The sequence below is a fragment of the Panthera onca genome, chromosome D3, assembly GCF_046562875.1.
Source record: "Panthera onca isolate mPanOnc1 chromosome D3, mPanOnc1 haplotype 2, whole genome shotgun sequence".
NCBI classification, from domain to species: domain Eukaryota; kingdom Metazoa; phylum Chordata; class Mammalia; order Carnivora; family Felidae; genus Panthera; species Panthera onca.
Window position 1 is genome coordinate 50,825,376 of NC_138350.1, and position 72,089 is coordinate 50,897,464.

At 33.8% G+C, this 72,089-nt stretch overlaps 1 long non-coding RNA gene across 1 annotated transcript; it reads left to right on the top strand.

The window, feature by feature from the left end:
• Window positions 1-4,204: 4,204 nt before the first annotated feature.
• Window positions 4,205-37,125, top strand: LOC132665111 (uncharacterized). Its single transcript, XR_009603976.1, has 3 exons — window positions 4,205-4,249; window positions 6,512-6,593; window positions 37,066-37,125. It is a non-coding gene; the product is annotated as an uncharacterized LOC132665111 (long non-coding RNA).
• The last annotated feature ends 34,964 nt before the right edge of the window (window positions 37,126-72,089 follow it).

Genomic DNA, 72,089 nt, shown 5'->3' on the forward strand with positions numbered 1-72,089 from the left:
TATGGGAGTCCTACCTCCTGGTTTTAAGGAACAAGGAAGAATCAAGCAAAAAGATTCTTTTGCAAGGATTTGTCAGTACATTGTGTCTGTTCCCCTTATCTCCCTGGAAGAGGCAGGAGGAGACTGTTTCTTCTAACCATAAGCCAGGGATAGATCCTTCAAGGGGGTCAAGTACTCAGAGAGTTTTACTTTGGGGGTCATAAAGATGCCATGAGAGGCTACGGCTAAATTGGACTAAGATGCAAAGGAGAGAATGAGGGGAGGTAATGCAATAGGAAAACATTAGGGACAAAGGCACCTGATTAAAGGGGTGACATCATCTGGAGCCATCTTGAGAGGGAATATTTCTAAGAGAACCATCTGAGAATTTAAAAAATGGGAAAAATCACTGATTTCCAAGGAATAGTAGATTCTCAGGGAATAACAGGGCCACCTGGAGAAGACATATTTTGATCTGGGGAATTGTATGTATATGCAAGATACTAACAAGAATATTTACAGGAAAAAAATCAAAGTTCCCTAAGAGAGAATTAGTTTTATATATTAACACCAGATCATAAACATCACTAGCAAAAAGACGGTTTCATTTTTGTTTTCTTTTTTTTTTTTTTTTTTTTTTTTCAACGTTTTTTATTTATTTTTTGGGGACAGAGAGAGACAGAGCATGAACGGGGGAGGGGCAGAGAGAGAGGGAGACACAGAATCGGAAACAGGCTCCAGGCTCCGAGCCATCAGCCCGGAGCCTGACGCGGGGCTCGAACTCACGGACCGCGAGATCGTGACCTGGCTGAAGTCGGACGCTTAACCGACTGCGCCACCCAGGCGCCCCCATTTTTGTTTTCTTTAATGTTACCTCCCCCATAAGTATGACAGTGAAGAGGTCAGAACAGGAGCTAGGTAATGGGCTAGGAGTTGAGTAAGGGAAATGGAAGAAGTCATTCCCATCCTTCACTGCAGCTTCTAAGACTTGAAGATACCCAACTGGAGAACGGATCTATCTTTTAGTAAAGTGAAGTTTGGAGTCCTAATGGTTATACTGGACACAAATTTAAGGCAAAAAAAAATACAAGAGAACATATGTTAAGTGTATAAGAGTTATGGAGAAAGTTATGGATCCTGCTCCAGCTTTGCCAAAGAAAGTTAAACCAGTAGCTCACAAAATACATTAGAGGATCTATAGAAAAAAGATCAATCTTGATTTATGGTTTTGCCTTATTGAATTCAAATCATGTAATAATCTAGATAAAAAAGTTTATATCAATTAAGAAGCAGAAGCAGTTTAAATCAAAGCAGCAAGCATCAATGTTGCAGTAGTAATACTACAGTTGGTTGTGATGAAATTCATACAAATTTCATGGAACCAAGTTTTGCAAAATCTTTTAAGTACTCAATGAAGACAAAAGAGTTTTGTTTGTGGAAACATAACCTGAGGAGCAATCTAATATCTACATAAATTTTTTAAATATGCACATCTCCAAAGGTAAGGGAAACAAAAGCGCAAATGAACTACTGGGACCTCACCAAGATAAAAAGTGAAGGAAACGATCAGCAAAACTAAATATCAACAGACGGAATGGGAGAAGATATTTGCAAATGACATATTGGATAAAGGGCTAGTATCCAAAATCTATTAAGAATTTACCAAAGTCAACACCTGAAAAACAAATAATCCAGTGAAGAAATGGGCAGAAGACATGAATAGACACTTTTCCAAAGAAGACATCAGATGGCTAACAGACACATGAAAAGATACCCAGCATCGCTCATCATCAGGGAAATACAAATCAAAACCACACTGAGATATAACCTCACATCTGTCAGAGTGGCTAAAATTAACAACTCAGGAAACAACAGATGTTGGTGAGGATGTGGAGAAAGGGGAACCCTCTTGCACTGTTGGTGGGAATGCAAACTGGTGCAGCCACTCTGGAAAACAGTGTGGAGATTCCTCAAAAAATTAAAGGTAGAATTATGATACAACCCAGCAATAGCACTACTATGAATATATCCAAAGGATATAGGAGTGGTAATTCATAGGGGCACATGTACCCCAATGTTTATAGCAGTGTTATCAACAATAGCTAAGTTATGGAAAGAGTCCAAATGTCCATCAACTGATGAATGGATAAAGAAGATGTGGTTATATATACAATGGAATACTACTTTACCATGAGAAATAATGAAATGTTGCCATTAGCCATAATGTGGATGGAACTGGAGGTTATTATGCTAAGTGAAATAAGTCAGTCAGAGAAAGACAGATATCATATGTTTTCATTCATATGTGGATCTTGACAAACTTAACAGAAAACCATAGGGGGAAGGCAAGGGGAAAAATGGTTTCAAACAGAGAGGGAAGTAAACCATAAGAGACTCTTAAATACAGACAACAAACTGATGGTTGACAGGGGTGGGGAAAAACGGGTGATGGGCATTGAGGAGGGCCCTTGTTGGGATGAGCACTGGGTGTTGTATGTAAGTGATGAATCACAGGAATCCACTCTTGAAGCCAAGATTACACTGCATGTTAGCTAACTTCACTATATATATATATAGACAATGATATAATTAATTCATTAAAGGACTGAAAAAAAAAGCATAATAGGACATCTTGAGAATTTTCAGGTAGACTACACAGCAATGAATCATAGAATCTACTCCCAAAGCCAAGAGCACACTGTATATACACTGTATGTTAGCTTACTTTACAATATATTTTAAAAATAAATAAATATAAAAATGTGCCAAATAATGATCATCATGACATCATCTTTCATAAAAAAAAAATGAGCAGCTGGTTTGCAATCTACGTCCCAGCAGATTACTGTCAGGAAATAAAGAAAGCAGGTGATCCAGGTGTGCTCTCTTGGCATTGTCTTAATGCAAAGGAAATCATAAGTTTATTAAGTAAATTCCAAAATCTCACTGAGATAGAATTGAATGCATGGAAAATGTACAGTGTTCTTTGATAGAAAAAATAATATGCAGATACAAATTTAAATTTTTGTTTTGGACATAGTTCTTCAATATTTTCTTTTTAATTTTTAAATTATCTTTTTATCACTGTATTTACTACTTATATAATTTCTTCACTATTGTAACATTCCATTAACTAGTTTCCTCTTTCATTCTTTGCATAGTTTCAGGAATGACGTTTCTAAAATTTAAATATTGTCATATTTATCCCTGTGTAAAACCCTTTAATGACTCTGATTTCTCATGGGTAAAAGTTCTGACTCCTGACAAAAGAATTCAGCCTCTCCAGGACCTAATGCTTGACTGCACTTCCCAGCCTATGTGTTGTTCTCATGCACCATGCTGCCCAATGCCTATCAACCAAATTCATTCTGCTCTCTGTCTATAACGAATACTCTGTTTTTTGTTTTTTTGTTTGTTTGTTTGTTTTACTCCATCATCTGCTCAGACAACCTCTCCAGCTCTTTTAGTAATCAGTTCAAAGGTTATTCCTGGTATGAAACTTTACCAGATTCCCTATTTACTTTTATCTCCTACATAAAATAGAACACTTAATGTCTTTGCCTCCCCTGAACTTAATACATGCTTCTTTCGAAGTACCTATGATGCTTTATTACAACTATGCATTTGCATGCCAGTGTTACTCTACCAGTTTTGATTTACTGATATTTGCATCCTCAGGCAAATGACTGACACAAATCAGATTTGTGATAATCTTTGAGTAAATGAATTTGTTGTTGAAGTTTCAACTGCATGGCTACATTGATTAGGCAAATACCAAATATATATCTGAAACTCTGTGCTTAGATCATTTGTTGCCATAATGTAATTACATTTCATAATCATTTTTAAAAGTACCATAAATGGAATGCTGTAATGAATACTATGATATGCTGTCCAGATCCCCTCTCAGACCCCAGCTGCTGGCAAAAAGCCTTAGACTGTGAGAGTTCTTTATGAATTGTCACTGCTGAAGATAATCTCACCAAAGGTCAAGTGATGTTCCTGGGGCATCCCAGGAAGGCCTAAGTCCTTTGCCATAATTCAGGACAATACTGAGAGGAAAAACATGTTTGAGAGTTCACTTTCAGGTCAGCAGAAACCTTGTATAAGGTAACATTACACCCATTCTCCCTATGACTGATCCTGACTCTATCCCTTTCTTTACATAGGTGTTCATCTCAAGAAAATAACTGTTATATTTCTCTCATGTTTTTCTCCTTCTCAGAATCTGTTTTCGGAAGATAGATGTGTCATCCTTTGAGCAGCAAAAGTAAGTTATTAGCACAGATATTTCAATTTCTTTTCACTGTAAATGTTGGAGGACATTACATCTTACTAGTGGCTAATATGCAGACTGTCACTGGTTCTCACACTCATACTTGTAACCATGCATCATACATAATATGAGACATAACCTGAGAAGAGTAAGGGTTCCAAACACAGTGGGATTTTATTGAGGTCCTCATTCACTGGTATACCGTTAGCATACTAGGACCTATTTTCCCTTCTATGCTCCCTGTTGGATGAATTTTTAGATTAAATGATATAATTTTAGTTAAACTAACACTTATCAATTGGAAAGATGACTAACAAAGATACTTGCAGAGAAAATGGGTCGATGATACTAATGACACAAGTAAAAGCAAATAACAGTGAAGTCACAGAGATGTCGTGTCTCTCAAGTCTTGCAAAAGTTTTTATTTATTATTATTTTTTTGCCACTAACCTGGTTAAAACAAGGTATAGTCTAAATAAATGTGTTGAGAATTTAGGCAACTAAATAATACACTACTAAATAATTAATAGGTCAAAGAGAATACCTTACTACCAGAAATCCTTAAGTCCTTATTCCTATAGTAGAAAGTCATACTGAGAAGGTGGCAGATTCACAGATTCACTCGACGTAGACACAAAAAGACCTTTCTCATGTGACTTGCTATTTTTAATTGCTACTATATTATGCCAACCTTAACAAAGTTTCATTTAAGCTCCACCTTTAACTTTCACTCAAGAGTCTGAATAGTTTACAGGCGATTATTAGCAGGTTGCCTCAGAACCTCCACCAAGATTCCATTCTCATAACTTCTCCCATTAATTTTTGTGAAGTTGTGATTAATACTCCCTTAAGCACGATTTTCATATTGCTAAGGACACTGAAGTGAGTGTGCATATTACCTAACATAAAACCTAAAATTCCCAAACCATACCACAAAGCTTCTCTGGTTCAACCACTTCCTATACAATGTAAACAAACATATTTCTGTCAACTAAGCTAACCATTTGCCCTCTGCTTTACCCCGTTACCATCCTATCCAATGTTTTCTTGTTGTTTTCACCATATCAATGTATTTATTTTTATGTTATATTCACTCTTTCCTATGCCTTTATACAAATGTAGAGTCATTGTATCTTTTCTTTCAAATAAAAATGTAAATACAGAACAACAACTCAAAGTATTGAAAATATAAGGCCTTAAATTATTTTTTATGATAAAATGTGGCCTATTTTGGCCATCATTCTGAAAGTGACAAATTCCTAAAGCTATAACTTCTAGTGGGAAAAAATAAATGCAGCATATTCAGCTACAAGTTTAGAAAGAAACTTTATCACCATTTATTAGGCTCATATTTTTTCAAAAGTACATAATCACTTGGAAGAGTGATGTTGAGGAATACTATACTTAATGCCATGTGCTATTTGAAGACATTATTTCACCCAATCAATAGTCATTGATATTAATTTCATTTTGATATGAAAATTAAATATAATTTACATGTATATTTAAAAAATATTTTGCATTAGAACAAAAAATGTCCTAAATATATTACAAAGCAAAGTAATCAGAAAGCTCATCTTAATAAAAACAAGAAATAAAAGTGTACATCTTTAGATTTTCTCATTTGTTAAAAAGTTAACTTTGATATAAATGTGTATGCTTTTTTTCTGTTTTGAATATTCACTTTAAAAATAAGGGCTGTATTCTACTTGTTTATGCAAGACATTATGTTTTAATGTAACAAAATATAAGCTAAAATGTGTCTGAAAAAAAGGTCTCTGAATATAGAAATTGAACATTGGATGGAGGCCTTCTAAGTCATAGTGTACCTATATTGCCTTTAAGGCAGCATAAAGAAAGTGCATTTTGATATATATCTTTAATATTCTTTTTATTGAAGTGAGAGACAGTATAAGAAAGTAACTTCTAGTTTCTTGGAACAATGTATTCCCAGATTATTCTATGTGTAGACATCCTTGTTACTTTTAACATTCCCTTTACACCAATAACCCTTTACTTGGAACCATAAAACAAATATTCAAAATCATAGAGGAGAGAAAATGCACATGTTACCATGTTTTAATTAAATATTTATTTCATTTTAACAAGTTAATATTTTTTAGAATTAGTGTAGTTACAGTGTATTTCTGAAAATAGAAGTTATACGATTTAATAACTATGTAGAAATAGATCTGAAATAAATCTTTATATATAAACTTTTTGTAGACTCTAACTCTAAAGTTCTCTTTTGTCCAGGAAAAGAGCAGGACACAGGATGAAAAGCAAGAGATGGCTAATGTCTGCAAAATACAAGAGCCCCGAATAACCATCCTTGCCGGTATTTATTAAGATCAGAAAGCTTACAAATGTGATAGGCGTGCACAAAGAGACAGAGAAACTGTAAACATTAACTCATGGGCATAAGGGAAAAGGGGGTTTTGAAGATATACAGTGTTTGGGGTTTGGGCCAATATAAAACAAAATCCTGGCGCCTGGCAGATGGGCAGGTGGTTGTTAATGGCAGACAGGAGGCGTCGTGTCTGTTTATTTTAGCTAGTCTAAGGGATAAGACAGATAGAACAAATAACCTCAGGGTTAACAAGGCACCTTTTCTTTTGTTAATCAGCTCCACTCTGGGCAGCATCACCCCCAGAGCAGCGGTCTATAGCTCTATTTATCTGTTTACCTAACTTGGTCCTTTCCTCCTTAAATTCAGCTTTCTGTTATAGTACTAAATTAGGGGGTGCTTCTGCCCTGAACGCCTAATCTTGCTTACTTCATATACCTTTGTATTGGGTGCCTTTTCACCCTTCTCTATTCTGAGGCCCTTTGTCCCTCCATCTCTAATCTGGGGGCTCTGCACCCCCTCTCTGTGCTGGGTTCCTTTGAACCCCCTCTCTATTCTGGGGTGCCTTTGCACCCCCTATTCTGGGGTCCTAATCTTGTTTACCCAAACTCAGATGTGAGCATCCTATGGCTTTGTGCTTCTTTATGCCTTGTTAATCCATTGGTATAAGCCCAGGGAATTCCTAAGCTTATTCCCCACATAAACTATCATAAAATCTACATAAAATTATACTAACTTAGGTAGAGTATATCAACTTTTAACATATTATGATAATTTAGAGCATTTTATTAGGTGAACATTGTCAAACTGAACTTAAGTTAAAAGTCTCTCCTAGGACATGTAACTAGCCATTATGTATGTCATTAGCCAATATTTCTTCTAAAGTTTCATCCGTATCATTTGCATCCTCATTATTTCATTTTCTTTTTATCCATTTCCTAAATTTGTCTCATTTTAAGACTTTATCTCTTTGAGCACATACTTAAATATATGTCTTAATGATATTTTATACATAATAAAATCTATTTTTAATGTTAGCAAATATAAACTGCAGCATTGACACATAACTTATAAAATGTTATCATTTTTATTAAGGCCACCAAAGATTTCTATTTTAATGTGTGTTTATAGATTTGTTAACAATATGAGTATCATTACCATCTTATTCCAAATGTTTTCAAAATCATTTAGTGATATACTTTCCAGATGGTCTTATAGAGAGCTGTTAAAGCAGTATTTCGTCTTAATGTTAAAATTCTTATATAATAATAAGTTGATTACATTGTTTAAGTGGTTTTGATATGTTCAGAGGAAGACTTCTATGTAATCACTTAGTAAGTTTAAAAAGAGAGAGAGAATAATCCATGGCAAAAATCATATAATGTTGTTAATTTCAATATCTCATCCAAACAGGTTTTAGGTTCTCTTCTGGCGCCTATGTTAGAGATTTGTAAATAACTCATCATAATGTAGTTAGAGGCATAAAACCTGAATAAATTGGATATAAGCATTTCAACAATTAACCCTATCTTCATCTTCTTAAAACAATTACAGCATTAAATATAAGAAAATAATGTGCTTTTCCTTCTCAGTGCCAAATTCATCAGACAGACATGTCTTCAGTTGCTTCTGTCTCTATATAATTAAGAATTTATGATTCAAATATATGTTTGAAGGCTTATGGCTGTCTATATACATATAAGCACATACACACTATAAGCTAGTGATTAGATAGATAGATAGATAGATATCAATGGCTATATTCTGCCACTCAGAATCAAAAAAGTCTAATATCTACAGTTGATTTACATATTACCATAAGTAAATTCAGAAATATGAATCTTTAATCAAAGTATATACACGATATATGCTAAAACCCACTGAAAATGACTTGATTTTTCATTAGTCAAGATAATCACAGATCAACTGTCATACACAATGCAAGATGGTAATATATTTGTTTAAACATTTACGTAACATAATTGCTTTCAAATACTTGGTAGTAGTTTAACTGAAGCAGTTAATTTTGGGAAAAAAATTTCTTCTCTATTGCATCCATGTGAAAACATTTATTTTAATAGTCTGCCTGTATTTTTCCAGTGTGTCCAGGGAATCAATTTTCCAAAAGAGCAAGGTTATTCTTTGTTTTGTTTGTTTGTTTGTTTGTTTGTTTTAATGGAATCTGAGACTAAAAACATTTCTCTATGACTCTTCCATTAAACCAACCCTGTTAGTCATATGCCCTTTCTTTGTATGTATACACAGATTGACAATTCTCTAGACAAATCCATTCTCTTATTTCCTTTCCTTTTGTTACTTTTAATTGTGGCATTTGATTTTTCTTGTAAAGATAACTGTCCCAATTCCAATAAGCATCTTTCTGCAGGCTTACCAGTGTTCACATTTGTCTCCAGATTATTAACTCAGAAAATCATTTGGACAAATTTAGACCTCTAGAGATTAGTTCAGGTCATCTCCTTCTGTATTAGTTTTCTTAAGCAACTTGTCCACTGAGAGTTATTTCTGAGACAGAGATTTGGCTATGGCTTTACTATCACGTGTGTGTGTGTGTGTGTGTGTGTGTGTGTGTGTGTGTGTGTTTGTGTGTCTCTATCTATCTCTATCTCTCTCTATCTCTATCTCTATCTATATTTGACTATACTCTGAAGGACCTCAATGATATTTTTCCCTTAGAATAAATTTTAGAGAAAATGCAATGTACTTCAGAACACTGTCAAGTCTTTAAAATGGAATGTTTCCATTTAAAGTTAAAATTTGCTAAACACTGAATGTGATTCATTAAAATGATATAATTTTAACTTTGTTCATTTTGATGGGAATGTAGAAAATATTGCCCTATGCCAGTGCAGGTTTAAAATCTAAATTCATGCATACACTTCACATAGTTTCCTTTGCATTCTTACCATACCACCAGCATCACAGAAAGACAATAAAAGCACAGTAAGCGTTTGAACTATTATCAGAAGGAGATAGGGACACTGTCCACAAAGGTACTATTCTGAGAATGAAGACAACCTAGCTCTAATTCTGACTGTACCAGTGATTAGCTCTGGGTCTTTAGAGAACTCAGTAAGCAGAGGATCCTGAAGAAAAATGATCTCTAAAGCTGTCCTAAGTACATCATTCAATATTTCTGAGTTTTAGAACACATGCATTTGCAAAAGGAGAAGACCCAACAGTAAAGTAACTAGCTAGATATGTAATATAAATATTTCAATCATATTCTAGTTTAGACTTCTAGTATCAGCCACTTCAAGTTCCACCAAAGGTAAAGTATCTATTCTATATTTTTCCAAAAATACTACAATGTTAAAAACCTAAGTATATTTCTTTCTCTTAATTTTAGATTCTGTCTTCTTAGCATATTCAAGCAAAAATAAAAGTATTCCAGAACTTCTAAAATATTTATTTTATTAAACACACTACATGTGTGTCAATTCTGACTTTTGCACTAGTGCTTGAATCAGTTATTTTTAAATTTTTTTTAACATTTATTTATTTTTGAGACAGAGAGAGACAGAGCACGAATGGGGGAGGCACAGAGAGAGAGGGAGACACAGAATTGGAAGCAGGCTCCAGGCTCTGAGCCATCAGCCCAGAGCCTGACGCGGGGCTCGAACTCATGGACCGCGAGATCGTGACCCGAGCTGAAGTCGGAGGCTCAACCGACTGAGCCACCCAGGCGCCCTGAATCAGTCATTTTTTAAACCAGAAATGACATCTGTTACACTGTTACATTGTGAGGTAAAGTTTTCCTCACAATAATAAAATGTAGGTCTTCTTACTAATTGGTGAAGTCGATACTCAATTGAAATTTACGGATTTACTAATGTTATAAGAAAAATGTATTTTTTACTGCCATGAATTGAAAGGATTTAAACATTCATAAACTAAAAATTCCTCTTAAAGCAACTAATACATTTTACTGACAAGTTTGACTTAATTCTTTCTTTGTCTCTGAAGAGGACTGACTGAATATTTGTATATAACAACTGAGCACACACCATATTGCTTTGCCGGTTAAAAAAAAAACTTCAAAGGAATAATTTTCCATCAATCCTGTTTATTAATGCAGCATAATACATTTTATAAAATTATATAATTCCTATACTGATATTTTTAAAGTGAATATTTTGAAATAGGAGATATACTATGGGGTATACATAGATAAAATATTCAAGAGAATTCACCTTCTTAGGTCTAAGAACAGTGCCATAGATAGGGATCCTCTCTAAATATCACATTACTTTCTTATTCCATTGGTAAGGAATATGAATTACATTTTGTGAAGTATATTCAATTTTCTGAGTTTCTATTTAGACAAGTGGTTATTGTTGGAAAAAAAAATAAAGATAGAACATCGATAACATTTCTCCCTGAAACTTATCCCCTTACTGGTCTGCTGTAAGGAACAAGAATAAACAATAGTCTTTTCTTCTTTTTGGTCCATAAGTAGGATACCCAGAAATCTAGGTAAAAGTTCATTAATCAAGTTTTTCTGAACCTTCCCACTTTTGAAGAAATTCTCTGTTTAAAGCCTGGAAAAGTGTTTAATGGTAGCTCTCATTATCTCTCACTATGGTATCCTGTATAACTTTAGTGTAGTCTAATAATCATTGTCTGGTAGTTGAAAAGGGAATTCTGACATATATATATATATATATATATTGAATTTGGTGGATTCAAGTAAGGCAGAAAATGTATTTTTACTATGCCATCTGTGATGCCATGGTTCTCATAATTTTTTTTAAATTTTTATTTATTTTTAAGTTTATTTATTTTGAGAGAGAGAGAGAGAGAGAGAGAGAGAGTGCGTGTGTGTGTGTGTGTGTGTGTGTGTGTGTGTGTGAGTGGGGGAAGGGCAGAGAGATAGAGGGAGAGAGAGAAAATCTAAACAGGCTCCATGCTGTCAGTGCAGAGCCACCCTATGTGGGGTTCAAACCCACAGACCATGAGATCATAACCTGAGCTGAAACCGAGAGTCCTATGTTTAACCGACTGAGCCACTCAGGCACCCCTCTCATCATTATACTTAATGTCAAATAATTGAACCACCATCACTGAAGCCAGGAATAAGACATAGAAGTCTATTAGCACTCCACTAATTCATCCAGTCAATCAGGTAACAAAAATGTATTCTGTGGAATGTAGTTTCCTTATTCTATAGTGCTGTTTGGGAAATTCTGGAACTACAAAAACAAGACAGGTAATTCATTTTAAAAGCTTAATTTTGGAAATCAGGTGCCAAAATACCATTTGTAGATGATTTAGTCATCTATCTACAAAACTCAAAGAATTAATAAAGCACTATTATAAATGTTCAGAAAGTTTAAAATGACAATTCAAAATCAGCAATATTAAAAATTTTTATTCATAAAATTATATCTTAATTATGTTTTCTCTTTATTTTTATATATTTTTTGGATCTTTTATATAATGAAGAATTTCAAAATACATAAAATTAGGCTATAGTAAATCTCTATCTACATCAAAGTAAAATCTGTTCTGTCCCACTTATGTCCCCACATATCCTCTCCCCATATTATGAGGGAGTTTATCTGTTTAATCATGAAAATTTCAGTATGTATTTCTAAAGAAGTACTCCTTTTAATTAACTGAACTGCAAATAGGGTTATCACACCTGAAGAAATAACAATACTTCCTCAGTAAACTAAATATTCAGTTAGTCAAATTCTCATTCCCATAAATATTCAAAATCAGAAAATATTTCAAAATATTTCAAATATCTCTTTTCTATAATGAACATAATTTTATATTAACTTTAACCTTCATTTTTTTCTATATATCCCCCTACAAGTCTACTTGTTACTCAGATATTTTCCTCTATAATGTAATTTAAAAACTGTAACTTAAGTAACTATTCAATATATAAAAAGCAATTGACTACAATTGACTACAATAATACTACAAAAACTGCAGGAAATATTTTGTAAGGAAAAGATGACCAAGTCATAGATTTTAGTGATTTTAGCCTCTAAAATATAGATACACACACACACACACACACACACACACACACATTATTTATGATTGCTACAGTAACAACTTGGGGCAAGGCCTTCCAACTGATTTTCAGAGTATACTGTCCTAATTTACAATTTCTTTGGCATCCATATAACTCTTTCTGGAACTTCTTCCAGAGGTTTTTGCTGCTTCTCATTCCCAAGTGATAGACACAAAAATTTGTTTTTTCTGGAGCTAGAAATGTATGACTGTAATAGTACAGTACTTCCAAAAGCCATATGCAGAGAAAGAAGATATTGATGCAAATAGAGGTGTACATCTTGTGCTGAGCTTTGGAGCATTTAGGATTTGAAAGTACTCTTCCTTATGATGTCTGTGATGTTAGGTTTCAGATGCAGAAAACTGATATACAACGTGTTTTACAACCTACTCGAGGCTGCAATTGACAGAGTAAATTTAGTCCATCCTCCTAAATAGTTTGAATTACATTTTCTATTTACATTTTTTTCATATTTCCTATCAAGGGCAAACTATCTATGAGTTGTTAGTTTGGGCCCCCACTCCTGGAAACAGAAGAACTAGGCTTTATTTCCATTAAATGTGCACTGAGTATGGATAATAAATAAGGCATTATTTTTTTTCTATACAGCTGTGTGTGACATAATATCGTTAGTGACATAGGAGATACTCATAAAAATGTATAATAATACAGGGTTCTGCATAATAAATATATCTAAACTGGTTTGACATTTCAAAAAAATTAAACAACATTGATAATATTTAAAAAATTAAAGACTTTATGTTTTAAAGTTAATATATAGAGTGTACTGATTTAATGATTTTTCAATAAATATTATTAAAACATTGCGTTTTTTTCATTGAGGTAGTAACAATTCCCTGAAAGTGGATTTTAGCTTACTTATTGCCCAATGAGTTGCAGTTTTGTTGCTCAAAATGATAATCATGTGCAGCATTTACTAGATGTTTAAATATCCACATATAGATTATTAAACATTTTTAGGGTCCACTTAGTGTTACGAAGCTTAGTCCTTGTTAGAATTTCACAATCACATTGAAAGGCAAATAAACAAATACAACTAATAGTATAAATCAGTAAATTATACATTCATGACATATATACCGGATTTGGGGAGTGAACATACTTGAGGGAATTTAAAGGACAGAGTTGATAGTGCTTGCTATTGTCATAAAGTTTTAAAGAGGAGATGATCCATAAATAAATTCTTAAAATATAAAAAAAACCCATAGGGAAATACACTAAGTTCTCAAGCATATTTATGAATTAGAGACTTTCAAAACAATGTATAACATCATCAGATAATACAGGAAACATACATCTTTTGAAGCATATTCTTCCATTCCTGCTTTTACTGAAAACCTGTTTTTCCCGTGGCAAAAGTGTAATTCATGCTCTAGTGAATCCCCTCTCTAGCAATGTTAAATAGTGAAGAGCTCAAAATGACTTTAGGAATTTTTTTCTTATTAATTCTCACATTCCCATAAGGCAGATGGAAAGAATTACTATCCTCATTAAATAAACTGATAAGCTAGGAAACTAAGTATTTGAATGGATACAAAGAGCACAAGGCTACAAAGATCTTTGTAGTATTGAAAATATCCAATCTGACCAATCCTCTAACCACAGTACTTCTAACTTTATGACTTTATGTTGACTTTTTTACTCTATCAAATGTTTGCCAGTAAATATTCACTGAGTGACCAGATTCAAAACCTGTTCCTAACCCCAGTTCTTTTCTCCTCTTTCCCCATCTCCACTGATTCCATGATTTCCTCAAATCAGTATCTTATACATTCCCACTGCCACCATCTTCACAATTCCATATCCAAACTGCCTTAACAGTCTCCCAACCAATCTGTTATGACAGACCTTATTCCAAATATTCCAATATGCACACATTAAATTTTCTCCAAAAGCACCACTTTAAGAATTGTAATAACATATGTACAAATAAATTCAATATATTTAAAATTTAAGGGATTTCCTGGCACCTGGGTGGCTCAGTTGGCTGAGCATCTGTCTCTTGATTTGGGCTCAGGTCATGATCTCAGGGCCATGGGATCGAGCCCTAAATCAGGCTGCATGCTCTCTCTCTCTCTGTCTCTCTCTCTCTCCTCCTCCTCCTCCTCTGCCCCTCTACCCCTCTCCCCTGCTCATGTTCTTTCTCTCTCTCTTTCTCAAATAAGAAAGTAAAATTTATAAAAAAGAATTTAAGGATTTTGCTCCTCTGATTCCAAGTACAGTGGTGTCACCTTGTGCATACCTTTAAATTATAGAACTGTACTATTTGTCATGAAGAAACCAAAAGGAAAAATTAATTTAATAGACATGGGAAAACCCCTGCTGTTCTACTCAGAGAGCTTATGCCTAAGAATGATTACAAGGAGGGCGACTTTTGTCTTTCCAATTCTCAGTGTTCTCAGTTCCATCGTGCCTTTTTTTTTTTTCGGGCAAAAGCATATCTCAATAGGAAACCAAATTCCAAAGTTTTAATAAATGTGTTTCTAAAGCATACCCTCTAAACCCATGCCAGCCATTTTATTAGAAGTCCCACTGTAGAAAGAGCTGTCAGGGTACCTGGGTGGCTCAGTCGGTTAAGTGTCCGACTTCAGCTCAGATCATGATCTCACAGTTTGCTTGGTGAGTCCCAGCCCCACGTTGGGCTCTGTGATGACAGCTCAGAGCCTAGAACCTGCTTCATTTCTGTGTCTCCCTCTCTCTGCCCTCCCCACTCACACTCTCTCAATCTCTCTCTCAAAAATAAACATTAAAAATTTAAAAAAAAAGAAAGAGTTGTCAAGGATCATTTCTTTTAATAAAGTTTTTATAATAGTTTCAGCATTACAGAAAACTTGTGGAGGTAGTGCAGAAGAGTTCTAATATATGCCTTACACCCCATACACAGTTTCTACTATTGTTAACATGCTACGTTAGTATGGTACTTTGGTCACAATTAAAGAATCAATACTGGTATATTAGTATTAACTAAAGTCAATATGGTATTCAGATTCTTTTAGTTCTTACTCAATGTCTTTGTATTGGTCCAAGATCCCATCCAGGATACCATGTTATATTTAGTTGTTATATCTCCTTAGGGTCCTCTTGGCTGTGATAATTCCTCAGACTTTCTTTGTTTTTAATGACTTTGACAGTTGAGGAGTACTAGTTAGGTGTTTTGTGAAATGTTTCTCAACTCAGATTTGTCTGATAATTTTCTATGATTGGACTAGGATTATTTTTTAAGGGACTGGAAAAAGTGTAAAGACCACAGAAGTAAAGGTAACGTGTTATTTCATTACGTTTTCCTTTTATTATTATTTTTTTCATAAGAACACTGAAATTCTCTTAGAAAATTTAAATTATTCAGTACATTCTTATATAGTTACCATGTTAAACATTAGGTCCTCAGACTTTATTCATTTTATAACTGGAAGTTTGTATAAAGGGTAATTTTTCATATGCTATTTTTTGTTTCATACAACTTTAGAAGCCTAATATCAGTACAAGAGGAAACCACACTATATTTCCAACTAATCATATTGGAAATCTCACTTTAAGCCACTCCGGTTAGCATATATATACATTTTCAGAATTACAGTGTTGAAGATATAGTGGTTCACAAGGAGAATATTATGGTTCAACATAACTTTTTCACTTTATTTATGTATAAGTGAAAATTATAAAACTTATGTAGAAGTAGCATTTTTTTTACAATTGAGGAAGTAAATTGTCTTTTGCTACATTGAAAGAAGTCATGATATGTAAATAATCATTAAAAGATTATAGCTCCAATCTTACCTATTTATAAGTATCCTGAGTTTGTAGTAAATGTCCATTCCTAGTTCCCACCCTCAAAGATCTCAATACAGAATAACAGTGTGCTGCTCAAGAACATACAATTTAACAAGAATTACGTGTAATTCTGATTGTTCAGCATATCATATTTGAGAAACAATCTTGTCAAAAAGACAGCTAAATCCCCCCAGTGTCTAACACCTATTCTTCTAGTGATTATCTGTGCTGTTCTCTGTCTCTGTATGGTTATTATTTTTCTTTTTGTCAGCTTTGTTATAGCAGCTTAGCTAATACTTTAATAACAATTTTCAGGAATTGGACCAATTCCTTCCAATAGTCATATAATGCATATTTATTAATATTTCAGTATTAGAGTGACCATATATCCTATCCTGACCAGAACTCTCTTTTCTTTAGATGTGGTCTGGTTGAAATGATAAATTAGATAGCCACTTTAGTTTTAAGGGACTTGGCCTGCTCAATGATATATCAGAATCTTAAAAGGCTTCTCCTGAAAGTTAAATTCCAATTCAGGTAGAGTTCAAAATCATGTTGACTTTATAAACTTTGATTAAACAGAAGGATTGAACACTCTACACTAATGTTATTATACTATTATGTACATGTAATATTATAGTCATTATTTGATTAGAGGGTAAAAAAGATAAATAGGCATATCTAGTCTAAGATGATTTATTTCTTTTTATTTCTATTTAAATCATTTCACAGCCTCTCCAATTTCCTCTGGCATCTAGAAATTAATGAGCCAGGAATTCTACAGCCCATTGGCAAGTGCCTATCACTCTTCCAAATTTCTGAATAAGTGGAATGATTCATTCATTTAAATTTATTGCCCTGGGAATATCAGAGGTGACATACTTTTCTCAATACTGATTTACATTGAGAAGAAAATAAAAATTCTGACTATTTTAATTAGGCGAATGCACCACTAAATCCAAGACCTTTTCCCTTGCAAATTCTTTAAGAAGTCAAATTGCTCAGCCTATTTGTTGTTGTTGTTGTTTGTTGGTTTGTTTCTGTTTGGTGGCATAAATTTTTGCCATACTTTTCCTTGCCTTAATGGGGTAGATGTCCCTAGAGATTGCTGCCTTGGAAACTGATTACTCTCTAGTCATTGAAGCTCTTTACTGACATTGCAGAAAAGTGGTCCAGATCTCTTCATTAGCCTTCAGATGGGAAGCTTTAGATAAGCACAACTAAACAACTCTAACACCATCCTCAGGGCGTATTAACAATACAAGCTTTCATAGCATTTCCGGACTAATATTTTCTTCACTCAGATATGTTTTTATTACAGAAATCTGCAGGACTATATACACCTGTCTTAATAATACTCAAAACTGCTAATGTAGGTCCTGAGAATATTACATAATTGGAACTTGTTATCAGTAACTTCTTCCTACATTTTTTGGTGATTGAAAGTGATGTGACTTTAAAGAGATGTACCAAGTTGATTCACTCTTCTTTTTCTGTAAATCACACTCAAACCAGAAGTATGATCTTTGATTTAAGAATTTTCATTTAATTACTACATTCCAGTCTGTTGTCTTAAGTTTAAAAAAAAAACACTTAGGATGTATGTATGTATGTATGTATGTATGTATGTATTTAATTTGTCTAAAGCCTGCTAATTATCAACAGGATATACCAGTACCAGTGTTCTCACATAACTGCACCTATCCTACCAAACTAAATTTAAGACATTGAAATATTAGTATAGTTACACTACTTAAAATTCCAGCTAAATATAAGCATGTAAATATTATGTCCCGTAGACTTTTCTATTCTCTCCAAATTAATAAAGATAGGTATCTAAAAAGGAGTAATGTTCTACAAAATTGTCATTGGTTCATTCCATATGTATTATCACTCTGAGTACCAATATCCACCCTTCCTTTACTTCTTATTCAAATTGGAGAAATGACAAGTTTTATGTGCAATTACTATTCTTTTTCCCAAGGTGAATTCAATCACAACAAGGAGGGGAAAAAGAAGTATTGACATAATTCAATTTCATTTCTATTCATCTTTATGTCTCATTAGGTTTATAGTCCTAATATATTTTAGATCAAAATAAGATGTCAGAAGTAATTTCAGTGACTCTTTATATTTACTTTAAACTTATTTTCTTCTATGTCTTTTTCTCAATGCAATTATATGATAAAGTGAGTAATAGAAAAATAAAAACTAAAATTTACTTAGAAGACATGAATAGCAAAACATATATATAACTTGCTTTTCAAAGTAATTAAACTTATTTTTATTGAGTACTTTCTAGTTCAAGGCACTAACTATAGTAAAACATATGTTATTACAAGAGAAACTGTGACTAGCATATAAATACTAGGAGAAAGAGGAGAGTTAAATCATATTGGAATCTGTGAGAATGTGTTCTGGAACATATTCCAGAATTTTCTAGGTTTGGAAGTATAAACATGCCAGATACAAATGTGGAAACTGCTTGAAGAAAACCACCTGATGCAGCAAGATGTCTCCAGAGAATGGTTCAGTGCTAAGCAGCGCTACCCCCAGGCAAGGCACTGATAGATAATGTAGGAGAGATGGGCAGGATTGGTTTACAGCTACAATGTTTTTCTATAATACAATGCCTGAAATGGATTTGAGTGAGTATTCTATTTTTTTTTACCAAAGTATAGACATAATCACAGATGTAATATGTATTTGAAGAAAAAGAAGTCTGGAATTCACCTAATCCAAACTATCACGCTCGAGAAGAAGACAAGGCAGATTAATTGATGTACCCTATAATTCACTTCTAGTGAGTGACAAATTTCTATTTTACCTAAAGCACCTTATATAGGGCAGATATAGTATACATATCTAAAGAATATTTTTATTTAAGTGGATTTTGTCCCAAATTTACTTTCTCAAACTGTCCTTCCCATTTCATATTTTTTGGGATGATACATTTTTTGTTATGGTAAAACATATATAACAGAAAATTTTCTATTTGGGCAGATTTAGTGGTGTTAAGGTCATTCACATTGCTGTGAACCATCATCATAATCTGTCTGTAGATTTTTTCATCTACTCAAACTGAAAATCCATTCTATACCCATTAAATAATAACTCTCCATTTGTTCCAGAGCCTGGAAACCACCATTCTGTATTCTCTCTCTAGGAATTTGACTAATCTGAGTACCTCACATAAATGGAATTAAGTATTACTTGTCCTTTTGTAACTTCCTTATTTAATTTAGTATAAAGTCTTAAAGGTCCATCCATGTTGCAGTATGTGTCAAAATTCCCTTTCTTTTTAAGGCTGAATACCATTGTATTGTAAGAACTTATTAAATTTTATTTATTTTTTCAGTCATCTATGGATCCTTGGGTTCCTTCCATCTTTTGGGTATTGTGAATAATACTGCTATGAACATGAGTGTAGAAATATTGTTCAATCTCTGCTCTCAATTCATGCCATCTTATTTTGTTCATTGTCATCTTTGATAATCTTAGTTCCTATTTCTCATTACTCTTCTGATCACCAAAGATCTTTACTATGACTCAGCTTCATCGTAACTATCAGCTCTGTGAAGACTACTTTAACTAACCACAATAGAATCTTAGACTGACACAAAGCACACATAGTAATTGATACCCATATCATTAACCAGACCCATTATATCAAATTCTGCAGGCAAACTCAATAGATAGCAATATACAGCTCTATCATCAATACAAATATACTAAACGCTCCTTAGAAATCACATTCAATAGAGTTACCCCAGTCATGCATTAATTAACCTGTGATTTGGTAGTTTTATGTTCCATGGGTTAAACTTTTACCAATGGAAGTTAGAGACCAGAAGGATCCAACAGGTAATGTGCCCACCCTGACTCTTTCTGATCAAATGTTCTCTTTCACAGTGATTCCATATAGTTTCTATATGTATGTTTCAAATGTCCAATTAATAACCAATTATTTCTTGAGAAGTTGCAGGCAACTCTAATATATTCAACCTTGTATTTGTTTTCCTCCTTCCCAGATTCACTTCCCATTTTCCATCACTCTCACCAGCATCGGGGCTCTTACTACCCTTAAACCAGTAGGCAATAATCTTCAAAATCCTATACAGAATATCTACTTCAAGTCTACACCAAGAACCAAATACAAGAGCCCTAAATTCCTGAAAAACAGAGCCATAAGTAATGTTTTATTTAATGGGTTTATTATGCATTTTATGTTGTTAACAAAACAAGAACATTTTTTAAATACATGTTTCCCCACATGTCTCCTGTGGTTTCCACCCATTTGTGATTCAGTCTATACTCTACAGAGTATATTCTGTGTTCCTCTGCTTCTTGTTTCTTTTTCTAAGGATTCAAAAACTTGAGAATGACTTACAGTTTTTAGTCTATATTGGCACTGAATCACTTTCCGGAATGGATTATGTAGCCTTGCAGTTTGCAACTCTCAAGATACCCATCCACCTATGTTAGTTTCTCCTTCAAACAGCTCACTTGTAGAATGCACTGGTGTGTACCAACCCTTTCAGAAGTTTTAGGATGATGTAGATTTTACACTGCTATCCAGGTTGGCACCATTACTTCATGTAAATAATCTCTGTTTCCTGATTTTTCAAGTCTCTACCTTTTTGGATTTTGTCAGAAACACACATTTCTTGATATTATTTTGCAGAAGATCAGCTCTCCAAAAACCTTCTTATTCTAAAGTATCTTCCTGAACTGGGCCTCCTGAACATGCCCTGCTAACCAACAGGTTACCTACCTACCTTCAGTGCAGTGACTGCACTGAACTTGCAGAGATTTCTAAATTCCTCTATTCCTTTCTTCCTCTCAAACTGTCTTTAGTAAGTCCAAATAGGAGAGTATTAGTTGATTTCCACAATGATTTTAAATATGTCTCTTCTGTTACAAAAACATACTTGGGCACAGTTTTGGTTCACATGTGTTTTCTCCCCTACACCCATGCATATGTGTATAGTTATAACTGATGTGGTCATCGTGAAAGATCTCTCAGTTTGGTTTGTTCTGTTAGCTAGTTTCCTTCTCTACACATCTAGTCCATTATTGTGGCTCCTGGACAGAAAGGGGATTGACAAGTATATTATCTCACAAAGGAGATGGATATGACATAGGGAATATTCAGACATGAAGAGCAAGGTGAAATCTCAGGCAGGCATGGAGTCAGAGAATGAGACTATTGCGATAAGAGTTTACCTCACTAAGGATTCCTAAGGCAGGAACATTGCCCCTTTTCCACTGCCTCTTTTTCCTTCAGTGTCAAGAGATCATGTAAGGCTCTCATGCAAGCCACCTTAGAGAAGAGGGAGAGGAAATGATCTTAATCTAAAATTATCTTTATAATTTATGAGATCAACAATTATTTGAAAATACTATTTTTGTTTCATTTTATTTATTGCCCAGAAGTTTGACAGGTAGAAGGAAGAGATAAAATGAGTTTAAGGAAATAAAACAATGTTATTTCCTACACATGCATCAGTGGTTGTATGTAAATTACAATGTAACTCAGCTACATGTGAGTTATACCAAAGCCAGTTACATATGTACGCTTAGACTCAGCTACATATGCATTTTGGACCTATGAGAAATAAACGGTAAATTCCAGTGTTGATGACACTTAACACATCCTACAGTTCCAAATGTCATAGCATTCACTAAACATTTTATTTATTTATTTTTAAATGTTTATTTATTTATTTTGAGAGAGAGCACAAGCAGGGGAGGGGCAAGGAAAGAGGAAGAGAATCTCAAGCCAGCATGACACTCAGCACAAAGCCTGACACGGGGCTTGATCTCACGAATCCCTAGATCATGACCTGAACCGAAATCAAGAGTGCAACACAACCAAGTGAGCCACCCAGGCGCCCCACCACTGAAACATTTTAAATGCATGCTTACTTATTTAAGTCACTTATGTTTACTTTTTAATGCAATTCTATTCTTCATGTAGAAAATCTAAAATACATTTGAAAGCAACAACAAGAACAAAGTAAAAAGTCATATTTAAGAAGCCAGTACTACTCAGTTGTGGGGAATAAGCTTAGGAATGCCCCAGGCTTACACCAATGGGTTAACAAGGCATGAAGAAGTACAAAGCCATAGGATGCTAACACCTGAGTTTGGGTAAACAATATTAGGCAAATAAGGATAGAGAAAGGGGGCTTAGGCCCCTAGAATAAAGGGGGGCTGGGGCCCCCAGTATAAAGCAGGGAGGTGTAAAGGCACCCAGCATAGGAAGGGGCAAATGCCCCAATATATAACACAGGTATATGAAATAAACAAGATTAGGTATTCAGGGCGAATGTGCCCCCCAATTTAGTACTATAGCCGAAAGCTTATTTCAAAGGAAGGAAGGACCAGATTAGGTAAACAGGTAAATTGGGCTATAGACTGCTGCTCTGCCCTGCAGGGCGAAGTTGCCCAGAGTGGAGAAAATTAACAAAAGAAAAGGTGCCTTGTTAACCTTGATGTTATTTGCCCTGTCTTATCCCCTAGGCTAGCTAAGATAAACAGACATGGCGCCTCCTGTCTGCCATTAACAAACATCCATGCATCTGCTCAGTGCCCAGATTTTGTTTTATATTGACCCAAACCCCAAACACCATATATATTCAACACCCCTTTTTCCATCATGCCCATGAGTTAAAGCTCACCGATTCATTATCTCTGCGCACGCCCATCACGTTTGTAAGCCTTCTGATCTTAATAAATATGGGCAAGGACCCTTATTCTCAGCTCTTGTCTTTTCCCAGACATTAGCCATCTCTCGCTTTTCATCCTGCGTTCCACGCATTTCGCTGGCCAAAAGAGAACTGTAGACTTAAAGTCTACGACACTGTTCTTTTCCCCTCTCTCTCTTCCTCTCCACACAGCCACAACTACTAGTGTTGCTCTTATAATAGAATAAAGCAATCAAAATTGTTTATGATAATTCTCTCAGGAAACTTCCTTTGGAAGCTCCATCACACCAAATCCTTCTAACTTAACCTTACAAATTTTTAAGAGAAAATATCAATAGTTAAGCCAAATATTTGATGAGAAGAAGTGAAGTCTTAGGCTTACAAAAGAAATGATTCAGTAGGGAGAAAATAGTTGGGAGTATGTAAACAAGGCATTATTACTGGAACAAAATGAACTTGTCATTATAAACATTAAAAATAAAAACTTTATTTCTTAAATTGTACAATCCAACATCTTTAAGTGAAAAAACCTGGTAATATTTTTAATAATTTCATTTCCACTAACTCCTGTTCTGACAAAGCACTGCAAAGCCCCAAACATGGACTATTCTGTGATGATAGACTACTAAACACATAAATAGCAGAGGGTTTTATTTCCTTTTTCTTTTTTCTTTTTATTGAGGCCATACAGAATTTTTTTTATGTAATAAGCCATCCAACCTCGAGGTTTAACAATTCTAAGTTAATCATGTGTTCTGAACAAAAAGTTAGATATTTTTAGTGTCCAACAAAATTAAATTAAGCTTCATTAAGCCAGATAAGTAGAAAATAAGCAGTAGTCAATCCCTAATATGTACTAGGCACTGTGCTTTTTAAATACAACATAATTAATTCTTTTAAGGAATCTCTAAGGTGAGGACCATTATCACTATTTTATAGTTAAGAAAACTAAAGTTCAAACATGTTAAGAATTACTCCACAGGTTCATGATGCTGGGAATAGTACAATAAAAAGGAAGATGTAATTTTCAAAGAGACAAGGCCAAAGATTTTCTATTTGATTAAAAACACCAATTCTTAGATCAAAAAAAACCCAGGAAACCCAAACCTGGGAAATAAAATAAAATAAACTTTAGAGGAGTAATGGTGAAACTGTATGCAAATTAATTGATTGATTGATTGATTGATTAATAAACATAAGGCAAGACAGATCTTGAAAGCAACCTAGAAGAAATATCAGATTATGGGACATGAAAACAGTAATAGACTGATACCTGACACTCAACCAAAACAATTAGAGTGGGAAAACGATACAATAGTATATTTACTATGTAGAGAGAAAAGAACATTTATTCTATACCCAAAATTGAATTTATTTTTCAAGTTATAGAATAAAAGAAAGACATGTTTAGATAAACTTTGAAAAGTTCAATCAACAAATCTTACCTAAAGGAAATGATAAAGGTTGCTTAGACAACGGTCCCTACTAGTGATGTGAAATATAAGAAATGGTGAGCAACACTATTGGTAAATATTTCTAGGAAATAGTGCATATATCAAAACAATGATTGGCTGTATACAACAATAATATAAAAATGCCTAAATATAGGAAGAAACAAGACAGACATTGGTTACTCAAAATAGCATATAATGTAGGCAGTATGTAATGAGCTTCAAAAGTACATAAAGTTATTGATTAGTAACACATAAATTAGCTTTTCTTAAAATTGTTTCATAAGCAGACAAAAGTAATTATACAGTATAAAACTTGCAGGAAAATCTATTTGAAAACATGGGGGAAAATAAAATAAAATAAATCCTTTCAAAAGAAGTTTAAAAAAAAAAAACAGTGGGAAACAGAAACCCAATTTAAATATAAATAAAAAAGAAGGACACCCGGGTGGCTCAGTCAGTTAAGTGTCCAACTCCTTTTTTTTTTTTTTTAATTTTTTAATGTTTATTCATTTTTGAGAGAAACAGAGCATGAGTGGAGGAGGGGCAGAGAGAGAGGGAGACAGAACCTGAAGCAGGCTCTAGGCTCTGAGCTGTCAACACAGAACCCGATGTGGGGATTGAACTCATGAACCTTGAGATCATGACCTGAGTCAAAGTTGGATGCTTAACTGACTGAGCCGCCCAGGCACCTCTTAAGTGTCCAACTCTTGATTTTGGCCCAGGTCATGATCTCATGGTTTGTGGGGTCAAGCTCTGCATCTGGCTCTGCGCTGACAGGATTCTCTGCCTCCTCTCTCTCTGACCTTTCCCTGCTTGCATGCTCTCTCAAAAACAGTAAATAAGTAAAACAAAAAAAAAAAACAAAAAAAAACCCAAAAAACATATATATATATATATATATATATATATATATATATATAGAGAGAGAGAGAGAGAGAGAGAGAGAGAGAGAGAGAGAGAAGGAAAAGAGAGAGAGAAAGCACATGGTAAAAGAATAGGAAGGCATATGTGAATATAATGAAAAATATAAATAGATTAAATTAATAAATCTACCTTAGAAAAAAACAAAGTTTAAATATGTTAGTTACAAGGAAAATTTCTAAAACATAAGAATGCAGGAAGCCAGAGAGTTAAAGAATGAAAAAAAAAATAACCTGGTGAAAGATATTAAATGGTCAAAAAAAGACTTTAGGATAAAATGCAAATCAAGAGAGTCTCCAGAAAATGATATAATGTTCAACTCAGTAACAAGATATAATAATTCCAAATTTGTTATGCCAAATAACTTAGCTTCATAATAGATAAAATAGGTAGGACTTCGCGAATCCAATTTTAGTAGGAATTAACTAATCTAAGAACATGCTAGAATGTTTAAGCACTATTCTCAGAAATTAATGGGTCAAATAAATAAAAATAACACCACATAGAAGATATAAATTCAACAGTTTGCATGCTTAATTTATCAGGAATATTTTGGACAGTATTGGAATATAACATTTAAGAAGTAAAGAACACATTTTTCAAGCACAAATTGAACATTTATGAAAAGTCTCTTCACAGTAGACAATATAATTTAATATAATTTCTCTAATTATATTCCCCTTAGGATCACATCTCTGATCATAATGCAATTAAGTTAGAAATCAATAGTAACACCACCAACAAAAACTAGAAAACTCTCTGTGACTGGTAATTAGAAAAAAAGATGTCTAAAATCACTGAACAAAGAAGTAATCACTATAAAAAGTACAAAGTTTAACTAGACTAGATTATTCTAATGGAAATACTATATGAAAAAACAAATATGTTACTGTTGGAGTAGAAAGTATATAAACTTAAATTCAATATTAGAAAGGCAAACAAATGAAGATTGTTAAACTAGATGATCTTTTTTTTGTATATTTGACACAAAATGTTATATTAATTTCAAGTGTATACCTTGTCTCAATTTCATTCCTCACTTAAAAAAAGTTCACAGCTGCTGAGTTTTATCTAACTTTTAAACAATTTTGCTATTTAGTTATTTAATTAAACAAGGATGTAGTGAAAAATATTAAATTCATAAATGTACTTTAGGAAAACAGTTAAGTTTTACTACTGAAGTCTGTTAGTATTAAAAAAAATAAAGTTTTGTCTATTATCCTACTTATAAATACAGGTATAAATACTCACTACTAATCACAAACAAAAAATAACAAAGTTAAAATCTAGTGGGATGCCTGGGTGGCTCAGTTGGTTAAGCAGCCAACTCTTGATTTCAGCTCACGTCATGATTCCAGGGTCATGGGATTGAGCACTGTATCAGGCTCTGCAATATTAATGGAACCTGCTTGGGTTCTCTCTCATTCTCTGTCTGCCCCTCCCCAGTTCCTAGCAAAATACCAAAAGGACAATACTCAATAACAAGTAGATTTTATTTGTAAAATTCATAGGGATTTTAATATAATAGAAAAGTAATTCAATTAGCTTAAAAACACATGAAAATAAATTGAAATTCAATTGCAAGATGTTAATGTAGGTTGTGAAATGAGTCAAGGAAGTTAATCGCAGGGAAATAAGAGGAATGGGGGAGCCAAACAAAAGAAGGAACAGAATATATATACATAAACATGAAGAAATGCTTATTTATATTCTAACAAGAAATTGTACATATTCATAAAACAATATATGTGTGTATATTTAAAGAATCTGAATAATTAAATAAAACACAAATAGTTGCAGGAAATAAAATTTTATTATTTGTAAATATCTTTTTTTTTAATGTTTTGACTTTTTAAAAGTTTATTATTTTGAGAGAGAGAGCATGAACGTGTGGGGGACGGGCCAAAAGAAAGGGAGAGAGAAAATCCCAAACATACTCTGTGCTGTCAGCACAGAGTCCAACACAGGGCTCAAACTAATAAACCTTGAGATCATGACCTTAGCCAAAATCAAGAACCAGATGCTTAACCGACTAAGCCACCCTGGCACCAATAAACATTAATTCTGTATTAAACTTATGATCAAATTATAGTCCAAAGTTAACACTGTATTTCTTGATCCAGAAATTCCCATGAAAATGATTTCACTCTATTAACTGCAACTATTCAAATTATGGTCAAGATTATGTATTGAGAAAGCAAAGGCCATTATCATATATATGAAAAATGAGGCTTTTAAAGTATATTCTAATTTTCAACATATATTGAACTCCTACTTAATGTCTAGAAAGAACAAATAAACACTAAATAAAGTAAAATATTCATAGAAAGTTTACTAAGTTTAAGGATAGGGACTATAGGATCAAATCTTTCTCTGTTATGCAAAATCTTTTTCACATTAAAATTCTCTTTGCCTTTCAGAATCTTCATATATGTACATGTACATGTATGAAGAAGGGATATTTATAAAGTCACATGTTTGTGCTGGGAACAAAACAAGACAATATATATGGAAATATGTGATATAGAGTAAAAAGCTAGAGTTGAAATCAGCAACTGACCCTTAAAAATACCAGAAATTTGAGATAGGAGGCTTCTAAGGTGAACTTTTTCTTTTTCTTTTAAAGAGAGAGCACATGCAAGCTGGGGTGGGTGGAGAGGGTCAGAGGAAGAGAGAGAGAGAATCTTAAGCAGACGCCACACACAGCACAGAGCCCAATGTGGTCGTGGGGCTCAATCCCACGACCCTGTGATTATGACCTGAGCCAAAATCAAGAGTCCAATGCTCAATAAACAGAGCCACCCAGGCACCCCTCAAGGTGAACTTTTATCTTTCTCAATTTTATACTGAGTTTTATATAGGAGTCACTGAATCTATAATATATTTACCATACTATCAATTAAAACAATATTTGATGCAATAAATAATAAAACAACTGACTTTTTATTAAGTAGTAAACTTTATCCCAAATAATCAAAGCAGAGACATAATTTGCCTACATATATAAAATTAGGAATGATGTCAAGCAACCCAAGGTCTTCAGAAACATGTATTTCATAATAATGGCAAATCTACATATTGTGGATATAAGATATATACATATATATATACACACACACACGTACATATATATACATATATAATAAATATATTATACATAATAAATCCATATAATCTATATAATCTATATATAATCTATCATATATAATCATTATATATACTATCAACCTATAGGAGGTTGACTGAAAGCACAATCACTCTGTTCAATGTAAAACGCATTATGCCAATAGCAGAGCAATTTTATAAGACCAAAGGAGTCAGGGACAAAAAAGCAAAAATCAGAAGGAAGTGAGCAGGCAATTTATAGATATTAGAATAGACAACTGATGCCTCTCTTGCCCTGTCATATTGAGATGTGTCAGTACTCTTTTCCAACCATCAATCATTGCTACTCAATTTAATTATCCCATAATATCTCCCAATACCATTTTATCTGAGTTAACATTCACCAATGACCTTCTAAATGGTAACATGTTTTTTAACTCTACAATCATATATGTATACTTCAGAGCACATTTATCCCCACTCAAAGTTAGTTTCTTTATTTATAAAATAGAGAAAATAATACACATATCTCCTGTGAGCATTAAATGAGACAGTGTTGTAAATAGGCCATTGTTACCCCACAAATGTTAGTAATATATTAATTCCATATACTTCTAACTTTATTTTTGGTAGTGGATACATAGATTTTATTCACACGAGTATATACTTCAAGACATGTGACAATTGCACATATTACTAAAAGTGGGTGAATTAATTTAATGTCTTGGTTAGTAGCAGTCAAATTCACCAGTGCTTTGATTACAATAATAAAAATTATAAATATTATTTTGGGGACTTGCCTAGTAGAATAACAATTATCTTACTACAGATGTTGTTGCCAAGATTTAATAACTTCTTGACTTTTAGGCAAGGCAACGTGCTCACTTAATTATATTTTCCTCTATTAATATACATTTGATTTAATACATAGGATTGTCTTAACCACACTGATGTTAAAAAATAAACATAACAGTTTCCCATATTATATTTCAAGATATGCACTATACTTTATACATGTGATAACATATCCTCTGCTGTTAGCAAATTTTGGCTCATGGTGAATGGAAAGATTTTACTTTAGACACCTTGGAGAAGGAAGAAAACTTGGAGAAAGAAGAAAACTAGGAAAAGTCTTTACATATTTAGGTGTCATTTAGGAACACTCTATGTCATTCTTATTCAGTAGTCATTCTCCAGATATGTGGCAGTAATATAGGTTAAGATGTAAAGGAATACACATATGTTAGCCTTTCACATGAGGTTTATTTTTGATGCCAATTATCAGAGTAGATTTTTCAGTCTAGGGCAAGATACAAACTCATTTCACATGGGCCACAAACAGTCATTGGGGTTAATGATTTTTTGTTGTTACTATGTGGACTCAAATCTGATCTGGTCACCTAGAAGTAAGTAACCGCATGTGTCATAATAAATTATTCAATAGGTTTCTCCAGTTTATATTTTAAGCATTTTACTTAGAAGAAAGTATATCATCAAACTCTTGAAAGTATATCATCAAACTCTTAAGATATTTAAATGTGTAAATATATATATATATACATATATATGTGTGTGTGTATATGTATGTGTATACATATATACATACATATGCATATATACATATATACAGATACATACACACACACACACACACACACACACACACACATATATATATATATATATATATATATATATATATATATATATACAGACAGACATATAATTTTCATGAATTTTCCCAAGAGGTTTTTGCAGATTCTCACTCATTTTCATGGTATTATAGAATTATAATCACTATCATCCCAGCATACAGATAAAGCTGTCACCTTCTTAAATAATACATAGAATGCTGATTGCATGTAGCTGACTTTTCTACTAGTGATTAGCTCTGGTTTGCTGGTTTACTGTATTTTTGACCGTTGGGTGAAGCCACTTCTTTCATTAGTTAAGTATTGTAGGTGTAAATTGTGTTTATTCCCACAATGTTATTGGTGATTAAGTATAACTAAGCTTTACCCTATTTCCTTCAAGTTAAAAACACAATTTATAAATGTAGATATCTTCTGAAGACGACAGAAAGGCTGTTTGGAACCTAGATTTAACTTGTTTATGAAAGAAGTGCAATTCGGACAGATATTATTTCAGAATTGGAAATCGCCAGCACCCTCTATTTTGTAATGTTTAGAAGAGAATAGACTAAGTGTGTACCTTACTAAATTATTACCAACAAATGTGGTAAAAGTCTCCCAGTACATATACCATTCTTTCAAATACTGACCCAGAAGTGGTACTTAGATGCTTTCCCTTCCTCCTCCTCCTCCTCTTTCTTCTCTTGTTCCTTCTCTTCTTCTGCCTTCTTTTCCTCCTATGTACAAATGTGAGTTAAGTGCAATCTCTCCCACTGAAATTATTTGGAAAAAAACAACTCAGGAGAGAATGTCTAACAATTTCTGGGATTTAGGGTTTGCAAATTGTGTGTGTGTGTGTGTGTGTGTGTGTGTGTCCTCTGTACGTTTATATCAGTGTGTGTTTCTAGGTGTTATGGATAGAGAAGTTGTGATAGAAACTTTTCTTTCATCCATAGACCAACTTTTCTAAAGTAAATGTGTTCTATATTGCTAAATTTAATATAGTTCACATTTCCTTCAAAATCATTAAGCTTTGGAACCTCTTATAAGGGAATTACAGATAACTACAGTATGAGCAATTCTCTACAAATGAGATTTTTCTTCTATTTAAAAATTTTAGGGCCATTATATCTTTATGGCAATACTAAGAAGAAATAAGGTTAAACAGAAACATTTTTATCTTTTTGGTATAATCCCAAGTGCAAGTCTAACTTTTACAAAGATTGTTAGAGCTACCTATCCCTCTCTCTCTTTTCCCCCAAAAGAGCCTCAACAATTCTAATAAAAATCAGTAAATACTTTCTAATTTGGCTTGATTATCTCATGTAGGATAGAGACAAATTAACAAACCAAGAACCATTGTCACAGAAGTAACAACAACAAAAAGTAAATACAGATATCATGCCTGCATATGCATATGTCGATGTACAGTGAAACATAAAATTGTGAGTTAGTGGTTCTGTGTGTCTCAGTTTTGTTAATAGTACATTTCTTTCTATTTCTGATCTTAACAATTATGTATCTGAAAGTTAAGGTAGAGGCTCATTACTGAAATTATAGTTAGCTCACTTTTGTGTATTCTGTTTTATTTAAAAAATGACAATTCTTTTTTATGTGTACAATGCCATCATGTATACACTATGTGATATAAATTATTTCAAGTCCTTTAAAGATTCTTGGTATTTAAAATGAACTTTGCCTTCATAGAAAAACAACAAAGATATTGTGTCTCACGCATGTGGAAGAAAAAATGGATGAGCTCAGAGAAAAATTATAGCATTATATTGGGCACCTCAGGGCTAAAGTTGACTGAAACAGAAAAGATTATCTTTGGTTTGATGAAACTAATAAATCATTAATTAGGTTGAAGGGAAGCAGTAGCAATCAGCATAGCTGTCTGACAGCTGGGATTCTGTCAGAAGATTGTCAGGTACTCTATTACTTCAGAGTGACATGGAATTGGGAACTGAATGACAGCAGTTGACAGAAATATAATTTTTTCAAGAAACATATATTTAAAGCTCTAATTAAGCATAATGACAAGGAAAAACAAGGATACCCTGCTGAGAAACAGAGGATGTATGTTCTCATTCCAACTTTATCTTCTCCGGGATAGTTAAGTAAATTAGTAGTCCTCTTTGAATTAGATGAATTAGATGTTTATTCATGTTTTGGGAAAGCCTTAAATTGACAGAATTCTCAGCTGAAAGTATGAAAACAAACATAAAATAAATAAAACTGCCAATAACTGTTTTCCAATTAAATCGTATAGCATGGCTGTTAAATTTGTGAAATCTTTAAACTGTAAGAAAGAAAGTAATATTTACTGGAATCAAGCATATGCACTGTAAGAATCTTAGACTGTCCAGGGTATTGTATGCGATATAAAACTGTTGTGAAGATGACAATGATGACGACAACGACGATGACGACACTACTAGGATTATCATTCTATCCTTATCACAATAAATCGAGACTGGTATCATCATCATTTTGTAGAAATGGAAATTGAAGTTAGTGACAATGCATGCTCACTCATTTTAGTAGTCATATATTTGTTGTGCCTGTTACTTCTCTTTAGAAGTAATGCTCTTACTTGTTAAATGAAATAAGCACTAGTAGTTTCCCAGGGGATATTTAAAATATTTCTTTCTTATTCCTGGAATAAAAAGATTTTCTAAAGTTTCATGTGCATTTCTGGTGTTATTTTTAGTAATAGAAGTGTTCATGGTTGTGAGTTTCTCTTGAACATAATGAATTAACTCGCATTATCAAGTCAAATAAGAACTTAGAAAAATAAAATAACAGTAACAAGAAGAGTAACAGAAGAAAAGAATAATGAGGATAACAGCAAAGTTGATATAGCTTGTCAAATTCACCTAAGCTGATATTTAAAGGAAAGGAAAACAAACAAAAGTTTATGAAAATAAGAGATAAGAGATAACACAAGCATACAAAATAGGAAATATGAAATGTGAAACAACAAAAATGAGAGAAATTTTTACAATTTTGAGGGTCATCGGCCAAATTATAAGAAAGTATATTTGACTACTTAAATATGTGAATAATTTACTAAGCAATCATTCAGTACAATTTGTCAAAAGAAATGGAAGCCTAACATGGAATACTAAAAAGTACATAATGCTAAATAACTCAGAAAATGAGATAAAGTGAAAAAAAGAATATATGGGCCAGTTAGAAAAAAGAGCAAGAGGATTACTTAATCAAAACTTATCACTAATCATATTAATGTATGTGTTCAAAACTCCCATATAAAAGGCCAAAAGTATAAGACAGTATAAAACAAAATGTTCAGTTATAGTTATCAAAAAGAAATATGTTTTAAATGAAAGGACACAGCAGGGTTAGAAGCATAAGAATTAAAAATTCTATGTATAAACGTATCAACGTACAGATATACATGTGTGTACATATTTGGCAATTTTTGTAATACAGTTAAAATCAGTAGTATCCTGGATATGTTTAACAGATTGCTCTCTGGGAGAATGTAAAAACAATGACAACCCCAATTAAGGTAGACATTATAGTTCTTAATAAAATAACAGGAAATTAAACTGAATGATACACAAGAATGTTAATACACCATAACAAAGAGTACTTATTAAAATCACACAGGTTGGCTTAACATTCAAAAACCAACTGATATAATTCACTTTCTATTCAAAACAAAAGAAAATATGTATCACCTAAATACATGGATAAGACATTTGAAGAAATCTGTCACCCATGCATCATTTAAAAACAGAACAAAACAAACATAGAACATAAAATTTTTGCAGCAAACTTAAAAGGGAACTTCCTTGACCTGATAAAGGGCATATATGAAATATCTATAGACTTCATTATATGCAATGCTGAAAGCAAGAACATATGTTATCCCTCAGAGCAGTAACAAGCCAAGAATGTCTGTTCTCCCTATCTTCCTTCCCTATTATACTGGAGCACATAGCCAGAAAAATAAAGCAAGAAAATAATTAAGGACTAAAATATTTGCAAGGAGAAAATAAAACTTTCATTATTCACAGATGACATAAAATATGCATAGAAATCCTCAGATACTAGAAATTGTAAATACATTCACCTAGTTCATATTATGTAAGATCAACACCCAAAATTGTTCAATTATATTTCTTTAAACTAACAACAAATAATTTAAAATAAATATTTAGAGTGCCATATACAATATCTTGACAAATATTAAATACTGGAGTTCAATTTAATAAAACACGTTCAAGACTACTAAAAATGCTGTCACAAACACAAACTAAACAAACAAAAAGTAGAAACAGACCCATAAATACAGAGAACAAACTGGTCATTGCTGGAGGAGGGGAGAGGGGTAGGGAGATGAGGGGAAAAAGACAAAATGCCACTAAGAGCTATTGAAAGAAAGAAAGAAAGAAAGAAAGAAAGAAAGAAAGAAAGAAAGAAAGAAAGAAAAGAAAAGAAAGAAAGGGAGAGAGGGAGGGAGGGAAAGAAAGAAAGAAAGAAAGAAAGAAAGAGAAAAAGAAGAAAGGAAGGAAGAAAAATAAATGGACAAATATAACAATTTTATGGAATAGAAATTTCTGTATTAAGATGTTATTTGTAACAAAACTGTTCTATGAATTTAACAAGATTCATTCAAATTACCTGGGGGTATTTTTGTAGAAATTAATATGGTGCCTTGTGCAAACCACTTCAACTTCCAAAACAAATTAAAAAAAAATAACGTTTATTTTTGAGAAAGAGAGAGAGAGAGAGAGAGAGAGAGAGAGAGACCAGGGTAGAGAAAGAGGGAGGCTCTGAGCTGTCAACACAGAGCCCAATGCAGGGCTCAAAGTTATCTACCGCGAGATCATGACCTGAGCAGAAGTCAGATGCTTAACTTACTGGGCCACTCAGGTGCCCCTTCCAAAACAATTTTTAGGACAAAGAATAATGTTGGAAGATTTCTATTACCTGATAGGAAGACATATTGTAAAGTCACATTAATCAAGTGAATGTGGTAGCTGCATTAGGATAGGGATATAGATCAATAGAATAGAACAAAGAACAGAGAAAGAGTTACACAAGTTTTTAATTAATTTTGAAAAAACACTAACATCATGCAATGAGGGAAATTGTTTTTTTCAAGAAATAATGCTGGATGAACTGAATATTCATATAAAAGTTAACATTAACTCATCTTACACCATATACAAAAATAACTCTAACTGAATAATAGACTTAAATCATAAATAAAGGATAAATCCATAAGTACTTTAAAAGGAAACTTTAATTTTTTAATGGTTATTTATCTTGGAGAGAGACAGAGAGAGAGAGAGAGAGAGAGAGAGAGAGAGAAGGGCAAAGAGAGAGGGAGACACAGAATCTGAAACAGGCTCCAGGCTCTGAGTTGTCAGCACGGAGCCCGACGCGGGACTTTGGCTCACAAACTGTGAGATCATGATGAACAAATGAACCATGTATCATGACCTGAGCCGAAGTTGGATGCTTAACTGAAACACCCAGGCACCCCTTAAAGGGAAACTTCTAGAGAGAAAAAGTCTTTGCATTTTTGGGGCAGGTGAAAATTTCTTAGGACAAAAAATAATGTATAAACGAAAAAAAAAACCATAAATTGAATTTCATTAAAACTAAAAGTGCTCTTCAAATGACACCATTTAGACAATGAAAGGGCAGGCAAGACAATGGAAGAAAAACATATATAAAAGTCCTCATATTAAATATATAAAGAAGTCTTATAACTCAATAGAAAGAAGACAATTCTTAAAAGTGAGCCAAATATTTGAAGAGAACTTCATGAAAGAAGATATGCATTTGACCAATGAGCACATAAAAAGATAATATCAACAGCAGAAAAATGCAAGTTGAAACTACAATGAAATAGCACTATACATCAACTAGATTGACTAAAATTTGAAAAGCCTGACAATGACAAGTTTTAGCATGGTTGTAAAGCAACTGGAATCTTCACACATCGCTAGTAGGAATGCAAAATGTCACATCCAACTTAGAATACAATTTGGAGTTTCTTATAAAGTCACAAATGCACTTACTATACAACCCTAAATACCCTTTCCTTAGTATCTAAGAAACATAAAAACATGTAACAACAGGGAGATGTGTATAAGAATGCCCATAGAAACTTCATTCTCAATAGCTAATAGTAAACAACCCAAGTGTCTGTCAACGCATAAATGGGTAATTAAATTGTGAAACAGCCATATAATGCAATTCATTATGTCACTGAAATGACATAAACTATAGATAAATAAAACACAGATACAACTCAAAAACATAACTGAAAGGAATGAAATCATGCATAAACAGAATGCATACTGTATGTTTCCACTTGTTTTTGGAAATTCAAGAGCAAGCAAAAGTAATCCATGGTAACAGAAAGCACATCAGGGATTAGTCTAGGACCAGAATTGGGGGAATTTACTAGAGGACTATGGGGAAACATTTTTGGGATGATAGAATGATTCTAGTTCTTCCCTGTGGTGATGGTTCCAAAGAATATACCTTTGCCAAAACTTACCAAGCTGTACAATTACAATAAATACATTCTACCACATGTAATTATAACTCAAAAGATTATTTAAAGATGGATCATGTGTGAGAAGCAGTACACAATTTTAAGAATGATATCTTGGGTAGGTAAAAGGCGTTGAGATCCAAGTGATGGGATCAACACTGAGATCTTAGGTACAGTTTTGGAGTAAGGAGACATTGAGAGATAATCTGTATTTAGTGCATAGTTTAGTAGTTTAGCTATCTTTTCTTTATTTTTGCCAGGTGAATAAACAAAGGAGAGATTGGTCTTTTTGAAGGAAGCACACTTTGCTTCAAGTAATGCAAGAGGTAAGGATTAATTCTTTGGCAAGAGTTGAAACAGAGAAAAAAATGCAAGAATGAAATCCAAAGGTGGTTTGAAAAAAAAAAAAAAAAAACAAAGCAAAGCAAAGCAAACCCAACCCAACCCAACCCAACCCACACAGGACCAGGGGACAGATTTAGAACAGATTTAGGAGGCACTGAACAGAGGAGAGGCACTGAAAAAGGAGGAGGAGGGGAAAATGAAATTTAAAGGATAGTTCCTTGAAAACCTGCCAGAAATGAAGTCAGCAAAAACATAGTTGGATACTTATTCCAACCTTCAGAAGAGTCTCGGAAGAGGAGATGTTGGCCCTTTTTAAAGTCCAGGGCCAGTCTTTACATTTATGTTCTGTATTTCTTCTAGGTTTTAGGCCCTAAGCCACCTGTGATTCCTTTACTATTCTCTTCCTTTTGAATCTTCCACTTTTCTCTCACCATTAATCCCTTCCCACCAAAGTACCAGTGTGCTGATGTGTTTTTCATCTTAATAACAACAACAAAAACCTTCCCTCCAGCTTGCCACTTTCCCCAACTACCAACCTATCTTTTCCTTCTTTTAAAGACAACCCCCACCCTCCTGCCCCAGAACATTCAACAGTCCCTTCCTATTCACACTGTGGTCTTCAGATCAGCACCATCATTACCTGGAAGCTTATCCAAAGTGTAGAATCCCAAGCATTCTCCTATTTACCCCATTTTTTCTGATTTTTTTCCATGCTTTGGTAATGGAATTGATATTATTCCATAAATTTTCCCAATCTGAGCTATAGTTCAGAGCCATCTACCTGGATTCACTTCACTACACATTGAATTTATTGCAAAAAATAAATTTCAAGATACCTAGGATCCAAAATTAAATCCAGAATCCTTATTTAAAAAGAAGCATAGTTTATCTATATAAAAATGAATTGAGGATATATGCATGGGAGTAATTGTAATTATGAACTATAAACTGTACAATATAACCCAGCTGAGCAAGTAAATAATGCATAAATGAGGTGACTGGACGGTGAAAATTTGTTAGGGTCAATAGGTGGTAGACCTTATTGCAATCTAGTTGGTAAATTAGCAAAAGTAGTTAAAAATATAGAAGACGACATACAGTAGAATATTTGAATTTGAAACAGATGAAATGACAGGTCAATTACAACTCTATTTGTGATAAGCACAAGACTGTGGCTCCAACATTAAAGGCTAGATAACAAGTAGTCTATCCCCACTGTCCTTAAGGTTTTTCATCTCAGTTTTCTCCTATTTTCCCCTGATCCTCAGTATCTTCATGTTATGAGTGTAACAACTGTGCCTACATCTTAGCTTTGTTGTGATTATTAAATGAGATTAGAAATGTAGGGCGCTTTGCACATTGTCAGGAACTTTGTTAGTCTTTGTAAATGTTAGCTATGGTTTTTTATCCTTTCACTCCTCTGTCCCCTCCCCCATCTAATTCTCCTACTTTTTAGTACCAATACTAGTATTCTTAGATACTACTGTGACCATCCTTAACATTCTTTTTATCATAATTATGCTACTCTTCCATATTGCTTAAAATTTGGCAGGACTTCTACTAAATTTATAGAATATGCCAATGTCATTATACAGAACACATGTTTGCGAGCAAGTAAATGCATTCCTAATGCTTTAGTATGCTGTGATTGCTCATTTATTAGCATTGCCATATGTGCACTATGTTTATATAAGGGAGACTTGTTCTTACAACTGAAGGGAAAACATCACATTATAATTAAGAATGACAAGTGATATGGACTTGACTATACTATACTAATGATTTGTCACTCTTGTTAATATAGTAGTCACTAAATTATAATAGTATTAAAAACATTATTAAAGAAATATTTGAAGTACATTGCAAATATTTGACATATCACATGTTTTTCCAATGCTAATTCTTCTAATCAAAGGTTACAATGTGATAGACATCTTCTGGGGTGACTTCTATTCACAAACTAGATGCTCAGTGACAAATGTTGGCAGAGCCAATATATTAGTCAATATATTAGCATAAAACATAATGCATGCTAAAAAAAACTGATGCAGCAGATTTAATGGGGTGGCAAAGATAATTTAACTTAGCAAATATTTGCAAAGGTGTGATCAGGGACAAGGAAACTAACAAGGAGCAGAGAGATGCAATAGTGGGGCCTTTGAATGGCAAGGAAAAGACAATAGTTACAAGAACCCAGTTGAAAGGTGGTGCTATGGAAAAGACTTCCAAACAGGAGAGGTAACTCTAGTGGAATGCAGTAACTGCCAGAATTGTATTGGGGTAGGTAAACAAAGGGGATTATAAAATTCCTGACCTCTTTTCACTCTCCTCTGATTTCCTCCCTATCTCTTCCAATGACCAAATCCAAGAAGACAAAGTGTTATATAGTCCAAGAAGGGGATCCTGTAGCTGTCACCTCCAGCATAATAGAGCAAGGTAGAGAAAACAAGAGGATGGTTCTGAGAGAGGCTAACAAAAAAAAACATATATTAAGACAATAATAATCTTTCATCAATCAAAACTGACATGCACAGAATTTTCCAAAATAGGCCCATACTGATATTATCTTTTACCTATGGTATCCAGGATGCATGCTATTTTTTATTTGATCAAACTTACACAACGCTATATGTAAATTATATCTCAACAAACAGGAAAGCATTCAAAACCAATTTATAAATGTCTCTGCAGGATAGTCCACTGAGGAAGAGTGGATATGAAGTAGAAGATGCAATATACAATACACTTAACTTACTTTTTTTTCGTCAGTGGCTAAAGGGCTGGCTAGATGCAAAGCAGAAGATTGTGGATTGGAAGAAATATATCAGAGGAAGGCATATGATCCACATTTCAGTATAGACCCAACAGATGAAAATATTCAAATCTATAAAAAATGCTCATCTAAAGTATTTTACTGAAAAATGTGTTCTTCATAATAAGTTAGGTAGAATGACCACTCTGTAGATGTCAGTTGTCTATCTTCTCTCTACAACACAGTATGACAGTGTGTTGTTTACTGCGCTCATACACAAAGAAGGAATGGGGTAAGACTGAGGGTCATTCATAGTCTGGGAAGCACAGACATTCCCTAATCAAGACCTCCATTTTGAGCCCTCAATTCTCTTAAAACAGCAACCAACCCCATTTCTTGGTTTTGGGGACAAATAACTTTAGTACCATCACATCATGTTTTGGCCAGCAATTCAGTCTTACAAAATAATGACTTAAAGGCCTCAACAAGTACAAAAAAGATTGAGATCATATCATGTATATTTTCTGAGCACAATACTATGAAAGTTGAAATCAACCACAAGAAAAAAATTGGAAAGACCACAAATACATAGAAGTTAAAGAAAATCTTACTAAAAAATAAATGGGTCAATCAGGAAGTTAAAGAAGAAATTTAAAAAAATACATGGAAATAAATGAAAATGAAAACAAGAAGGTCTAAAACCTTTGGATGCAGCAAAAGTAGTCCTAAGAGGGAAGTATATAGCAGTACAAGTCTACCTCAAGGAGAAAAAACAATCTCAAACACACCACTTAAACTTACACTAAAAGGAGAAAGAAATAGAACAACAAATGAGGCCTAAAGTCAGCAAAAGAAGGGAAATAATTCAGATAAAAGCAGAAATAAATGATACAGAAACAAACCCCAGCCAACTTATGAAAAAGAAGAGAGTGACACCTAGGTGGCTCTGTTGGTTAAGCATCTAGCTCTTGACTTCAGCTCATGATCTCACCTTTCATGAGTTTGAGTCCCACATCCACCTCTTCACTGACAGTGCAGAGTCTACTTCGAATTCTCTCTCTCCTCTCTCTCTGCCCCTCCCCCATTCTCTCACATATTCTCTCTCTCTTTTTTCTTCTGTCTCTTTAAATAAATAAATAAATATTTAAAAAATATTCTCTTTTAATAGTTTGTATTTCTGTGGTATTGGTTGTGATCTCTCCTCTCATTCATGATTTTATTTATTTGTATCCTTTATGTCTCTTTTTAAGTTTATTTATTTTTTTTTTTGAGAGAGAGAGAGAGCACATGAGTGGTGGCGGGACAGAGAGAAAGGGGGAGAGAGAGAGAATCCCAATATATAGATAGCACAGAGCCTGACATGGGACTCAATCCCATGAACTGTAATATCAAGACTTGCACTGGAATCAAGAATTGGATGCTTAGCCAACTGAGCCATCCAGGTGCCTTCAATTATAAGACAGTATTATGAAAAATTATATGCCTACGAATTAGACAACCTGAAAGAAATGGGCAAATTCCTAGAAACATATAAACTACCAAAATTGAAACAGGAAGAAATACAAATCTTGAATAGGCCAATAACCAGCAAAAAAATTGAATCAGTAATCAAAAATGTCCCAACAAAAGTCCAGGGCCAGATGGTTCCACAGGGGAATTCTACCAAACATTTAAAAAGTTAAATCATATTCTTATAAAACTGTTCCAAAAAAAATAGAAATGGAAGAAAAACTACCAAACTCATTCTATGAGGCTAGCATTACCTTCATTCCAAAACCAGACATAGACTACACACACACACACACACACACACACACACACAGGAATTACAGGCCAATATCCCTGATAAAAATGGATGCAAAAATTGTCAACAAGATAATAACAAATGGGGTCCAACAGTACATTAAAAGAATCATTCAACATGATCAAGTGAGATTTATTCCTGGGTTGCAAGGGTGGTTCAGTATTCGCAAATCAATCAATGCGATACACCACATTAATAAAAGAAAGGATAAGAACCATATGATCCTCTCAAAACATGCAGAAAAAGCACTTGACAAAGTACAGCATCATTTCTTGATAAAAACCCTCAACAAAGTAGGGATAGAGGGACCATACCTCAACATCATAAAATCCATATATGAAATACCCACAGCTAATATCATCCTCAATGGGCAAAGACTGAAAGATTTTCTGCTACAGTCAGCAACAAGACAGGGATGTCCAGTGTCACCATTGTTATTTAACGTAGTACTGGAAGTCCTAGCTTCAGCAGATAATAAAAAGAAATAAAGGCATCCAAATCATCAAGGAAGAAGTCAAACATCTACTATTCACAGACAACATGATACTCTACATGGAAAACCCCAAAGACTCCACCAAAAAATTGTTAGAACTGATACATGAATTCAGTAAAGTTGCAGGATACAAAATCAACATACAGAAATCTGCTGCATTTCTATACACCAAAAAATGAAGCCGCAGAAAGAAAAATCAAGGTATTGATCTCATTTACAACTGCACCAAAAATCAGAAGATACCTAGAAATAAACCTAACCTAAGACATAAAATATTTGTAGCCTGAACTGTATATAACTGAAATTGAAGATGACACAAAGAAATGGAAAAACATTCCATCATCATAGATTGGAAGAAAAAAATATTGTTAAAATGCTTATACTACCCAAACCAATATACATATTTAATGCAATCCCTATCAAAATACCACCAGCATTCTTCATAGAGCTAGAACACACAATCCTATTATTTGTATGGAACCACAAAAGATCCTGTTTAGTCCAAGCAATCTTGAAAAAGAAAACAAAGCTGGAGGCATAACGATTCCAGACTTCAAGCTGTACTACAGAACTATAGTCACCAATACTACAGAAAAAATAGATACATAAATCAATGGAACAGAATAGAAAATGAATAGATGGACTCACAACTATATGATCAACTAACCTTTGACAAAGTAGGAAAGATATTCAATGGAAAAAAGAAGGTCTCTTCAACAAATGGTGCTGTGAAACCTAGACAGCTACATACAGAAGAATGAAACTGGACTACATTCTTACACCAGACACAAAGATAAGTTCAAACTGGATGAAAGATCTAAATGTGAGACAGAAAAACATGGAAGTTTTACAGGAGAAAACAGGCAGCAACCTCTTTGTCCTAGGCTATAGCAACTTCTTACTTGACATGTCTCCAGAGGCAAGGGAAACAAAAGCAAAAACGAACTATTGGGACCTCATCAAGATAAAAAGCTTTTGCATGGTGAAGGAAACAATCAACAAAACTAAAAGGCAACTAACGTAATGGGAGAAGATATTTGCAAATAACATATCAAATAAAGTGTTAGTATCCACAATCTATAAAGAACTTACCAGGGGTGCCTGGGTGGCTCAGTCAGCTGAGTGTCTGACTCGGCTCAGGACATGATCTCACAGTTCGTGAGTTTGAGTCCCGCATCGGGCTCTGTGCTGACAGCTCAGAGCCTGCAGCCTGCTTTAGATTCTGTGTCTCCCTCTCTCTCTGCCCTTCCCCTGTTCACACTCTGACTTTCCCTCTCTCTCAAAAATAAATAAACATAAAAAAAATAAAAAAAAAGAAATTACCAAACTCAACACCCAAAAAACAAATAATCCAGTTAAGAAATGGGTAGAAGACATGAATAGACACTTTTCCAAAGAAGACACCCAGATGGCTAACAGACACATGAAAAGATGCTCAACAGTGCTCATCGTCAGGGAAATACAAATCAAAACTACAATGAGATATCACCATACACCTGTCAGAATGTCTAAAATTAACAACAACACAGGAAACAACAGGTGTTAGCGAGGATGGGGAAAAGGGAGAACCTCTTATAATGTTAGTGAGAGTGTAAACTGATGCAGCCACTCTGGAAAACAGTATGGAGGTCCCTTTAAAGTTAAAAATAGAACTATGTTAGAATCTAGAAACTGCACTACTAGGTATTTATCCAAAGGATACAAAAATACTGACTTGAAGGTATATGTGAACCTGATGTTTATAGAAATAATAGCCAAATTATTTATCAACAATAGTCAAATTATGGAAAGAGTCCAAATGTCCATTGACTGATAAATGGATAAAGAAGTGATATTTACATACAAAGGAATATTACTAAGCCATTAAAAAAATAAAATCTTGCCATTTGCAAGACATGGATGGAGGTAGGATGTATTATGCTAAGTCAGGGAAAGATAAATGCCATATGATTTCACTCAAATGTGGGATTTACAAAACAAAAAGCCTGAATGTAGGAGAGGAAAAAAAAGAGAGAGTGGCAAAACATAAAACAGATTCATAACTACAGAGAATAGACTGAGGGTCGCTGGAGGGAAGGTGGGCTAAATGGGTTGTGGGCATTAAAAAGGGAACTTCTTTTGATGAGCACTGGATGTTATATGTAAGTGATGAATCACTAAATTCTACTCCTGAAAGTAATATTACACTATACATTAACTACCAGAAATTTCATAAAAGCTTGAAACGCACTATGAAATAAAATGGAGTGTTTTCAAAATAATAATAATAATAATAATAATAATAATAATAATAATGGCTTAATATAAGTTAGAAATTGGTTTCTCTGACCTTCATGAGTCTGCCCCATCTATTATGTATACCATCAGTGCATCTGACTCTATATTAATTCCAGCCAAATAAGTCATTTACTAAAGAAAGGAATCAGTGGAATTCACTGGTTCAATCTCAACACAGCTTGAATACCCTGATAGAATGAGTTACAGATAACTTATATATGATGCCAGTGAAGAAAGAACACATTAAAAGACTGAGTTATTATTTGAAAAATGAGATATATGTTTCTAGCCCGGTACCAACACATAGAACTATCTCTCCCATGAATCACGTAAGTGTTGAGTTAAAGAGCAAAGTGAGTACCTCTTATCACCTAATGAAGCACTAAAATATTGTTTTTTGCCCCTTCCATTCTCAGTTCTTTGGGTCTCAAAGTTCTGGTATCTAAGAAAAACTTTCTTTCTTGTTTTTTTAATAAGAACAATTTATTTTATTTTATTTTGTTAATTTAATTTTATTTATTTCTAACAAATAACACACATTATATTAGTTTCAAGTGTATAATACACTGATTAAACAATTGTATACATTACTCAGTGCTTATCATCATAAGTGTACTTTAATCCCTTTCACCTATTTCACTCATCCTCAACTCACCTCTCCACCGGTAACCATCACTTTGTTCTCAATAGTTAAGAGTCCATTTTTGTTTATTTGTTTATCTCTTTTCTTGTTTGTTTTGTTTCTTAAATTCCACATGAGTGAAATCATATGGTATTTTTGTTTCTCTGACTGATTTATTTCACAGCATTATACCATCTAGATCTATCTATGTTGCTGCAAATGACAAGATATCATTTTTATGTCTAATATTCTACTGTATAAATGCACCACTTTTCTTCATCCATTCATCTATGGATGGACACTGTGGTTGCTTCCATACTTTGGCTATGGTAAATAATGCTGCAATATTCATAAGAGTGCATATATCTTTTTTAACTGTTTTTTTCTTTTTTTGCATTCTTTGGGTAAATACCCTGCAGTGGATTATTGGATCATATGATAATTCTATTTTTAATTTTTTGAGTAACTTCTATACTGTTTTTCACAGTGGCTGCACCAGTTTGCATCCTACCAACAGCACAAGAGTGTTCCTTTTTTTCCACACCCATGCCAACACTTGTTGTTTCCTGTGTTTTTGAATGTAGACATTCTGACAGGTGTGAGGTTTTTATTTGCATTTCCCTGATGATTAGTGATGTTGAGCATCTTTTCATGTGTCTGTTGGCCATTTGTATTTCTTTGGAGAAACATCTTTTCATTTCTTCTGCCCATATTTAACTGGATTATTTGTTTTTGGGGGGTGCTCAATTGTGTAAGATTTTATATACCTTGGTTACTAACTTTTACTGGATATGTCATTTGAAAATATCTTCTTCTAGTCACCAGGTTGTCTTTAGTTTTGCTGACTGTTTCCTGTGCTGTGCAAAGCTTTCATTTTTATGTAGTCACAATAGTTGATTTTTGCTTTTGTTTCCCTTGCCTTATGAGACATATCTAGAAAAATGATACTCTGGACGATGTTAGAAAAATTATGGCCTGTACTCTCTTCTAGGAGTTTTATGGCTTCAGGTATCACACATCTAGGTCTTTGAGTTTATTTTGGTGTATGGTATAAGAAAGTCGTCCAGTTTCATTTTTCTGTATGTAGCTGTCCAGTTTTCCCAATATCATTTATTGAAGAGATTGTTTTTCACTCATTGCAAATTCTTGCCTCCTTTGTTTAAGATTAATTGGCCATGTAATTGTGGGTTTATTTCTGAGTTCTGTATTCTGTTCCCTTGATCTATTTTTGTGCTAGGTTCTATACAGTTTTGGTAACTACAGCTTTGTATTTTATCTTGAAATTTGGGATTGTTATTTCTCCAGTTTTGTTTTTCTTTTTCAATATTGTTTTGGCTATTTGGGGTTTTTTAAGGTTCTATACAAATTTTAAGATTATTTGTTCTATTCTGTGAAAAATGCTTTGGTGTTTTGATAGGGATTGCATTTGGGTAGTATGGAAATTTTAACAATATTCGTTCTCCCAATCCATGAACATAGAATTTCTTTCTATTTGTTTGTATTGTATTTGATTACTTTCATGAATGTTTTATAATTTTCAGAGTACAAGTCTTTCTCCTTCTTGGTTAAGTTTATTCCTAGGTATCTTATTGTTTTTGTTGTAATGGTAAATGAAACTGTTTTCTTCATTTTCCTTTCTGCTACTTCGTTATTAGTGTATACAAATGCAATGGATTTTTGTATATTGATTTTACATCCTGGGCCTTACTGAATTCATTTATTGCTTCAAATAGTTTTTTGGTGAGGTCTTTAGGGTTTTCTATATATAGTATTACGCCATCTGGAAAGAGTGAATGTTTCACTTCTTCTTTACAATTTGGATGTCTTTTATTTCTTTTTTTCTTTTCTGATTGCTGTGGCTAGGATTCCCAGTACTATGCTGAATAAGAGTAGGTGAGACTGAACGTCCTTGTCTTGTTCCTGTCCTTAGGGGAAAAGCTGTCAGTTTTTCACCACTGAGTATTATGTTAGTTGTGAGTTTTCATTTATGGCCTTTACTATGTTGAGGCAAGTTCCCTCTAAACTTACTTTGTTGAGGGTTTTTATCATGAATGGATGCTGTACTTTGTTCAATGCCTTTTCTATGTCTCTTGAAATAATCATATTTTTCTTTTCTCGTTTACGTGACTTATCACATCAATTGATTTGCAAATATTGAACAAGCCTTGTATACCAGGGGCAAATCCTACTCATTCATGGTAAATGGATTTTTTAAGGTATTGTTGGATTCTGCATCTAATATATTGTTGAGGATTTTTGCATCTGTGTTCATCAGATACTGGCCTATAGTTCTCTTTTTTTACAGTGTCTTTATCTGGTTTTGGTATAAGGGTAATGCTGGTCTTATAGAATGAATTTGGAAGTTTTCTTTCCTCTTCTATTTTTTGGAAATAGTTTTAGGAAAATAGGTGCTAACTCTTCCTTAAATGTTTGGTAGAATTCACCTATGAAACCGTCTGGTCCAGGACTTCTGTTTGTTTGTTGGGAGATTTTTGATTATAGATTCAACTTCAATGCTGGCAGTCAGTGTGTTCAAATATTCTATTTATTCTTGATTTAGTTTTTGGAGGGTATATATTCTTACGAATTTATCCATTTCTTCTCGGTTGTCCAGTTTGTTGGCATATGATTTTCCACAGTATTCTTTTATGATCTTTTGTATTTCTGTGGTATTGGTTGTTACTTCTTTTTCATTTCTGATTTTGAGTTTTCTCTCCTTTTTCTTTCTTTCTTCCTCCCTCCCTTTCTTTCTTTCTTCCTTTCTTTCTCCCTTTCTTTCTTTCTTTCTTTTTTCTTTTTATTTATTTATTTTTTTGATCAATCTGACTAAAGCTTTACCAATTCTGTATGCCTTTTCAAAGAACCAGCTCTTGGTTTCATCTATCTGTTCTATTGTGTTTTTAGTTTACTTTTCATTTATTTCTGTTATAATCTTTATTATTCCCTACCTTCTACTTGATTTGGGTTTGTTTGTTCTTTATCTAGTTCCTTTAGGTGTAAGTATAGGTTGTTTACTTGAGATTTTTCTTCCTTCTTGATTGCTATCAACTTCCCTCTTAGAAGAGCATTTGCTGCATACAAATGATTTGGCACTATTGTGTTTTCATTTTCATTTCTCTCTCTCCCTCTCCCTCTCTCCCTCTCTCTCTCTCTCTATGTGTATATGTATATATATGTGTATATATATGTATATATATACATATATGTACATATATATACACATATATATATACACATACATATGTGTATATATACACACACACACACATATATAGTTGAATAATATATGAATATTGAACATATTCATATATATATGAATGACCATGTTATGGTCTAACATATGATCTGTTCTGAAGAATGTTCCATATGCACTTGAAAAGAATGTGTAGTCAACTGTTTTTGGATAGAATGTTCTGTATAAATCTGTTACATTCATCTGGTCCAATGTGTCATTAACAGCCACTGTTTCCCTGCTGATTTTCTGTTTGTACGATCTATCCCTTGATGTAAGTGGGTTGTTACAGTCCTCTACTATCATGTATTACTATCAATTACTTATTTTATGTTTGGTATTAGCTACTTTATGTATCTGGGTGCTTTCATGTTGAGTGCATAAATATTTACAATTGTTTTTTCTTGTTGGATTGTTCCCTTTATGATTATGTAGTGTCCTTCTTTGGCTCTTGTTACAGTGCTTGGCTCTTGTTTTAAAGTATATTTTGTGGGGTGCCTGGGTGGCTCAGTTGGTTGAGCATCCAACTTCGGCTCAGGTCATGATCTCATGGTTTGTGGGTTTGAGCCCCGTGTAGGGCTCTGTGCTGCAGGCTCAGAGCCTGGAGCCTGCTTCAGATTCTGTGTCTCATTCTCTGCTTGTCCCCAACTTGTGCTCTGTCTCTGTCTCTCAAAAATAAATAAAAATGTAAAAAAAACCTAGAGTTTATTTTGTGTGATATAAGTATTGCTACTCTGGCTTTTCACTTCCATTTGCATGATAAATGTTTCTCCACCCCCTGACTTTCAATCTGAAATGCATTTCTTGTATGCAGCATATAGATGGGCCATGTATTTTGTCACTCTATGTCCTTTGATTGGAGCATTTACTCCACTTACATTCAAATAAATTATTGATAGGTATGTACTTATTGCCATTTTGTTACCTTATTTATGTTTGTTTTTGTAGTTCTTTTCTGTTCCTTTCTTCTCTTACTCTCTTCTCTCATGGTTTGTTGGCTTTCTTTAATGATATACTTAGATACTTTTGCCTTTATTTTTTGCATATTTATTGCCGGTTTTTAATTTGTGGTTACCATTAGGCTTATATATAACATTTTATGTATATAGCAGCCTATATTAAGTTGATGGTTGTTTAAGTTTGAACTCATTCTTTACTTCTCTCCCAGCTTACATGTTTTAGGTACATGGTGTTCATACTTTACATCCTTTTATGTTGCGAATCTCTTGACTGATTTTTATAGATATGTAATTTTACAGCTTTAGTGCTTCCCATTTTCTTTACTCCTACTTATGGTCTTTCCTTTCCACTCAAAGAATTCTCTTTAACATTTCTTGTATGGGGTGGTTTAGCGGCCATGAATTCCTTTAACTTTTGTTTGTCTGGGAAACTATCTCTCCTTGTATTCTGAATGACAGCCTTGCTACATATTCATTATTGTAGTTTGGTTTTGTGTTTTTTTGTGTGGTTTTTTTTGTTTGGTTTTGTTTTTCTCTCTCACTTTCAGTATTTTGACTATATCATTCCACTCCCTTCTGGCCTGCAAAGTTACTGATAGCTTTATGGAGTTTTCCTTGTATGTAAATGTCTTCTTTTCTTTTGCTGCTTTTAAAATTCTCTCACTACTTTTTGCCATTTTAATTACTATGGATCTTGGCACAGACCTCCTTGGGTTGATTTTGTTGGGGGCCTTCAGTGCCTACTGGATGTTGATTTCTGTTTCCTTCCCTGTGTTCAGAAAGTTTTCAGCTATTATTTCTTCAAATAATTTTTCTACCCCTTTTCTCTCTCTTCTCCTACTGGTATCCCTATAATGTGAGTGTTATTATGCTTGATAGCCCTTAGGTTATTTTTGTTTTTCATTATTTCTCTTTCTCTCCTCTATTCAGTTTCTTTGCTTTCCATTACTCTGTCCTCCAGGTTGCTGATCTGTTCTTCTGTTTCCTCTAGTCTTCGATTTTTCTCTCTAGTATATTTTTAATTTCAGTTATTAAGTTCTTAATCTCTGATTAGTCCTTTTTTATGTTTTGTATATCTTTGTTGATGGTCATTGGCACCCTCCTCTTTTCTCAAGTCCAGTGATTATTTTTATAACCATTACTTTAAATTCTTTATCAGGCATATTACTAATATCCCCTTCACTTAGGCCTCTTGCTGTACTTTTGACCTTATTCTTCCATTTGGGACATTGTCTTTGTCTCCCCATTTTCTCTAACTCTCTGTGTCTGCTTTTATGTGTTAGGAAAGTCTGCTAAGTCTCCTGCTCTTGAAGTAGCCACTCATGGCAAAATCAATATGTAGAACTTCAAATTCATTTGCAATGATCCCCCACACTCCCTACTCTCCTCCTTACTGCCCCAAAGAGAAGATACAAAGGGCCTATTATAGATGCCTGCACACACTGAGTTGCATTACAAAAGAGAAATACTGCTGGAGAGATTCACCATGTAAAAGGAGCAAGCCATCCCATCACTCCAACGCAATTCTCAGAAATGTCCAGGATAGAGTGGTCAGAGTTTTGAATTTTTGCATATGCAGTAAGAACAGGAAAGAATGGTCAGGATCTGTGGTAGACTGCCTCTCCCAACAGAGCAGGAGGGCACTTAGGAATTAGTTCTTTGTTCATGAATCAGGGCAGCAGTGGTGAGGATGAAGATAACAGAATGATACTCACTAAAAGAAAAATGCTAAGACTATGAATAAATACATGCAAAATTATATTCACACACATATGTGCATATGCATGTTCATGTATGGGTAAAATTTCATTCAGTCTGCAAAATACATCTATGAAGACCAATCTGTGGGTGAATATATAACCCACATCTCACAGTCAAGGAAACACCATTTGCATCCAGACTTGCCTTACTCTGAAATTTGTTTTTCTTTTACTACAAATGAGAAGGATTTTTTGCAACAAGAACGAAAAAATTTTTAACAGAATGTTAAATATTAATACCAATTCATAGTGAATTTAATATAAATAGTAATAATAAAAAGAAAAATTACCCTTGGTTAATGTTGGTAAGATTCAACTAAGAGATTTTGATTGTCTTAGAAGTTGATAAGGGTTTTATAAATCTTCAGATTTTCCACCTGCACTTCTTGAGTTAATCTACATTTACCAGATTTACCACCACATAGTTTATTTGCTCCTGGACTCACTGCATTCTGATTGTTGAATCACCAGTCTGCTAAACCTGTTCTCCTAAGACCAAAAATAGCATTTTCTTTCTCCATACCCCACCAGTCCTACATTTCAAGCATTTGTCAATCTTTCTTTCTCTGTAACATGATACTCTTTGTAGAAAACCCAAAAGATTCCACAAAAAAAATTGCTAGAATTAATAAATGAATTCAGCAAAGTCATAGGATATAAAATCATAAAATCAATGTACAGAAATCTGTTGAATTTCTATACACCAGTAATGCAGCATCAGAAAAAGAAATCAAGGAATCTAATCCATTTACAATTGCACCAAAAACAATAAGATACTTAGGGATACCTAACCAAAGAGGTAAAAGATTTGTATTCTGAAAACTATAGAACACTTAAGAAAGAAATCAGAGGACACAAAGAATTGGAAAAACACTCCATGCTCATGGATGGAAGAACAAACATTGTTAAAATATCTATACTACTCAAAGCAATCTACCCATTTAATGCAATCCGCATAAAAATACAACAGCATTTTTCACAGAGCTAGAACACACAATCCTAAAATTTGCATGGAACCGCAAAAGACCCAAAATAGCCCAAGCAATTTTGAAAAATAAAATAAAAGCTGGAGGCATCATGATTCCAGACTTCAAGCCATACTACAAAGCTGTAGTCACCAAGACTACAAAAAAACAGACACATAGATCAACTGAACAGAAGACCCATAAATGGACCCACAACTATATGGTAAACTAATCTGACAATGCAGGAAATAATATCCAACGGGGGGGGGGGGCAGTCTCTTCAATGAGTGGTGTTGGGAAAATGGGACAGCTACATGGAGAATAATGAAACTAGACCCCTTTTTTACACCATACATAAAAATAAATTCAAAATGTATGAAAGACCTAAATGTTAGACAGGAAACCATCAAAATCCTAGAGGAGAACAAACATAGGCATCAACCTCTTTGACCTTGGCCAGAAGAACTCCTTACTAGACATGTCACCAAAGGCAAGGGAAACAAAAGCAAACATGTACTACTGAGACTTTATTAGGATAAAAAGCTTCTGCACAGCAAAGGAAACCACAACACTAAAAAGCAGCACAAGGAGTGGGAGAAGATATTTGCAAATGGCATATCCAAAAAAGGGTTAGAACCCAAAATCTATAAAGAACATAGCAAACTCAAAACCGAAAAATCAAACAACCTGATTAAGAAATGAGCAGAAGACATTTATAGATACCTTTCCAAGGAAGACATTGAGATGGCTAACAGACACATAAAAAGTGCTCAACCTCACGCATCATCAGGGAAATACAAATTAAAACCACAATGAGATACCACTTCACACCTGTCAGAATGGTTAAAATTAACAACACAAGAAACAACAGTGTTGGCAAGGATGGGAAGAAAGATGAACCATCTTGTACTGTTGGCGGGAATGCAAATTGGTGTAGCCACTCTGGAAAACAATATGAAGGTTCCTCAAAAAGTTACAAATAGAACTAATCCTGTGATCCAGCAATTGCCCTACTAAGTATTTCCTTAAAGGATACAAAAATAGAGATCCAAAGGGGTACATGTACTCCAATGTTTATAGCAGCATTATTAGCAATAGCCAAACTATGGAAAAAGCCTAAATGTCCATTAACTGATAAATAAATAAATAAATAAATAAATAAATAAATAAGATGTGGTGTGTATATATACACCAGCCATGATATACTACTCAGCCATCAAAATGAATGAAATCTTTCCGTTTGCAACCATGTGGAAATAAGTCAATCGGAGAAAGACAAATACCATATGATTTCACTCACATGTGGAATGTAAAAAACAAAACAGCTGAACACATAGGAAGGTGAGAAAAAAGATAGAGGGAAACAAACCATAAACAGGCTCTTTATTATAGAGAACAAATGGAGGGTTGACAGAAGGAAGTGGGGGGATATGGGATAAATGGGTATTAAGAAGGGTACCTGTTCTGTTGAGCACTGGGTGTTATAAGTGATGACTCACTAAATTCTAAACCCCTGTAAACAATATTACCTGTATGATAACTAACTAGAATTTAAATATAATTTTGAAAAAGTAAAATAAATTAGATATCAAGGAAAGAAAGAAAGAAAGAAAGAAAGAAAGAAAGAAAAGAAAGAAAGAGAAAGGAAAGGAAAGGAAAGGAAAGGAAAGGAAAGGAAAGGAAAGGAAAGGAAAGGAGGGGAGGAAGAAATAATTAGTAGCATCTATGAGAACACTATTTTCATTTGCCTAAAATAATTTTGGGTGTTTTCTATTTAAAAAATGTATGTGTGATCTAAATCAACTTATTTAGGGCTTCAGGAAGGCTCAGTCGGTTAAGCATCCAACTTCAGCTCAGGTCATGATCTCTCAGTTCGTGTGTTCGAGCCCTGGGTCAGGCTCTGTGCTGACAGCTCAGATCCTGGACCCACTTCACACTCTGTGTCTCCTTCTCTCTCTGCCCCTCCCCCACTTGTGCTCTCTCTCTCACTCTCTCTCTCTCAAAAATAAAAAAAAAAAAACATTAAAAAATATTTTAAAAATTGAATAAACTTATTATGTACAAAAAGAACTTTGTCTCTCTGTAGCACTCACTAAGCAATGGTGAAAACAGTGTTTTGTTGTTGTTTTTTTTCCTTGATAACTGCTTTTTAAAAAAGTGACTCCTGGGGTGCCTTGGTGGCTCAGTCAGTTAAGCCTCTGACTCTTGGTTTTAGCTCAGGTCATGACCTCACAATTCCTGTATCTGAGCCCCATGTCAGGCTCTGTTCTGACAGCATGAACGCTGCTTGGGATTCTCTCTTTCTCTCTCTCTCTACCCCTCCTCACTTTAAACAAACAAACAAACAAAGAAACAAACATTGTTTTTTTGTTTTTTTTTTAAGTGACTTTCCTGACACCACACATTCTTGATTCCTTGCATGCATTTTTGATGGTTTCTGCTCTCTTTCCTGAGCCCATATTCTCTGACAAGTGTTGGTTCTTTTTCCAATTTGCACACCCCCTCTGGTGACTGCATCTACCACCATGGCTTCAATTACTTTTTATATATATGAAGAACTCCCAAATACATGTTTCAAGCCAAGCACTTTTTCTCTAAGCTCCAACTGCTAAAGATTCATTGAATATCTCCATTTGATCTATAGGAAATACAAACCCAAAAAGCCAAAGATGCCTCATTTTGCTTTCACATCTCCTCCTCCCTTATCAAACCTTATACAAACCTCATTTTATTTTTTATCACTGCTATGCAATGAGTAGAGGAAGACAGAAAGTTTGAGGTTACCCCTTTTCTATTTCCTTACTCATCATACTTTCTTTTACTAAGTTCATATCCCTTCCACTGCCCTAGTTTAGGCACTCATCATTTCTTACTCTAAATCATGCAATAGCTTCTAATTCAGTTTTCTATATCCATCATTTCTCAAATCCATCATTTACACAAATTACTTACTTGCTACTCTGACCACACTGCTTCTCTTCTTTTAATTCTTCAGTGATTCCCACTATAAACAGGATTAACATTCATACTCTAATACGTCTCCTTGAATAATTAGCTCTCTGACTATGCTTCCTTCTATTGCTTTAATTTTTGTCTCTTTGGCCAATCATGTTGTAGATGATTCATCAGACTGAATTGCTTACATATCTTGCTTCCCTGTCTGTCTCACTTCTGTTTGTCCTGGAATATCCCCCCCACCCCCCACCCCCCGCCATTTCCCTCCATTAAGACCTAGCTCTGATGTCATCACCTATGGAAACATTTTCTAAGATATTCTTTCTAGTTTGATTAAATGTTCTTTTCTAGTTGTTTGGTAATGCCCTGAATACTTTACTGCCACTGGTAAAAGCACCCCCAAGTTTCCACTACATTATTCTATGATTATGTCCTCATGTGATCCTGTTTCTGATCAGCGGTCTCCAATGTGTGGTGCCTATCCCCTAAGAACACAGAAGTAATGAGTGGAACATTTATAGAATCCTCTACCGCTTTTTGCTTTTTCCTTTAGTTTCTCAATTTCTATTTATTTCTCTAAAATGTACATAACTTATTGTATAAGGTGTTATATATACATTATAAGTAAATTAATATACACATAAAAAGGACATAAGCTCAAAAATTTTCATATTGGAGGTAATATCAATACATATGGAGCCCTCTGCCCTTTTCTCAGAACCACACTTTTCATGAGGCAGGGGCTGCGGTATTTAAACCTGGAATTTCTAAACCTTTGGCTGAGGGACTGCTTTCATTTAAGCCAGTGTTTCTTAAATTGTTATGCTTAGACCACTTGGGAAAGATTTCCCTGATAACCTGGTTAAAAATGAAACTTTTGGGGTCTCTTGATCAAAATCTGTGATTGTGTAGCTTACAAATTTCTTTTTAAGCAGGAGTCTAACATGATCCTTATGGATATTACAGTTTTAAATTAATCATAAGTGGTAAGTACTCAACACACCCTTATGTGGAATTAAAAGTTTGCACATGCAGAAGAGTTCATTTTGTAACAGAGAGCTATCGCTGGCCCCACAGGCAAGCCTGGACTGGAGATCTGATGGGAATTGGGGAGAAAACAAACAGAACATTACAGGAATAGTGGCCTGGAAAAGTATGGGCCAAGGGGGATTTGGAATGTTTCTAAGGATGAAAATAATGAGAAGAATAGATGAAATTAATGTTTTGCTAAAGTTTCTAAGTGAAACTGTGATTAAGTTTTTTGTAGGAGTCTGTACTTTTGTAAATCTGTGTTCCAGATGCTTATCATAATCTAGAGAACACATCAAATACAACAAATATTTGTGCAATATATAATTATAAATAACAAAATAATGTTAATATGATAATTACCCAAATAAGTTGATATATAGCATCAACTCTAAAATCATCACCCAGAAAAAATTTATGTTACACAGAGCACTTGCTCTTAAAGAGATACATAGGAATTTGTCCACTCAAATCCTTGCATTTCCAGGGGTCTTCATATGGATCAATATCACTTGGAGCTACCAATTAATCCCAACTTGATTAAAATTTAAAATATGGGAGAGAACACAATTCTAGTGTGACATTAAAATCAATGTCCTTATTGATGTGAAAGCATGGAAATGAAGTAGGCATTATTTGTTCTTGGTTTAGGCTTTTCTAGAGCATGATGAGTTCTCTGTGAGAATATTATTTCTTCTGATACTCACATGTCTCTCGAATTTGCTTTCCTTGTGAAGATAGATATCTCACTGTCTAGAACACACTGTATATTTGAATTAGAAATGTAATTCTGATATGAAGACTCAAAAGTATTCAATATTTCGGGGGCTCCTATTATATGGGGTGCTATATCAATCACAATCCAAACAGAAAACAAAAATCCAAGCATTTAAAACAGAGAGAATTAAAGAATACAAATTATTAACACACTTTGGCATCTATTTTTTTCTTTTCCTCATATGTAATTCCCATTTAATACATTAATGGATCTGCTTTCATAAAAATAATCTTATTCTCTCCTCAAAAAAAGTGGCTACACAAAGTCCCATCAAGTGTTTGCATTCATCTCAGATTCTGGATTCCATGAGAATAAGATCTAGATAGATAGATAGATATAGATAGATAGATAGATAGATAGATAGATAGATAGAATGAATACAGAGCAATGTGTAAAAATAAAAATAATCTGTCCAGCAACAGACATGATTACATGTTGGTATAACTTGTCGGTTATTTCAATTATGTGTACTTCACCTTAATGTGTTTTGGGTCATGGCACATGGATGGTTTCATATCAGCTTTTACTGTTAAGAATAGTATCATGAGCTCTGACTGACTCAAGTCATTAGTTTTATAAACATAATTTTAATCAGTGCATGTATTAAAAACAAAAATTGATGTTAGCCATTCAAACTTATAAACTCTTAAATCTTTGTGGCTTTACACAATATAGATTTACTTTGTCAGTTAGATACAGTCTGATGGTGCTCAGGTGGCTTACTTGCTTGGTGGCCGCACCATACAGAAAACCAGCCTCGAGGTTATCATAGTGGAGATGAAAGCAAATGAAGAACATATTATCTCTTACCTGCTTCAAACCAAAAAATGCCACACTTCTCTTATGCTCAGAGGAATCTGGCCAAAACAACTTTCACAGGCCAACTTCATAAATAAGAACATAAACGTAAGGAAGCACATTAAACATTGATGAACGCTAATAGTTTCTGCTAGTCCATGACTTTGATTTTGTCAATACCAATCCTACTCTTAACTCTTTTCAACATGTGTGTATGTATGCAGTTTTTTTGTTTGTGCGTTTGTTTTGCTTAGAAATTTTAGCTTCTTTGCTATCCTTGTTTTAAGTTGCCTCCTTCTTCATTTGCTCCCCCAAATCCCATTCTTCACAAAATATTCATTTAAAAGCTATAAATCAGATCATGCCACTTTCTATTTAAAACTATCTAAAGGTTTACAACAACAGTTTACAAATTCAATTATCTTTTTTTAAGGGTCAACAACCATGACTAGTACCTCCTTACCCATGTGACTCCATCTCATATTCCCCGACACATCTCCTTCCATGCTATAATCATGTTGACCTTTATTCTCTCTTCATAAACACCCTGTTAGCTACAGCCTTAAGGATTTATACGAGTTTTTCTCTTTATTTGAAGTGTTCATCTCTTGATTATTACAAGGCTCACTGTTTTTTGACACATCACAGAGAGAATATATTTTTCTGCCCAAACTCTCAGTAACCAAACAAAAGCATTCTTTATAGCCAATCACTTGCTATCACATCACCTTATTTGAATATTTGTCATACATTCTGTACCTATTTATTTTTAGATTTGTGATGCCAGTTTTCTAAATTTCTCTTTTGCAATGATTAATTATAGAAAGCATGCCCTTATTCTGTTTTTTGTTTTTTCTCCAGGATGATTCTCCTGTTTTCCAATTTCATAGTATTACATTTAATACACCAATATAATTTTCTCTTATCATCCTTGCAAATGTGAAGATTAAAAAAAAATAGGCATAACCTTTATAGATATTGGAATCAAGTAGTCCAATCTCAGTAGTGAAGTACTATTGAGGAACCATACTTCAGACTACTACTACTACTAATAATAACCCAATTTATATTTTCTTTTCCTGAAAAACATTAAAATTTATATATTCCACAAATCTCAGTAACATTTCTATTAACCCTTTCTTTTCTATTTTCCCCAATTCTGATTTTATCTTTCTCATGTTTAATCCTCCAAATATTTTTTTCTGTTTTTCTTGACATCTTTCTATATATTTATTTCCTTGTTCTTCTAATTTTTATGTCCCTACTTTCTCTTAGACCTTAATCTAAGAAAATATTAGAAATTATCTGGAAAAGGCAAATCATTGTATAATGTGAAAGGAAATTTATTCTGCAATTAGGCTAAAATTCTTAGAGTTACATTTAACATCATTTTTTAATTTATTTTATATCACATAGGAAATTATCTTGATGAATCCTGTCATTACTTAAAACATTTCTTTTTAATTTAGAAATTTTAGATTTACATAAAAGTCACTACCAATTTGTGTATTTCTTGTATACCCCTTCACCTATTTCCTGGAAGCTAATGCCTTACATTATCATAGTCCATTTATTAAAACTAAAATCATCATTGGAACAATAACATTAATTAAACCAGACTGTATGAATGATAGCAGATTTCATAATAATGCCATTATTCCCTTCCAGGATCCAATCTGGGATCTCGCCTTGAATTTAATCACCATTGACCTTAATTTCCTCAGGTCGGTGACAGTTTCTCAGTCTTTCTTTGTTTTCTAGGACTTTTGAGGAACATTAGTCAAGTTTTTTGTTTTGTTTTGTTTTGTTTTTTAATGTCCCTCAGTCTGGGTTTGTCTGATGTTTTCTTATGGTTAGACTGGGGTTCTGGAGAAGAACATCACAGAAGTGAGGTGCCTTTCCCATTAAATCATACTGGGATGGAGGAGATGCAATATTTTTCCAAAGTACCTAGAATCAAACTTCTTCATCTCATCTCTAATACATCTCTTTTGTTTGGCTACTACCTTCTTCTTTCTGAATCATTATAATATGGTCCTAATACCCACCATCCCACTTCCTCCTTTTCCATCTACCATGTATTAACAAAAGCAGTCAAGAGTCCCCATTTTAAAGGAGTTGATATAATTCCTCCCTAATTCAAGTAATAATTTCCTTTAGGCTTAGCCTCCGGTAGTGGTAGTGCTGTGAATGTTCGTTTTAATTGTGTGTGTGCTTTGTATGTGAGAACATGCACATATGTGAGTACATTTGTGTCCCTGTGTTCCTATGTATATGAATGACCTGAACATGACATTTTCTTTTATTAATGTTTATGCATTTTTGAGAGAGAGAGAGAGAGAGAGAGAGAGAGAGAGAGAGAGAGAGAGAGACTGAGCATGAGCGGGGGAGGGGTTGAGAGAGAGAGGGAGAAACAGAATCCAAGTCAGGCTCTAGGCTCTGAGCTGTCAGCACAGACCCCAAGGCAGGCTCCAACCCACAAACTAAGAGATCATGACCTGAGCTGAAGTTGAATTGTTAACCAACTGAGCCACCCAGAACCCCCTGCATATGTTTTGCATGCCTGTCTGTATGTGCATAAGTGTCTGCATGTGCTTTGAATTTACAAGTATTTTCATAAATGCTTGGGAAATTATATTAAAAATACTATTTTTAATTGGAATGCCGAAGCATTTCTATTGAAAATGTTATAGGGCATTCAGAAATAAACCTAACATAGACAAATATCGAGTCTGGTTTTAAATTAAGCCAAGAAGACTGCAATATAACTTCTTAACACTTTTTAAATGACACGAAAGATATCTCTCCTTCCAACAGGTACCAATATAAAATAAAGCCTCAAATATGCCATTTTGAAGATTATTTTTAATGAAAAAAACTCCTTGATGAAATCATGTTAGGTTTAATGATATTGTATTGGAAAATACAATAAACAATGGTGTTCTGGAGTAAGCAGGTTGTTCAAAACAACTTGGCTTCTTAAATGACATTACAAATTAATGCTAATTGACACAAAATGACACTGCATAATAATTAAATATAGTCATAATTTGACTGGTATTTAACCTCAAGAATAGTGTTTTGTGGGAAATCTGAATACACTTTATAAAATAATTTTAAAATGGAAGCTGAAATACAGAGCGTGACGAAAAAAAGTGCAAAATAATAAGGACACAGTTGACCAATTTGGATTGCTACTTAAAATCCTCATCCTCCCTTCTCTTTTTCCAGCACACACTGAAAGAGCAGTCTGCCAGAGTCTAATGCAGAGTCATTTTCATCTGCTCATTTTCTATTGCCAATTATCCTTAATTATTGAAAACTTTTTTTCAGTGTGAAATGGATGCTGAAATGTTAGTATGCTCATTAAACTGAAACTCTAGATAGAGCAATAGATTCTGATAAGCACTGGTTTGTTATAGTTCTGAATTTTCAAGTATTCCTTACTCTATTAACTTTGAATTCATATTCCACAAAACATTTACTCAGAATTAATAACTATTATTTTTTAAAAGCCAAAGAGCCCTCACAAAATGACTTAAATGATAAAAATGTAAGAAAATTTAAATTGGCTTCCATGAAGGACATCAAACCAAATTTGCTCTCATCTGAGCAGCAGACCTTTAGAAGGAAGCAAAATGCTTTACACGTTGCCACTAACTCCTTTGATACTACTTCCTTACTACATAAGTATGCCCTGTCCACATTTCAGTAAGTTGGCATCAGCTGATAAAATGATAAATCCATACACAGAGTATCCTGAAGGTTAAGGATTATATTGTAGATGTGAATATATGTGTTTGACTCCATTATACTCAAAATCCAACTCAATATTTCAGCATTTCCTTTTCTGTAGGGCTTCGGGTTAATATTAGCCTGAATATTGTGCATTAGATTTGGAAGGACAAGTGCATATGTATCTCTATGGTAACGGGCAATAATTTCTTTGGCAAGCCCTCCACGACATCAAGGTAGAAAGTAACAGAAGCCAATTCTATTAGGCCTTGCATGTTCCAGTTGCCCCCCTGGGTTCCAGTTTATCTTTGCTCTGCACATTCAACTTTCCTTCTCAACTGCCAACCCAATTGACTTCCAGTGACCTTAGGTTCCATACTAGATACAGAAACACCAGCTTACAGAAGGTGCTCCATCATTTCCTACAATTGTGGAAAGTCTGAGGCCTATAGAAAATCTTTATATTAAACACTAATAGTGGTTTGGCTTTTCTTATCAACGTTTTGCTGATTCACCTGCCATCTACTCTTTTTCTGTGCTATTGGAAGATACGTCCTACAATGAGACAGTAAATGTGAGGAAGATGTGAACTCCCTAAAATGGGGATCCAGTGATTTAAAAAAAGTCCATAATGTGGATAAGGTGAAATCCCAAAAGAACAGCCCTCCAGAAAATCCAGATAGGAAATAGCAAAGACTTGAATATAAGAGCAAAGAACTATAATAGAAATACCTCCATTATAAAAGAGTTAGATATATGATTTTGTGTAGTTAAACACATTTAAGGATGAAATTTTCTGTACTGGAAGATTTAAGATCAATTAGTAGTAAGTACATTTAGACAATTCAAGAAAAATGAACAATAATTAATTCATGTACTTCCCACTTGCAAAATACATTCCATCTTGAGATCTTCAAAGTCTTAACTCATTCCACTATCAACTAAGTTAAAAAAGAAACATACCTAAGTATAGTTACCACAAAACTAAAAGATCCCCAAACCCATATAATAAATCATATTAAGTCAGGTACGGGTGAGACTCTAGATATGTTTATTCCTGAGGCAAAATTTCACTCTGTGTACCTGTGAAACCTAAAAAAAAAAAAAAAAAAAGCCTCCAAAATACCATGGTAGGACAACATAGAATAAACACTCTCATTTTATAGGGGAGAAAATGAAAGCAATGAAGGAGTCATTCATCTAAAGCAAGTTTGCAGCCCATTAAGCAAATTTCTCTTAGATTTCCAGACCTGAGAATAATCCTGGGAAGTTTCTTCCTTCTCCGGGCCTGCTGAGGTGGCAGCTCTATCCTCTTGCACACCAGGCAGTGCAGGCCTGTGCATTCATCACTGTACTTTGCAAGTAAGCTGCCTTCATTTTGTCTCATTTTAGTCCTTTTCAGTCCAGGCTGGAGTGCTTTCGCAGGTATAAAATTCTCAAAAAACTTGTCAGTCTCCCCTGCAACTCATGGTGGTCCAAGCCCTCAGACAAGAGTCCTCTGCATACTTTTCCTGAATAACTGCATCACTATTTCTGGCTTCTGCTGAGGAGGGTGAATGGATCCAGAAGCCACAAACCTGATCTCTTCAGCAAAGGTTTGTCCAGCTACAATCCTGTCCTGTTTCCAGACAGTGCTATCTAAATAGGCTAAGAATTTTCCAAATCAACAAAGGGTGGTTTCTTTTGCTTAACAATTCCTTCCTTGGGGTGTCTGGGTGGCTCAGTCAGTTAAGCATCCGACTTCACCTCAAGACATGATCTCTCGGTTCATAGGTTCAGGCCTGCGTCAGGCTCTGTGCTGACAGCTCAGAGCTTGGAGCCTGTTTCAGATTCTGTGTCTCCCTCTCTCTCTGCCCCCTCCTGGCTCACACTCTGTCTCTCTCCTTCAAAAATAAATAAACATTAAAAAAATAAAGAATTCCTTCCTTAATTTATCTTTTTCCTCTCACATTTTACTATAAACAGTAAGGAGAAACAAGATTGCACCTTCCATACTTGGCTTAGAAATTTCCTCCACTAAATATCCAAGTGCATTGCATATAAACTCTGCCTTTCAGCTATCACAAGAAGCCGATTCAGACAAATTCTCTGCACTTTACAAGGATCACCTTTCCTCTAGTCGTTAACAGATTCCTCAATATTTTGAGACTTCACTAGAAGTATCTTTAATATTCATTATTTATAGCAGTACCCACTTCATATTCTCTAAGACAATAAAACCTTTCTCTACTGCTCTTCTTTGCTGTTTTTGAGCCTTTGCCAGAATTGCCTGTATAGTCCATACTTCTACCGACAGTTTGTTCAAGACAATCTAGACTTTTCCTGTTAAATGCCTCAAAATTCTTCCACCTATTACCCTTACTCAATTTCAACTACTTCTATATTTTCAGGCATTTCTTAGAGCAATACCTCACTTTCTGGTACCAAATTCTACATTAGGTTCAGAGATCTATCTTAACAAACTACCACAATCTGGATGGCTTAAAAAAAACATAAATTTAATTATCTCACAGTCTGAAAGCTTGATGTCTGAAACCTCTGTCAATAAGACCATGTTCCTTTTAGAATCTGTAGGGTAGAATCCTTCCTTGCCATTACCTAGCTTCTGGTGGAAATCACCAATAACTGATATTACTTGATTTATAGATGCATCATTCCAGTCACTGCCTCTTCCATCAATGGAAACTCCTGTATGTCTCTGTGTTCAAATTTCCCTCTTATAAAAACACCAGTCATATTGAATTAGGACCTACCCTAACGAACTCATTTTAACTTGATTCTATCTTCAAAGACCCTCTTTCCAAATAAAATAACTTACTGCAGGTTAGGACTTCAACATATCTTAAAAAAAAATCTGAAATTCAACTCATAACAATGTTATAATAAACAAACAACAGGGGTGCCTGGGTTGCTCAGTAGGTTGGGCGACCGATTTCAGCTCAGGTCACGATCTCGCAGTCCTTGAGTTCGAGCCGCGTGTCAGGCTCTGGGCTGATGGCTCAGAGCCTGGAGCCTGCTTCCGATTCTGTGTCTCCCTCTCTCTCTGCCCCTCCCCTGTTCATCTCTGTCTCTCTCTGTCTCAAAAATAAATAAACATTAAAAAAAAAAAACTACAAAACAGAGCAAATTTAACTTAAATTAAGATATACCTAGATTCTATAGTATGTTTGTTTCCACTATTTTTCTTCATCTTGGTTTACATTCCGTATCGTGTGATATGCAGTGGTAGAGTACATGCTAATAACCTCTATTTTATCATCTTATAACAAAAGTGCCTTAAAGCTAAATATCTGTCTGTAGGAACATATCATAACAAGGATAGTAACAATAAACCCAACAGGATTCCAGGTATATGACATATTTTGACCTAATCATATGACTTCCACCAACATATATAACGTTTTTATTTTTGTTCTTTTGTTACCAAAATGAAATCTTCCGTAAATGAAATCTATAATCATCCCTCTAATGTGAACAAAACACAAGTATTTCCTCTTGGGAGGTGGTGGGCATTCTGCAAATCAACCTAGACTATGGACAGTACGTCAGTCTAAAAATGCACTTTAAGTCAAACATATAGAATAAATTTACTTATTTGGTTACTCTTTGATTTTGCAGGAACTTTAAAGCAGTCAATGAATAACCCCAATGACTGATATATTTGTCTTATTAACAAAATCAGAGAAAATAAAATGTAGTGGGTTTTTTTTTTTTTTTGCTTGGTTTTGTTTTGTAGGTTGAACCTGGGAAGGTAGAAATCCATTTCCCTCTCTTAAGCAACATTAGATTTTAAACTTTTTGTAATTGAATTTACAAATTCTCCTGCAATTCATGAAGCTCACTTTCAGAGATGGACAAGTGTTGTCTTTCCACTTTTACTTTTTCACTCTCCATCTTTATCTTGCTCCTTTCCTTCTTCTCATGCAATTTACTTGCAGCTCCACCGTGTATTTTCAGACACTGCTCAGCCTTGTGTCCTGCGAAGCTAAAACTTTATCCCAAGTTTATCCCCGCCTGCATTTCCAATACCCAACAAGATCAAATTTCACAGTATTTCATCTGCCAGCCTTTTTATGATGCTGAAATTTTAATGTTTAAGCCTCTCCCAAAAGGCAGATATATCAGTAATAATTTCCTTTCCACCTTCAGACGTTTTTTTGCCTTCATTTTGAGGAAGCACACAAAGACTTGATGTATTAAATCAGTTACTCAATACACTTTACCTCAGTAATTACTACCTGCTAGTCACTAACCTAAGTGATAGAAATGTCAAAAATTAATTTTTGGTTTTGTGCCATAAATGCTAACAAATACATTGAAATGAATACCTCTTTATGTCTAGTATTGTGCATTTTATTCTCTTCTTTTTCAAAATTATTTTTTCTTAATTATTTCTTGTACTGGAATGTAATTAAGCCATGCACATGCTTTTCTAATACAAACTGATATAATACTTCCTTTCTATTAATGAGGCAAAGTTATTCTGACTTTAAAGGATTTATAAATGAGAGTATGATATGATAAATTTCAATTGGAACATTTTAGCAAAATATAAACCAAATAAAGTAATTTTTAGTGCTTTAGCAATTTTTATTTAATATCTAACTGGAAAATATGAAACTCCTTCTGCTTTTAAACAGCATAAAGGGTTATTTGAGAAGACAGATGTCCCAAGAGAGACTGTTCTTAGAGTAATTTTAGCCTCATTTTGAAAAGATTAGAAAACCACGTTCTCTCCTCATGGTATTTAAATATCAGGTTTTTATATTCAAAAGGTTCTGATAGTGTGAAATAAAACATTCAGAATTTCAATTTCTTTTTTTTCGAAGAGTGTTCTATTAATCCTTGTGACTTGACTAGCAATAAAAATTCAATATTTTTCAACCTCAAAACCCCAAAGTGTTTTAAGTACTTTAAATTTAATCTCCATTTAAATTCTTCCCAGTTTCAGGTCATTTTGGTATGACATAATGAGACTGTGTCACAAAGTTGTCCCTGATAATCAAGAGTAACTGAAAATCTTAATATCCGAATGGCAGATAGCTGACAGTTTTTGATAAAATGGCTAGAGGATGGTGGTTAAATTTTTAGTAATCATAAATCCAAACTTGTATTCAAAATTACATCTCTAATTTGTTTTTATAATTTGTTGAAAGACTTTAGAAAAATCCTTTAACTGTTTTTAGATAGGCTATTTATTGATAATGTCTACATATTCCCAAATAAATAACTGAAAAAAAATAAAGTATATCCCCTCTCCATAGCTTGATGTGATGATGTTAGAAACTGATGTTAGAGTTATATTTCCACATTTACTGAGATATACATAAAATTAATATTAAATCTGATTCATTTTGAATACTTGATATATGTTCATTAAAATACAGGAATTCCTTTTTTTTTTTTAAAGGAATTCCTTTTTTTAGTCTACTATAGTAATATTGTTTTATAGCTAGTTCAATGAAAGAGTTTTTCTATTTCCATAATTTCCATATTCAAGCTGTCATATTTGACCTTGTATCTATTGTTTTCAACTCTCTTAATGTTAGTGCTCAGTTTGAATGTAAATTTATTGATCATCTCAAATCTTAGATTTGAACTCTTTGGCCATTTTTATTCAAAAAAGTTTATTAAACGCTCTGAAGCCAGAAATTTGTTTATTTCTTAGGGAATACAAAATATATGGAACTATTACAACTGGCTTAAGTATTTACATTTTGCTTATAAAATCAGTTTTTGCTTGATATATGGCATCAGGAATAAACATGATAGATTATATAATTATATTATAGGTCAACATGCATTTGGCACTTGAAGATTTGAAAATTTTAGATTAATCAATTAGCAAGAAAAACTACACTTGTAAATGTTGGTTCCTTAGTTTTATTAAAGAAAATAATACATTTCAAACTGAAAACTGAAGGGAATAGGGTAGTGGAAAATTAACAGAAAACCTTTCTCTGTGTGGCATGATTTTAAAGAATGGCAGAGTAAAGGTTAATGATGAATCAATCGTACTCTAGCGACAGGCCAAGTTATGAGGAACTTTGAATAACCAAATGAATTACTTGGACTTGGTCTACTTTATGACAGACAGAAAATGCCATTATCTGTCATTTGTTCATCTGATTTTGTTCTTATTTACATAAAAATATGTAAATGTTTAATGTATTTTTTAAACCAAAACTCATGGAAATAATAAATGACTTGGTAAAATCAATGCAAAATATGATAAATGCATGACAGATATTAAGACTAAAGCAATACTTGACATCACAGGCCAGGAAACAGCAAACTTTTTCTATGTAGGGTCAAAAAATAAATATTTTAGCCTTGATGAGTCATTCTCTGTCTCTGCTATTCAACTCTGCCATTGTAGAATGAATGCAGCCTCAGGCAATGTGTAAATGAATCAGCATTGCTATATTCTAATAAAATTTAATTAAAAAACAGTAACAACACTAACAAAAAACAGGTGGCAGGCAGGATTAGGCCCGTGGACCAGTTTGCAAATCTCTGTGTGTTGTAGGCAAAAAGATCATGCATTTTTTGAATGCCAATGTTCATTAAACACAGTAAGACCAAGAGCTACTCCAGAAAATTGTTACTTTAAGAAAGATTTAGTAGTTCTTACAGATTTTAGTGGCAATTTCTCAAATTCCAAACATTTAAATTGAATGTGGCTGAAAATTTACCCATTAAACAATGAGTAGATTAGAAGACGGGTTCTGGTCAAGAAATGGGAGTTTACTTAGAAAAAGATTTAGTCTTTCTATTAATTAGATAAGAAGATGCTGGTGGGCTGTTTTCCATGTCAGCCTGCTGAGATGTCATTCTAGCTAAATGAATCGAGTATCCTGTGATTGAAAACCTATGTGGTGTAAAACAACATATCCCTTAAAGTTAATGAACACTCTTTCAATGTAAGAATGTGGAAAAATATTAAGTAAAAATATAAAAATTTCAATGAAGCACAACTCCATTCAGTAAAATGTTTTAAACACAAGTTCAAAATTCAACTCAAAAGAGTGACATGAATCAATGATCTATTGCTAAAATTATGGTCAGTAAATCATCCCAAAGCCCAGTGCCTCAAATCAATAAGTATTCATTTAGTTCACAAATCTGAAGTTCGACAACTTAGTCTGGGTTTATCTGGAGTCACTACTATGATGGTCACCTACAGATTGGCCTTGTATGGGTGGATTTGTCTCTCCCATTTATTTCATTATTTTTAACAGAGCATCATAAGAATATGCTCCAGGTGAAGGCAGAGGAACACAAAAGCAAGTGGAAAGGCAATGTTATATGACAAATAAGATGGATACAGAAAAAGGTAAGGAATTAAGCCCTTTGATACAAATAAATGGTTTAGCCATTAGTATATTTCAGTAGGTAGGTCCATGCAGATTTTGCAATTTCTGCAAACATTACTGTCAGTTACGTTGATTAGCTTCAAATCCTGGAAGTCAATCTCTGAAATAAGACTAAAATAATAATTTTCCAGCCTGGACTTCAGGCATAATGTAAGAATAAATTTAAAGTAATGTAACAATTTTAGATGGAAGTGATAATTAAAAGTGTTTTTTTTTTAGAAATAAAGGACATGCATTTCAAGGTAAAGCATTTAATTTGATATTTTAGACCAAACTTGCATTTTTCACATAGAGTAAGAATACTTTGGAGATCCAACTGTGTCAATCTTTGTTCTGGTACTTTTAATACACCTACTAAGTATTTCTTATTAAAAAGTTTTGCACATATCACCAGTTCCTTGGTAGCTTTCTGGTTGAAAATGAACATGTTAATGATGTGTTTTAAAATATATTATGTTAATTGTCAAATCACGTAGAGAAAAATCTATGATTTCTTTTTTTTTTAAGTGAGAAAGGATTACAATTTAATTTTGTCTTCATCATTATCATGGTCTAAGGTTCATCGTTAATGTTAAAGAAAGTAGGAAACTTGTGGTATGTTTGAATGCTGTTAGGAAAATCAACACAGTGTGCCATATGCATTCACATTTGTATTTGATCCTCTATGTGACAGCTAGAACAATCTGGTTTGTCTGTAAAGTTAGCAGATATAATTAAAGCGCATGTGGGATAAATTTTCATAATGCTGCATGGGGCTTCAGCCTTGCATCTGTCATTAAAGTCATTAGAAGCAGAATTGCTAACGCCTTTTGTTACTCTCTGACATTTTATTCCATGTGAAGCATAAAAAAAGAAGCAACACACTGTTACTATTTTCTTTTTCAATTAAATAGTTTGTATGTGGGTTACATTTGAGCCTTGAAGATGACAGATCCTATTCTTACAGGTAACAGCATTCCAATTTGACTCATTATATACAAATACGCACATACACACTCTGCAGATTCAAAATTATATGTCTTCAAAAATAAACCTCTTTTATGTAAATGTCCAATTTATAGATATTCATTCAAGAATTCCAAACAACTTCCGATGCTTCCCCTAGAATCAGAAGCACTTAACATTTGAATTCAAATTATGCTCTTTGTATACTTTGTTTTTAAAATGTCTGTGTAGATTGAATTTTAAAGGAGTAATAGAATATTTAACAATAAAACTGCTTTTCCCATTTTAATGTTGATAGTAATTGAGCATGGTACATTCTTTGCAGGGTCTAAATTACATCCTGAAAATACATGAGTTATTTTGGCTTAGTAGGGTACCAGTTATTTCATTAACCTTATGTTTTATTACATTATTTAGAATCTGACAGAGCTGCACTCCAGTCTCTATCTACATGACCTTAACTATTTGAGGCTTCAGTTTGCTCATTGGTGAAACGGCAACCTCATTGGTTAGTCATAAGAATTAAAGGAAAGAATACAGAAGCACTTCACCTTATGTTTATCACAGAACTAGGACTCAATGCATAATTATAATTTGGTATTATTATCATATGTTAATGCTAAAATCCATATAACCCCTGATCCCCTGAAATGTGAAGGACCTTACTGATATTGTGACAAAAGAGGACAAAAGTGGGAACTGTCAGAGGTGTCTTCCCAGATTATACTACAACTGGTTTCATGTGACTTAAACCACACTAGTAATTAAGTAAGTTTAGGGAATTTGCAAAAAATTGATGCTGTGTAATAATACAATGTTTTGGCAGAATTTAAGGTGTGAAGACCTTTTCTAAGTGGCTTAATTTGTCCATACAAAGAATAGTAGAAAAACTGTTACATTTCTGAATAAACTGTGGATAATTATAACAAGGCAAGAACAATTTAGTGAGAGCAAGTAATCCATTAATTAGGACCAAAAAGCTGAATAAAATCTTAAGTGTCTGATTTAAAACTCCTCTACAGGGGCGCCTGGGTGGCTCAGTTGGTTGAGTGCCGACTTTGGCTCAGGTCACGATCTCGCGGTCCGTGAGTTCGAACCCCGCATCGGGCACCTGTGCTGACAGCTCAGAGCCCAGAGCCTGTTTCAATTCTGTGTCTCCCTCTCTCTGACCCTCCCCCATTCATGCTCTGTCTCGCTCTGTCTCAAAAATAAATAAACGTTAAAAAAAAAATTAAAAAAATAAAACTCCTCTACAATGTCCCCTCCTATAATCTGCCTCTTAAACACTTTTACAGCTTCATCTTTGGCTGTCTCCATTCACTTTGCAAATAATTCAGTTGCTATTCTGCTTGTATATACTAATTTATCTTTCTAAAATGACCACTTTTTTATTTTCTACCTGGCAAACATAAGGTAATTCCTGAAGACTAAGTTCAAATCCCATCCATTCTTTAAGCTTTTTCTGAGATCAAGAACATATCAAGAAATAGTAACCACTGTTTCCTTATGTCTCCCATTGTTCCCTAAATACAGGACTGCCAACACACCTGTGAAATTTTACCACATATACTCATTTATAAATCTGTCTCCACCTTGAATTTAGGTTCTTCAGTATAAGGGTTTTTGGTCATCATTTGTATGTTAACTTTCAAGGTGGGAAAAGATGTTCATTGACTAATGATGATTTGCCAATTAATGTCTCTCTAATTTCATGACTAAAGGCTGATTCAGTTGCAGTAGTCTTAAGAGTTTCCAGGAACAGAGTCAATTTACTATAACTTGACTACATTGTTTAGGTTGAGGATGTTCAACAAGGTAGAGATCATGGATACAAATAAAGCAGTGCATTATAAAGATAATATGTACAGTTTGGATTGTCATGTAGCAGTGCTGCTCTAAGGAGTAGAGATAAGGGGTAAACCATGTTTAATGGTTTGATTTAATTGACTTATACACTGGAAAATTCACTTGTCTCAATGAGATCAGGAGAGGTCAGATCCCTAGACTGTTCTGCAGGCAAATGGCTAGCATTTAATTTATATCAACCAATAATTAGCATACACTCCATAGCAAGCAACTTAAGCTGATTACAGACTTTCCTTCTTGAGGATAGAGTTCCATATAAAAATATACCATAGGGAAAAGGGGTCATAGAAATCATCTACCACCTTCAACCTTTCTTTTTCTTTTTTCTTAAATCAGTTTATTGATGAGTTGACATATAATCGATTCCATATACTTAGAGTCTTCAATTCAGTAAGTTTTAATAACTGCATACACCTATGAAGCCATCACCATGATAAAAATAATAAACATTTCCACTACCTCCAAAAGCTTCAATATACCCTACTATAATCCTGTCCCACTACCTCTCATTTTCCTCATTGATTTTTTTGTCACTATTCATTTGCATGTTCTACAGTTTTATATGAATATAATCATACTTTATGAAATAATTT